Below are 72,089 nucleotides of genomic sequence, written 5' to 3'. Positions count from 1 at the left end.
TTCAAAGTGAAACTCAAATAGAATGTAAATGGAGTTATAGAAGAAACAGCTGACTGTGAGAATGTAGACACTGCTGGTATTGGGAGGAGCTTAGCGAAGGCAACTTAGAGACATAAATGAGAAATGTAGTTGAGACAAAAAGAATGAAGATGACTGAGAAGCAGCAATGCCGGTTAAAAAAAAAAAATCTTTCTACGTATCAGTGTAAGGCTAAAAAAAAAAAAAAAAATCTTTCTATTAAAGGAACTCTCAGAGATATTTCAAGACATTCAAAGTGCAAAGGATTTGTTGGAAGCTGGCCCAAACTTAAAAAGGAGTATGTTGATTGGCCAAGGCATAGAAAAGATGCTCGCTTCATATTGTAAGTTATATGACTAGAAGGCAAGCACTATTCAAACTACTCTTGATAACTTTTTATTAAGAAATAAACATTTCAATTAACAGTGCTTCTAATGGTTTATATTAGAGTGCATTAAATAGATACACTGATGCACTACATAATGGCATTTCAGTCAACAATGGACCACATATGTGATGGTAGTCCTACAGGATTACACTGGAGCTGAAAAATTCTTATTACCTAGTGACCTTGTAGCCATAATACTATCAAAGCTCAACACATTAACTTTTCCATATTTCGATATATTTAGATATACAAGTACTTACGTGTTATAGCTGCCTAAATATTCAATATAATAACATGCTGTACAACTTTATAGCCTAAGAGCAATAGAATATACCATAAAGCTTAGGCGTGTAGTATGCTATACCATCTAGGTTGATGTAAGCACACTCTATGATGTTTGAACTGCTACAAGATTGCCTAATGAGGCATTTCTCTGAAAGTATCCTTGTTGTTAAGTCATGCATGGCTATATTAGTTTTACTGTTTTTTTTTTCATTTTTGTATACACTTAGATAGCAAGAAACAGCTTGCATGGTCATTTTTATAATCTCACATTACTATGCCAACCAAGGGTTGCCAGTATATGTTATATTCTTTTTTTAATTCTCTCTTCTCTCTCTCCCCTTCTCCTCTGCATCTCCTGACTATCTCATATCAGTATATGAACTTTTAAAAAAATGGGACCATAATAAAAGCATTGTTTCGGATCCTACTTTTTTTGTTCCACATATAATACATTGCTTCCCTATCAATAAATAAAAAAATACATTTTACATTTAGTGAATGTAAAATTCACTAAAAAACCCACTGACTGGTCATACCAACACACCTCCAACTATTCTCCCATTAACAAACATTGAAGTTGCTGCTTTTGCTTTACTGTTATAGCAGGGCTACAATGAGCTTCCTAGAAGCCAAATTGCTGAATCCAAGCATATATTTGGGTATTTTTATTAATAATTTGATACATACTAACTATTGAATATGTTACTGAACTGAGTTTCCAAAAGTTACCCCAATTTATACTTCCAGGAGTGAAGGAGAGCCCAATACTCAAAATATTTATCAAAAGTGGATATTTTTAATTTTTCATAAGAAAAATTTGCTGAGCCGGTAATTTGTTTTGTATTCTTTTATTGAATTGTTGAACTGAATTAAATTTGTATTGGAGCAAAATATTAATAAGAGACCATGGCAAATTTCTATTTTATATTAGGAAGCATAAAATTTTAGATCATATTGTTTAGAGATATTCATATTCAAAGAAGCTTTTTCACACTTCTTTATAGATAACTGTTGTATAGAAAATGTTATCTCAATCTTCACAGACTAGAGAAGAGAGGCTACACTAAAAATGCAAGTTTTGGATTCTGTTTATTGTTCTTTTTACTGACCTGTTTTCCATAGATGTTTATGTTTTCATAATAATCCACCGGGAAATCTTTGTTTGCTAAAGATGCTTCCAACATTGGGATCCCCAGAAAACAAAGCAGGGATTAACAAATATTGATTATGATGTGGACCTTATATCAAGAGTATAAACATAACTTAACATTGACAATGGACAGACGGAAGAAGAAAATCCAAGTTACAATAAATTAAAAGTAAGCAATAAATCAAATTCATTTCAATATCAAAGGGTTAGCTATGAACTTTAATATAATAATAACTTCAAAGTTTAGCAATAATTTCATAGTTTATTCTGTTATCTGATGATGTCTTTGTTATTTATGAGGTTTGGCTACCATAGTAGTTTTTTAATAGTTGACAAAATTTTAATACTGGGAGCATTCAAATTTCCAATTTTTCTTTCAATTCCTCAGAAGGTCTGATAAGATGAAACCTCTCATTCCCACATGGCAACTATAGACAGAGACTGAAAAGTAACTGCTTCCTTTACAAAAGGGCAAATTTCATAGTCTCTAGCTCACCTTCTTTATTCATTTATATTGCCTGTCTGCTCTTTGCTTAAGAAAATAAATCAATCTTAAATTTCCTTATAAATTTATATTACTGGGAGAAAGAAATGAAAACTCATTATGGACACTGATTAGCATATCAATTATACTTCAAAGAGACAGCAAATAAGCTTATCATTCTCTTTAGACATTTTATTTCAGGAAATGATTTTTTCCCCCTTTAACATTGTTCTGCTGAGTTCTTTCCAACTACCTGCCCAAACAGATGACCTAATGCTGAAACACCCTGAGTGAACGCACCATTTAGGGATTGTGTAGATTTCCACAGAATTTTCCATGATCCCAATGGAAGCACTTATCAGACTCAATGTCTGTGGGATCTGCTTTGTGGCTGAGAAACTTCGTCCTTTTATTTGTCAGCCCCACAAAATACCAGTTCACTTCTCCCTGAGAAAGCGTATATGTAATCTGCCCAAAATCACTCTCAATATTTTGTAGGTAAATGTCAACGTCCTCGGAGAAGGGCTCTGTCCTTCTACTCTAATTGTAAATTATTTGCTTCAGAATTGATTTGCCTCTGACAAAATTCTCAAAATGTGTGTGTTAGATAAGTAAATAAGCTTATAGTTCTTATTCCTTTTGACCCCAAAAGTACTTTTTGAATTCCCAAAGGAAAAAGAAATAAAGACAAGGTAAAAAATATGCATATAATCAGAAATTGAGAGGATTATCCTCCTCCAATTCCCCTCAGTCTTGCTGAAGGGGGGGCCCTTCATGCCCACACACAGCACACACTCTTGGAGCTGAGCCAGATTTCCTGGGATTCCTTTTCTCTCCCAGGTTCCGTGTCCTCCTCCTCCTCCTCCTGTTGCTGTTCTTTCTCTTCTTTTTCTTCTTCCTTTCCTCCTTCTCCTGTTCCTTCCTGTTCTTCCTCCTTTTCCTCCCTCCTTCTCCTCCTCCTTTAACTCCCCCTCTTCCTTCTTTTTCTTGCAATGAGGACAACTTAGGTCAATTCCTATACCTTCTTACAAAAACATTACCATGAATTCCAAAAACATATAGAATCGGTGTGTTGGTTGAGCCAACTCAAATTTCACAAGTTGCAGTTACTGTCAGTGTCATGATTTTCTGAAAGGATGAACAATACTTGGTAAAGCTCTGGAAATAACAAAGCACAATATTAACATACATTATCATTCCATTTGTAGAAAAATTATTCTATGCTAAAACTGTGCAAAACATATAATTTGTGTTTCTGTGTCAAATGGGGTTAGATTCGTGGCTAAGATAAGTGGCTTTTTCACCTCAATGAATGTCTGGTGGAATATTTGATCATCATGCTGTTGATATTTGGGTTATTTTTCACTGTGTGAGAATGCCCTGTATATCTTTGACTGTGGCCATTCAAATGACAGTACTATTTCCCTTTCTTTTGACAACCAAAAATGCCTCCCCAATTGTTCAAAACATGGCCTAGGGCTGGGAAGTATTCCTCTATTGAGAATTATTGCCCTAGACTTCATCAATAACAATAGATAAAAACACTCTATCATCTCAATTTCAAGGGTTCCACTCTCCCAGTGCACACATCCTCTCTCCAGTCTATTTCCTACCACTCTGACAATTGTTTAACTCCAATGGGACCTACAGTCCAGTAGCACGATGGCCTCTTCGCTGTCCTCACCCTCCTCATGTTTTCATGTCATTCCTCACCCAGTTTAAAGTCCACTTGTGCTAGGTGTGGTGGTGCACATCTGTAGTCCCAGCTACTTGGGAGGTTGAGACATGAGGATCACTTGAGGTCAAGAGTTGGAGGTTGCTGTGAGCTACCATCATGCATTATTGCACTCCAGCCTGGGCAACGGAACAAGAATGTGTCTCAAAATAAACAAACAATGAAATAAATAAATAAGTCCATTTGCTTCTTGTAGGTTGCACCTGGGAGTTCGTTCCAAGGACAACCCTGAGCTCCGTGGCCACTTTCCCCACTCACAGAAAACCAGAAGTGCTTGGGAGAGTACATTCCCCCCGCCCCAGGCAGCCCATAGCCAAAGACTGATTGGTCCTAGAGTATAAAAGCCCAGTTGCTCTGCCCCAAGGCTTAGCAAAGTCTAAGGTGAAATTTATTCTCTGGAACTCTCCCAGGAGGTCAAAGTGAAACAAATAATCACCCATAATCCTGTGGTTTCCTCTCCTTCCCTGCCCTGCTTCACTGACTCCCTTGCTGGTCTCTGCTGGGGGTGGGGAGAGATATTTCTTTGCTATAATTTGGACATGATTAATTACTCATCTCAGAGTCTGTTTCTGGAGAACCCAGCCAAAGATATTAGGAAGAATAAAACAAAAGTTCACTTTTGCAGCTGGGTGGCAGGACTTCAAGAGAGTTTCCATACCTGCCGCCCTTCCCTCCTTCCTGAGGAATGGTCCTGTACTGCTATGCAAGGCAGGGGAATGAATACCTGGAATCTAATCTCATGCTCTCCCAGGGTCAGTCTGCCCAGAGTTAGCCACACCGCCCCAACCATTCTTAAGAAACCACTGGGAAATATGTATGTCTCTCAAAGCAACCATCACTTGGCAAGGACAGGTGCTGTGCTGGCCCAGAAATTCCTGTAAGAAAATTCTAGAAGAACTCTAATTTTGAATCGTATCCATTTTACAAAGAATAAAAGATTGTTAGCTGGTTTCCCATTCAGGAAACAGAATCTGTTATGGCAATGAATAGAGGCAAGAACAATCTAGGCTTGGGATGATATCTCCCAACTCTCTAAAATGAAAGCTTATCTTAAAAATGAGAGTTTATTAATCATGTTAAATCACCCCTTTCGTGATGATCTCATATCGCATTGTGTGTTCCTTAATAAAGGCTTTATTTCTACTCTGTGCTTTACTGTAGCTACTTGTTTACTAATTGTCAGGGGTCTGCATCTTCATCATCTTTAGGGATGTTCCACAGTGACTAGCTCCTTGGTCTGTCCAAAGTAATCTCTCTGTAAATGTCAGTCTGTTGACTGACTTACATAGTGATGGATTGAATATCCTTTCCATGCACCTGACGTGGGCAAGCATACCTCTTTCATCATCAAGTTGATCACGTTGTCCCTTTAGCACTAGTGAGTGTCTATCATATCCACCCTTCTTTCTTCATCCCTCTGATGCAGCCCAGGAGAAGAGCCAGGGAGTCTCCTGAACTCATGCAATGTCATCCCTATTGTCTTCTCTGCCACTGGCCACTTCCAACTTCAGTGCATCCTCCCTATTGTGGCCTTTCTAAAGCTATAATCTGAACATGCCACTCATTTAAATCCTTTAGTCCCCCCCTCCCCATCTAACTTCATTTCCTATCACACCTATGGTCCTCTTACAAACTCTAGCATTACTGAACAATGTCTAAACATGCCATCTCTCTCTGATCCTTTCTTCCCATAGGCCATTGCCTGGGACTGGAATGTACATGTTAGAGACTAAGACCCTCAACACCCCAATGACTTGTCCTACGCATGGGCCTCGCCCTAGAAATATTCCTAGGACAAAAACAGCACCCCACCCTCCAGCTATAGCTCCGAGAAGAATGCATCCCATGATGTGCTGACCATGGAATTCTCCAGGGTGTGCTAACTGCAATTGTTCCCGACCACCTGCCAGGTTGGGTTTGGGTAACCAGACACAAACAACCTCGATAAGATACTGATTGGGGCTGATTAGCCCAAACCCGAGCCTCATCATCCCCCCACTCTATTTTTCTGTTCATACTTCCTTGTTTCTGTATGATTGTAAAACCAGCAGAAAATCCAAGTAAAGTAGACCTTGACAACCCTTTTCTTGGTCTCGTTCCTTTCTGTCGCCCATCTCTTTCAGGCATGGTCCCCCTTGACCCCCTCGAGTAACAGAAGGTCCCGCGGGTCGGGACATGTACACTCCTTGCCTGTGGGCCTGGGCATATCCCCTTCATCCCTCTAAGCTCTACAACACCTTCTCTGAAATCTTGTCACTTCTCTAAGAAGACCCAGTGGATCTCATTTCCACTTGCACATATCTCCAATATATTAATAGTGCTCCAGATATTGTAATGCAATGTCTGTTTTAAAGTTTTTTTCACCTCTAGACTGAATTCCTCCAGGGAAGTGGCTATCTCTGTTCCTATTTGCATTCCTAGAACTTGGTAATAACAGGTTGAGGGAGCTATGCACAGAGAAGATAGTCAAATCATTTTGGTTGATTGCAAGAAAGGACAACAGTTGACTAGCCATTACCTTGAGAACGTCATTTATTGGGTGCTTCCTAAAAATGGATAGGCCATTGTAATGGAAGTTCCTGGGAGGCCTAAGAAAACACAAGGCCACTTGTTGGGGCCAGAGGCTCTGAAAGCCAAAGTCACTCATCTCAGAATTTTGCTTGGCCAACCATGTAAATCTAATTTTAAAAATATACATAATAAGAATAATAGTGACATATGTATATATCACTTAACAGTTTTTGAAGCACTTAGGTGTTTGCAACCTATTTATTACATTTAATCATTAGAAACTTTGGGGAGATGCTTCTTCTTATAATCATCCCCATATTATTAAAGACAGAATTCAGGCTTAGGAAGATTATGCAACTTGTCTAAGTTTACCTAGGGTGATAGAGCTTGAAAATAGCCTACTTCCTCACCCTTTTCTGTACCCAAGCTTCTAATTTTTAACTTTGCAGTGCCTCCCACTCTGACTCTAGTTCCAGCCACACAACTTGCTTTGGTCAGTGAAATTTCAGAGTGTAATAGCAACAGAGGCTTGAAATGCCCTTGTACAAGAGAGTTCACTCACTCTTGCCCTTACTATCACCACTGGAAGGACCTGTCCAGGCTAGCCTGCTAGTCCCAAGAGAATGAGGAAAAATACCTAGAACAGACAGCAGCTACCTCAGTCATCCTAATTAAGGCTTTATAGACAGCTAAGAATCCAGACATGTGAGTAATTCAGATATGTGAGTGAACACAGCCAAGACTAGAAGAACTGCCCAGCTTAGACCAAACTACATCAATAGCCCTTCAACTCATGAGCTGACTATATCTTATTGTTTTAACTCACTGAATTTGGGGTTGTTTCTTTATAAAGCATTATTGTGACAATCCATCCAGTTAATAAAAGCAAAGTTAGGACTAGAGAAAATAATGAGTAAAATCTTATTCTTATAGTATAGCTCTTTATAGATATTGGCTACCCTGTAGGACATTAGGGGCCTAGACATCGAAAGTAGAATACATCCAATCGAAAGATACGCAGTTGACCTCCATTTCCTGGAGATCACCCATCTTGAGTAGCTCTGACTTCTCAGTGAGAGAGTACAGAGATGCTTATTGACATCATAGACAACTCATGATTTTCTAGCTGCCCAATTAACCTTCTTATTAGAAAAAAAATTGTAACACATTATCCCAGGCTATCTTACACTAAGATTTAGAGTCTAATTGTGGGTGGTGAACTGTTGAGGTGAGGACAGCCAGTCATGGGGGATAGAGGGGAGTTTTGCATGTGAGTTCTAGGGTCAGAAGTGGGGAAAATGAAGAGAAGGATGGAGAGGTCACTACAGGGTGTGTCTACTAAGCCCCTTCTAGCAATCAGGTAGGATGAACCCAGGGAAAGAAGCAGCTCAGGAATCATGACACGAGCTGAATTGTGGGATTTGAATAGGATTTGGCCAGTTATATCAGGGCAGGGTTGGGGTTAAGGCAGAGGTAATGCTTGGGAGTCCAGGTGACAAAGAACCTTTCTTAGAGGAACACAGAATAGGGTTCTCATGAAATGAGAACAGAATGGAACACAGTATATGCTCTTCGGTAGCCCTGGACTTTGGCAGCAGCTGGAGTACTGGACAAAATTGCTCCTGGTGGAGGCATAGTACCCACCTAGCAGACTTGGCATCCATGACTCCTGTGCAAACACTTGTCCACACACCTGATGGGCACTAAACACTAAGGAAGCCACCAGAGACAAATTCCAGAAGAAGGTTTCTGCAGACTCAATGGATAATCCAAAATGACTGGGTAGCTTTGGAGTGTTAGGACTCTGCATTTATATAGGTAGGGGATAAGGGATGGCAAATTTTAGTGTTAAAATCAGTGTTTAACCTACAGGCTGGTGATATGAAGAAACTTGGGTTCCTGTCCCGACCCGCGGGACCTTCTGTTACTCGAGGGGGTCAAGGGGGACCATGCCTGAAAGAGATGGGCGACAGAAAGGAACGAGACCAAGAAAAGGGTTGTCAAGGTCTACTTTACTTAGATTTTCTGCTGGTTTTATAATCATACAGAAACAAGGAAGTATGAACAGAAAAATAGAGTGGGGGGATGATGAGGCTCGGGTTTGGGCTAATCAGCCCCAATCAGTATCTTATCGAGGTTGTTTGTGTCTGGTTATCCAACCCCAACCTGGCAGGTGGTTGGGAACAATTGCAGTCAGCACACCCTGGAGAATTCCATGGTCAGCACGTCATGGGATGCATTCTTCTCGGAGCTATAGCTGGAGGGTGGGGTGCTGTTTTTGTCCTAGGAATTTTTCTAGGGCGAGGCCCGTGCGTAGGACAGGTCACTGGGGTGTTGAGGGTCTTAGTCTCCAACAGGTTCCATTTAAAATTAAAATTGAAATAAAATATCTCCATGATGTGTTACCATACCTAAGAAAATAGCTATAATGAAAAAACAACAGATAATACCAAGTGTTGGCAAGGACAAAAAGCCATAGGATCTCTCACGTAATGCTGGTGGGGGTGTGAATTTGTACAGCCATTGTCGGGCAATGTCTACTAAAGGAAAATATGTGCATATTCTCTGACCCAACAATTCTGCTTCTAAATATAAACTCATTAGAAATATGTATCTCTGTTCATCAAAAGATGTGGATAAGGAAGTTCATAGCACTACTATACATGAAAGGAAAAAAGTTGAAAACAACTCAATGGTCATCAGTGATTAAATGGATGAATACATTTTGAAATGGTCACACATGCATACAATAATAAGAATCTATAAGTGGGAGAAAAACAGGGGATGTACATGGTCATAAAGTGGAATAATGGACATTGAAAACTAGTAGTGAGAGTCGGGGAGTGAGGAATAAAAATCTCTCTATTGTGTACAGTGTGCACAATACTGATGCCAGGTACACTGAAAGCTCTACTTCAGCATGATACAATTTATCCATGCAACAAAACACACTGTACCCCCTAACATTTTTGAAAGAAAAAAAAAAAACTCAGTATCAACAAATTACAACCACAATAACCTGAATGGAACTCACAAACTTAATATTGAGCAAAAGAAGACACAAACAGTACACACCATAAAATTCCATTTACATAAAATTCAAAAATGGGCACATGAGTCAATGCTGTTAGAAGTGAAGATTTGAGTTATTCTTATAGAAAGGCAGTAATATCTTGAAGGAGAATGACTGGGCTTTTGAATTGATGGTCATAGTTACGTGGGTGTTTTTAGGTTGTGAAAATTCATTGAGTTGTGCACTTATGATTCGTGTATTATCCTATATGTATATTATACTTCAATAAAATTTTTGCAAGTTGAAATTAAACATCAAGTCAAAGTAATAGGTGATGAAAATGTGGTTGTCTTGCAGTCAAAACTCTATGTCTTCATTGCTGAACCCGTAAATTATGATCTCTGAGCTTTAGCTTCCTCATTTTAAAAATGGAGATAATGATTATCTGTTTTGTCTATTCATGTGGCTGATTTAAATATCAAGTGAGTTAATGGGCATGAAAAAAAAAGAAACTTTGTAAACTGTGGCGATGGATATGCATGGAAGGTATGCTTATTGGAACAAAAGCAAAAGAGGGTTTTCATTTTAATTTTTAAATGATTTTGCACTGTTAAGGAATACCTCCCTTTGGCAAATGATAGTAATTGTAAGTGTTTTGGATCAAGTTTTAAAAAGCAGGTTTGTCAATTATATAATGGTCTTTAATGTACCCAGATTGTTGCTTTTGTTTCAGAAAACAGAAAATTACATGATAGCTTGTAAATGGCACATTCAATTTCACACACGGAGAATGCTTGAAAAGCTAAAGGTCCACATATAATGCAGGAATTCAAATTTAATGGCATCAAATGATACATAATTTGATTCATTCAACCACATTTCCAGAAATTAATCACTGAATGTCAGTATCTTTCCATCCTTGGTGACTCGGTACATCAAAAGAAAACTGCCCTTTTTTGCCATAGCACTACTAATCGGTAATAGTTGGTTGTTTCAATGTAGTATTTCAATCCGATGCTTAGCATCTGGAAACATTTTAAAAGGTTAGACTACTACCCCCTTTTTCAATTTAGTAAAGTTTCAAAAAATATAATAAGCTTTCCTTCTGTGCCTCCCAACACGCTTAGAATCACCTTTAGAAATCAATGAAAACTTTGCTTGTTAGAGTAAAAACTGGGAGTAAAGACTAAGAGAAGAAATTGGAATGCATAACCTGCGGTTTCTTTCTTTTTTACTGATGTTTCTCTAGATAAATATTTCTCAACAGCACCACAGTGGAATGTGGGGATGGCTATTATTTGTGGGGTGGGTCATGCTGTCCTGTGCGTTGTAGGATGTTTAGCAACATCCCTGGCCTCTGAGCACCCAAGGCCAGTGGCACCTCCCCCACAGATGTGACTAGCAAAACCCGATGTCTCCAGCCATTGCCAAATATCTCCTGGCAGGCAGTATGTAAACTCTCCTCCAGCTGAGAACCACTGTTCTAGATGACTCTCTGCTAGCACCTTTGTCTTCAGATCTACTTGAAGACATCTACCCCTTCAGGCAATTTCTTGCAAACTTTCTGGAAAAGGACTGCATGTGAGGTGCTTGTTCAGAGGGTACACACATAACCTGATGGTTTGGCAAACCTTGTACTTTGCCTTGTCTTCCGGGCATGGTGGGTCGCTGTCTGGTATATAGGTCTTCAGAGCATATCTCTATCGAGGGGACTGAATTGTGAGATCAGAGACGGCAGTTAAAGCAAAAATGGGAAGAAGGCAATCCCTGAAGGGAATGAAGATAATATTCAGGTCTGCCTGGGAAGGGATTTCACAATGTCACTGTGTAGCTCTGTGTACCTTGTGCATACGGGTGCTGCCCTGCTGATAAACAGGCACAAGAGGCCAGCAAGTAGAATTCTTTGCTTTTTTTTCTGGTCACAGGACCATGTTCAGCTCATGAGCAGGGACTGAAGGTAGGTGCTAGGAAATTAATTTCTCTGAGAGTAATTTGCAGTCTTTGTTAGGTGGGAATTGGTAGATAGTGATTCTAGCTCTCTTGTCCTTTGATGAACGGGAATTAGTGGATAATGATCTTGGCCCCCTTGACCCTTCATTGGACTATCCCTGCCATGTGTTCTAAAGTGTTAAGAGTTCTCCAACAGGATTGGGCTCCAGCTGACCATAGTGGTGACTTGGTTGCCTCCTCTTCTTTGTTTTGCTCACTTACTTCACCTCTAGGGATTCCCTGAGTCACTGCCAAATAAATTACTTTCACTTGAATCCTGTTGGAGGTTTGGTTCTGAGAAAAACCAAAGCAAGCATCTGGTGGGATATGGCTTTGTGCTGTCACATTGGGTTCCTATATACCCCAAGCCCACATAGCTAATCTTGGGAGGATCCAAACCTACAGGGCTTCTCATGGTCCAAGTTTTTATGTGATCAGAAAGAGTACCTTCTCCAGCTACACCCAAGAGGATTTAATCTTTTCTTCCTTATGGGGATTTACACAGCAATAAACCTTTTCAAAGGGCAAACAGCATAGCAAACTAGGTGGTGTTTTCTTAGTCTATTTTTTGTCATTTACTCATGTAGGCACAAAATGTTGCATGGTAATTCAAAGCTCTATGACCTGTAATTTACTCTTCGAAGGTTATAATCTAGTAACAAATAATTTACAATGCCTGTTTAAAGAGGAAAAGAAAAAGAATTCTATAGGATTCTGAAACTCCACAGATGCCAAATAATCCTAGAGGAAAAAAAAGTACTTGTTTTACTTCTTAAAACATAGCTTCGTCAAATTTCCAGTTGATAAAATACAATGCCTTTTATTCAAATACATGAGTTTAAGAATTTCTCCATGTACAACTCTTCAATGTCTCCTCAAAATTCAACCACGAATGATTTTACATGATGAATTGAGACATGGATTGTGAATGAATGCAGTGAAAAAAACACCCACGTGAACTGTAAATATTGAATGGACAATGGACTATAGGAAGAAAGCATTTATCAATATTATTTGTATATGAGAGCCTATTTATTTAACATTTTTGAAATTAGGTTTAGAATTTTGACAAAAAGTATAGCATTTAAAAACTTTCTGGAATGCAAGACAATGCGCAAAGTCTTTTAAAACAAATTGCATCTGTTTACTGATTGTTTACTTGATCAAAGATTGTATTCATTTTTACTTATTCACATAATCAAGTTTAAAAAGAGGTTTTAAAAGTGTAAAAATGACTGAACCACAAATGATAATTCTAAACAAAAGGATGCTAATAAAACTTAAGAAGAGATCTAGTTTACAAAAGGGATAGATACTCAACACTGCAAAAACTAGGATACATAGATAACACTGCAGACTGAGAGTAACTGAAATGAACAGACTAAAACATGATAGGACTAATTGAATACAGCACTGTTCATGGTAGATGGGATGCACTAACGCCTGTAACCATGCCCTTTGGTAGTATCCTCACATGTGGATGCTGGACTTGCCTATGTGACTTGCTTTGGCCATGAAACAGTGACAACTTGCAGTCATCAGAAACTTGAAAATGCATTTCTGCTCCATGTGGTCTCTCATGCTCCAGCAGGTTAGCTAAGGTTTATTCTCTGAGCAGTGGTGGGCTTCCAAGAAAAACCCCATAGAGCAGAGCTGAGCTGTTTTATTTGAGGCTATTCTAGACCAACTGGCCTCCAGGCAACCCACCCTCTGAATATCAATGCTTGAGAAAGCCCACCAGATATTAGCAGAGACTACCCCAGAAACAGAACGGCCCAGCAGACCCACAGACTTAATGAAAGTAATAAAAGTGATTGTTTTAAAGCCACTAACTATAACTTGTTGTGGTTTGTTACTCAGCAATAGCAATATTAGGTTTATCTGATATATTAGGGGCACATAATCAATAATCACTGGATTATAAAACAAGATGGGAAATATTTGTTATGCATGTGGGTTAATTCTTATACTCGCTATCCAAGATATTGGGCACAAGTTAATGCATCAAATAAATACAGGCAGGATAGAATGGTTTCATGACCCATTGTCAGAGATTCTCTATTTGGAGATTTGCCAAACAATTACAAAGTATAAAATCCAGAAAATTGTGGGGACCTACTTGGGCCTCCAGTAATCTACAAAGATTATTTTAAAATACAGACATTTGAGATTCAACAGATGCAGAAAGAAGCCTTCTAAGAACTTCCTTTATCCCAGTAAAAGCAGAAACTTCTGGAAATGAGGCTACCATGAATCCCCAGTTTGAGGGAATTTTATGGCCATGAAGAAAAAAAAATGAGGAAGATCTAGTCCTAGATCTGTGGTGTCCAATATGATAACTACTAGTCACATGTGGCTAGTAAGTATTTGAAATATGGTGAGCCTAAATTTAGTTGAGTTGAAAATGGAAAATACACTCCAGTTTTTGAACATGTAGCATGAAAGAAATGTAAAATAATCTAGTTAACAATTTTTTATATTTATTACATGTCAAAATAATATTTTGATAGGTTAAATAAGATAGATTATTAATGTTAATTTCATCTATGTTGTTTTACTCTTTAAAATGTGAATACTAGCAAATTTAAAATTACATACGTAGCTCACATTTGTGGCTCATATTTTTTTTTCTATTAAACAGCACCAATTAAGACTGCTCCAATTATTGAGAATTTAATGCATGGAAATCATTATTTTAATATTCATGTGATTTTTACAAAAACTTGCTTAATTAAGTACATGTCTACATTCTGGAAACTGGATATAATGTTCTGTAGGAGATTCATTTTTAAAGAAAAACTGTAACCCAATACTGGACTTCTTGCCCTGTCTTTGTTGTTGCTTATGCAAAATAATTTATATGCATTTATTCTTTATGGTTATACTTAATTTGATATTTTAAATGTCTCACTGATGTAAAGTTAATATATAAGTTGAGATATAGGTATAATTATGATGTGCAAAAGCTAATTATATAGGCATAATTAAAATATGCAAAAGCCATTTTATTGAAAAGTTGTGCATCAATCAATCACTTTTTGTCAATGGGCTAAAATACTGAAGCAAAGAGGGAAATAGAGCCTGTAAAGAATAATCAATATTGTGCCTGCTAGCCATTTTGTTAAATTTTGATTTTTTTCATGATCAAATATTCTTATATGTAAGCTGAAAATGTCATAAGCAGAAAATGTATTCAATATACCTAAACTACAAAGATCATAGCTTAGCCTAGACTACCTTGAATGTGTTCAGAACACTTACATTAGCCTATAGTTGGGCAGAATCATCTAACACAAAGCCTAGGTTATAATAAAGTGTTGAATGTGTCATGTAATTGATTGAAGCTACTACACTGTAGACACTGTAGAGTCTTGTAGCTGACTGGGAGCTGTGGCTTGCTGCTTACGCCCAGCAACTCGAGACAGTATCAAACAGCATATTGGTAGCCTAGGGAAAGACCAAAATTTAAAACTTGAAGTACAGTTCTTACTGAATGTGTTTTCCTTTCACATTATCAGGAAGTGGAGAAATCATAAGTCAAACCATCATAAATCGGGGTTCACTTACAGTAGGAAACACCTATGTTACCACTATTTACTGAGTGGGCAATAGTCTACTTGTGATACTGAACTGCTTGAATTTTTTTGAGTAGTATTAATAAAAAGAAAGAACATGAGAAAGAGAGTACTGAATAGTATAGAGCTAATTGTGTTCTAAGTCAGATTTTAAACCATTTAGAGCTAGCACATAGATTTGTAAGGTTCTATACCAGGTTTGTGTAAGGTTTTTCAGCGGCGGAGAAAAGAAAAGACAGACAGAGAGAGAGAGAAAGAGTGGGGCCAAACCACGTGGTTTTATTAAGTGCTCCCAGAGGAGGTTCTGGGGCCCCAAGAGAGGGAGGCCTCAAAAGTCGCACCTGTTTGAAGGTAGTAGGGTCTTCTATACCCTTTGAGCTTGTACTAGGGACTTCTGGTGGGAAGAACTGGGGATTTTCCATTGTGACCTTGGGTGGTCATTGAGAAACAGGAGGGGCTGGCTGTATTTGAGGAACCCAGGAGCCAAAATGCTCTTATCTGGGTAGATATCTAGGTGTGGTTGTTCTCAGCAGGGTCTGATCTCAGGAGTCTTTTCTTTTTGATCTAGGGAGGGGAGGTGGCCCACCACCAGCCTTACAGTTTGAAATTTAAAAAACAAAAACAAAATCTGGCCTAGGATGTATTTTAACTTATTTCATACCTGCTATTATCACCATTATTATTCATCAGTTGATAACTATCATCCATGGCTTGAGGCCATTTCTTTCAATTATATTAAAATTTTTTTTTTCAGTATAAGGTTTCCTTTAATCCCAGATTAATTTATTTCCTGGTCACTGTGGCAAAACTCATGAAATTAATATATTCACAAATTCTCATAATAGAGTATCACCCTGATTATTTAAATGTTACTAAAATGCTGTGTATTTTCCCCAGACCACTTGTTTTTGTCAGTCCTGGAGTTGGTTTACTCTCAGCCACTATGGAATATTTCATTCTCAGCCAAAAGGAAAAAGAAGTCACCATGTGACAACACCAGTCACAGGACAAACGTGTTGGTCATCTTTGTCCACCTGGCTAATGGTTTCCAAATCAATCACTCATCATCCTTTTATAAACCCAAACCCCTACCTTTTGTTATTTTCATGTTAGTGTTCATGAATTTTCCTCATACATTTCCATTAAGCCAGGAAAATTATTTCTATATTTTCTCACTCTAAAGTTATATACTCTTTTAAACAAAACAGACAAGACAAATAGAGAAAACAAACTTTTAAAATAAAATGTTCAGATGTGAACTCATATCTCTCATTTGCATGTTTGGTGTTTTAGAGTACACCAAACAGTCTATCTTTAGTTAAGACTCATTAGGGCATTTATTTGCAAGTAATTAAAATATACATATATATCACCTTTTTAGTGCGTCAGATCTAGGGGCACCAAAATTTCTTTTACCTCTTAAATATGTTTTTTACATATTTATTATCCAGTGAACTGAGAAAATGCTTTCACGGTGCCAATATCCATCCTCTCTTCTCTTTTGGTTTTTGTCTTCAATGTTCATTCATAAGTACTATTGCCATTTATTCAGACTCTACTACATACTGGGTGCTTTAACTACTTTTATTTAAGTTTTTACAAATTAAGAAGGTAAAAATTATAATGATTGTTTTCAGATGAGATGTAATTTGTATATAACCTTTATAACCTTGTATTAGCCAGAGTTCTCCAGAGAAACAGCCAACAGCATGGAGATACATATACATATATTACAAATATATGTCAAAGAACAAAATATCAACAAATTGCATTTCAAAATCCGATTGGCTTTTGTTAGTGACTCATGAGCCAGGTAGCATCCAGTTTACAATATAGAAAGAAGCACTGATGAGCTAAACAGAGTGAGTTTTATAGGCAGGAAAAAAAAAGAAGAAAGCAGGAATAAGAGACAAATAGAGGATTGGAAATTTTAAGGTTACTTTCCTTATAGGGATACAAGGAAAATCTTGTTGGCTTAATGGTATTTGACTATCACCTTTCTCCTGCTTTCTCAGAACGTGAGATCTCACAAGTAAACAAAACTCAGGTTGTGGCTTGGTAACATGGAACTTTAGCATAAAGTACTGCATTTTGGGCCCTTTTGCACTATCAGGGGAGAGAGAGAGAGGGAGATGAATAGTTATTGGGATTTATTTTAAGGAACTGGCTCATGTGATTGTGAGGACTTGTCAACTCCAAAATCTGCAGGGTAGGCGGTCAGGCTGCAGATCCAGGGAAGTGCAGTTCTAAGGCTGTCTGCTGGCATCATTCCTTCTTGTTTAGGGGAGGTCAGTCTTTTTCTATTACGGCCTCCAGCTAGATGACTCTCACACACATTATGGAGATTAATGTGCTTTACTCAAAGTCTAGTGATTTAAATATTAATCTCATCTAAAAAAATACTGTCACTAAAATGTCTAGAATAATGGTTGACCAACTATCTGGGTACCATGACCTGGCCACGCTGACATTAATATACAACTAACCACCATGCAAAGTAAATATTACTATCCCATGTTACAGATGAGCACAGGAAAGCTGAGAGATATTAAGTAATTTGGATAGTGATCAATAATCAGTTTATTATGAGGCATCATAATAATCAGTTGACAATAATCAGTTTATTAGGAGGCATCTGGATTTTATAAAAGGTGTTTTTGTTTTCCAAAGCCCAGGTGTCTTTCACTATTACACTGTCTCTCAAATTAATAGTTTTCCAGTTTAGCAGAAATATGTTTTTCCAGGGCCAAACTCACACTAAAAGAAGCATTTACTGACCATAGTGATATTTTATAGGTCTAATCTATCCACTGATAAACATTTGCCAAAGGTGATGATCTCATCTAATGAGGTGAGTTCCTGGGATGATAAATAGCTCCCCACAAGAAGCAGTGACAAAAGCTAGGGAGTCATCCTGTCCTTCACACATTCTCTGGAAACTTTTTCATCCTTTCTCTTCCTAATGCCAACACTTGAAATTAAGACCCTACTACTTCTTACCTAGAAAATAAAGTACAGCATTTCAAATTTCTGCTCTTTGCTTTATATTCCCAAAGTCTGCATTTAATCAGGCTGCCATTGGCCCTCTTAATTACCCATTGAATAAATCTTAAGTACTGGGTTCTTTCTACATGAGCTTCAACTTCCCCTCCAGAGCCACTGTCACCTTCTCTAAGAGCGATATACTCAGGTTAAACTTGTCTCCCAGAGGGCTCATGGGTTCACATATTCTTTGATCTTGTTGACGCTTATGCCTTTGTGTTCACCTTTCTCTCTAGGTGAACCTATCTTCAGATACAGTTCTGCCTATCCTGCGCTTCTCAACAAAGTTTCCATGGTCACCCCAGCTAGCACCTACTCTCCTTCCCCAAATGGCTGTACAGTGTGCAGTTTTAGATACTCCGTGATCTCCATTTATGCACTGTCATCTGTTCAAAGAGAGGGGCTGGAATCAGTGCCCGAAAGGAGTCCCAAAGCCGGGTGCAACGGTCCCCCACTACGGGAGCATGCCCTGTATCCTGCACCCTGGCCATGCCAGCGTAGGTGCTCAATAAATGCTTAGTACATCGGCTGCTGAATGAACCAGAGAAGAAAACTGCAGTTTGCAGGACAAGGGCGAAGGTACCTCTGAGGGAGAGGGCCCCTTCCCCACTTCCACCGGTTCAGGGTCCCCGCCCACTCTTCAGCCGACCTTAGGACGGGGCAGACACTGCGCATGCCCCGTATCCAGGGCCGCCTCTGGGCGCGCCGCTCCTGCCGCCCCGCCCCCTCCTGGTGCTCGGGCGCGCGCGCTCGCTCCCGCGGAGCGTGCCCTGCGTGCGGGTGCCCGCCGAGCCCGCGGGGCGCTGGATCCCCGAGTGCCCGGCCCGAGCGTGAGGAGCGGGCACCGGGCAAGGCGGCGAGCGGCGGCCGCGCCTGAGGCAGCTAGGAGCGCGGGTGGTGAGTGAGGGCGCAGCGGGCGAGCGAACGGGCGCCTCCGCGCGTGCGCAGCGCGGGGCCGCCGGGGCAGGGGCGCGCACCCTGCGGGCGGCCGGAGGGGCCCAGAGCGGCGGGGCCGGGCCGGGCCGGGGGGCCTTGGGCCGGCCTTGGGCCCGGGGGTGCAGGGGCTCCCAGGTCCCCCGCGCGGGCTCTGGAGGCGCGGGCCGGGCGGGCGGGCGGGCTTCCTGAGGGGCTCCTGGTGGGGCGTGTCAGGCCCGCGTGGAGGTCCTGGTGCCCGGGGCCGAGGGTCAGGGCCGCCTCGACCGAGGCAGCCCGAGGAGGGGCGAGGCGAGCTCGCGCAGGCTCCGGCCGGCCGTGCCGGCGCCCGTGGGGTGCGCGACCCCGCAGGTGGGGAGGTCCGGGCAGGGGGCGCGGCCGGGAAGCCTCGGCGCCGGGCAGGTGGCGGGGCCGCGCTCCTCTCCAGGGAGGCGCCCGCTTGGGAACGCGAGCAAACTTCCCCCAAGTAACTTTCCCGAAGCGCTGCGGGCGGGCGGACGGGGCCCGGGCGGGGTCCGGGCTGCGGGCTCTCGGGGGGACACTCCAGGCTCGCCCGGCCGCGTCCCCGCAGGACCCCGGCGAGCGGTGGTGGGCGACTGCGGGGTCGCTTGCTCCCGGGCGCTGGAGTTCGCCCTCCGAGTTCTGAGTGGCACTCGCGGCCCATTCACTCTTAAAATAGCTGTAGAAGTTTGGTGTTTCGGTAAGAAGGATGTTTGCTCTCTCGCGAAGAAAGGGCTCGTACCGCCTGCTGTTTTCAAAGAAAGTATTGTTAGGGCGTGCTGGGGATTCCTGTGTCTCAAGCGGCCTATTGTCCTGTGTGTGCTTGGAGAAAGCCAGCTAATTCTATTATCAGTCTTAAAAAAAAAAAAAAGACAAAGGGAGATAACTGTGCTTGTTCGTTTTCTTCTTTAAACACTCCCCGCCACCTCGCCAAATCCTCTAACACAGTTTTCCCAAACTTGGCTGCACGGAAGAGTCGCCGGGGAGTTTTAAAACTCGCCGTGCTCAACCGCACACCAGACCAATTAAAATACAGTGTATTTTTTAAAGATCCCAAGGTGATTCCAAATGTGCCGCCGAGTTTGGGAACCACGGGGATTAGTATCAGGAAGTCAAGATTGTAGTTTTACGAAGTAGCAGCAGTTTGTAATTGATGGGATGAAACTCTAGTTCATTTTCCCTAGACAGGAACTCACAAAGGGTGGTTTGTTTCCCTGCACGGAGGGAGGAAGGCGTCTTTAGTGTTTCAAAGTTTAGCTGGACTATGTATGACTCTAGCACCCAGAACTTTGTTCTGAGCGGGGGGTTTGAATTTCCTTTGGGGTTGCTAAACCCGCCTTCAGTGACCCTCTGCCGCAGTCAGGGGGTTTCCCCTTCTTTGAGGCTTTCCTCAACTCCCCTCCAAACCGTCCACGCTCTTTTAGCCCTAACCTCTGGAAGGACTCCCCTTCCTCAAAAGTCACTGGGCGTAAGGGGTTACCTCAGGTTCCTGTAGCTACGGGTTCTCCAGGGGAAGTGGGCGGGTCCTCTTACCCTTGGGTTTCTGAATGGGACTCTTCCTTTTCGGAAGATTTGGAAGATTTTGAATCGCCCTTTTTATTTCTTGGCCTCAGCGCAGGTAAGAGTGAGCTTTTACAGTTACAGGTTTTCTTTCTAAGATAATTACAGAATTCTTTGTTAATGGGATGGTAACTGCTAGCCACTGTGTTGGTCTTCTCTGTATATTCACTTTTCCCCAATCCTTACACTGAGAACTTGGTTAATAAAATTCCAGAATGAAGTGGAAACAACTTTAAAAAAAAAAAAAAAACACCAAAAAAAACCCCCCACCAATTTTCCTTTGGGGCACACAAACTTAAGAATTGTATGCACCGTTTCTCTAAAGTCCTAAGACATATTTAAATATTTAAAAAGTATAATCCTACATCTGTATGAAAAACTTTTGGTAATTTGTGACAAAAAGAATGCCATTATCAGCTTTTAAGTTATTTTGTTCCTAGAAAGTGCTTTGTTGGCATTCTTTACAAAAAGTTAAACCACTTATAATATTATACTTTAAAATAACAAAGGAAAGGCACAATTAGTCTACATATTCACCTACTCCTTCCCTCCCCTAACACATCCAAAGATCAATTAATTTTTTTTTTTTTTAATGCTCAACACAAGTATTCTGTAGCCATCTAATTCCAGTTTGTCTTACAAGGAACTGTGGAAACTTCTGAATAACATATTGCAGAAATATTTCATTTACGTGTTTCAGGTTTTTTATTTTGTTTTTTTAACGTTTCAAATTTCACTAAGTAATCAGAATTCAGTCAATTTCAAAATGACTTCAGGATTCCAATGATTTTTGGGTGTGTATTGGGAGTCAAAGGGGTTTTCTCTTACTAACATATCTCCTTTTATGTGCTAGTTAAATTGTTGTTAACTGAGTTAGCAAGCAAATTCTGTAAGGCTAATTTTTCCCATTTCACTATGAGAAAGAAATAATGGTGGAAGCTTCTCTCATTTGATGGACCTTGAAGTTCCAGCAATAATGCTGGGCTCCTGAGATAGTACTCTCTCACCTAGTCTTCCTTTTTTTCATTGCACATTTTAAAATTACCTTAAGACTTTTCAATTTAGTGTCTCTTTCAATCTGATTGACTAGTAACAAATTCTTTGAAAGTGTGCATTCATGTGCAATTACTGATACCTTTTTTCAAATTAAGCAGCTATGATTGAGAATTTACATGGTTACTATAGTTTTTAAGTATTTAAAAGTTGTTACCCCTGTTGTAGCCATTTGGGGAATTACTGAAAAAATATTAATACAAATCACAGTCCATTCATCCTGAAATAAGTAACTGTTTATTGGTGTACTTCTGTTTGGCTCTTTTTGTCTGCATGGGCATACTTTTAAATAAAATTGGGATTTTTAATTTTATTTGTAGTTTTAAATACTACACTTTTACTTAATATTATATCACAGATGTGTCCTCTGCCTTTAAATCCTTTGAAAATAGGGATTTTAATGCTTAATAAAGCCTAAGTTTACTTAACTAGTTTTCCATTGTTTGACATATTTGCATTTTTAGTGGTTGAGAATATGTATACTCTCCTTGCAAATCCTAGCTTGGCTGCTTCCTAAGTGATTTCATTACCTAATTCTTTAATTGCATTTTCTTGGAATAAGGTTAATGGTGCCTGCACCACAGTTTTGGTGAGGTGGAATGAACCAAATAGGGGAAAACCGACAGGGCCTCCTGGCAAAGGATGTAGGCTCAGTAAGTAATAGCAGACATACAGGCAGAGCTGAAGGTTTAAATATTTCTGAATTACTTAGGCTAGATTTATGGCAGTAGAATTCCTGGGGCAGAAGTGAACTCTTAAGACTCTTGAGGCTTGTTGCCAATTTGTTTATGTCAGGACACATTCCCTTACTGACTGCTTGGTCTCCCTGTAGTGCGTCAACATTCCAGTGTTTAATCTTTCTTGATTGTCTATAAAACTGTCATTTTAATTATATTTTTTGTCACACTGTTCTTTAAAAAAATCATAATATACTCACCTGTCCTTTCAGATAAACATTATTGTATTTAAATTAATGCACGCACATTTTTAAAACTCTAAGAGCCTTATTGTAAAATAAGTGGTCTCCCACGCCTTCCCCTCAAGTTCTCTGAATCGCCTTCCTCCCAAGTTTTCTGAGTCGCCTTCCCCCAGAGTTCCCTAAGTCTCCTTCCCCAGTGGCAGCCACTTTTTACTGTTTCTCCTGAGTTTTTCACTAGGGCCATTTGTAAAGTCTTTTTCTTGGGCTGGTTGGAGAGTGGTGGTCCAGTGTTCTGCTCTGAGGGAAGAGAATGGCTTCCAGTGTTCAAGGAGGAATCTGGCTGTGATATCAGCATGTTGCAGGAGGAGAAGAGGGCGCCTTCTCCAAATGACTTACCCAGAGACGAGGTGAGAGAGAAGACGAGAGCGTTTATTCACCCTTGAGGCTCAGAGGACAGGGTCCAAATTCTGAGCCCCAAATAAAAAGTGTAACAGTCCTTTAAATTTTTAGGAAGGGTGAGGGGCACAGTTACAATGTAGTTTTCTCTATTCCTAGTGGGGGCAGGGTCCTGGGCAGGCAGTGGTCAGGCATGCATGTGGGCCTTGAGTTCTTATCTTTTTGGTGTAGGCCTGCTCTTTGTAAGTAAGTTAAAGAAGTCATAAAGCAAGTTAGCAGTTTTACAATCTAGATCCCTTAGCAGCGTTTACAACTTTAGTCCCTGGTGCAGAGATTCTCACAGAATTTCTTCCTGTTTCACAGGGGCTGGAAGCCCTACCAGAAGCATCCTATGTGTGTAGAGTCACTTTGGAGAAGGTTCCCAGGCTCTCACCATCCAGACTTACCAGAGGTTTTTATCTACTCTTCCAAGAATAAATCTCTAGTCTTGTGGGTACTGGGCTTGTCCACTAGTGATCTACAGTGAGGTGGGGAGGATATCTAGGGATTTTAGAGCTTCTCGGACAGATTTTGCTAATCTTATTTTAGCTTGACACCCTTTCACCCTCTGTCTCCGAGTAGACTGGGGTACTTGTCAGCTTTCCTTACTGCTGGTGTAGCCTTTCCTCTCTTAGGTCGGAAGACAGTTAATACTTGTCCATCTGCTTTCTACTTTCCTGATTTTGTTATAGTTTCCACTGTAGTTCTTTAAGTCTTTAGGTTTCTGTCTTTTAGAAAAATCTCTTGCTGTCACTTTAGTGGGGTTTAGGGACAGGGTGTAGTTGAACATATATGTTAAATCCACCATCTGAATTTGGAAGACTTGGAAGATGAATCCTTAGAACTAAAAAATACTGGATCACGTTGTATTTTGTTTCCTTGGCAAGGACTGCCATCTGTAGAGTAATCAGAGTTTCTGTTAAGGGACAAGAAAGATTATTCAGACCTTTTATCTCTCTCAGCAGAGTTATTTTCTTCATTGAATTCTAATATTTTCTGTTAGGGTTCTGCTTAGGTATATGTTTTTGTTGATTTTGTGATGGGTTCTTCAAATTGTCTATTGCTGGTCTAAGATGGCTGTTGATTTTTTGCATGTATTTTATGGTGGCTCTTGTGCTAACAGCTTTATTCTCAGTTTATTCTCTTAGGTTTCCTATTTATATTATCAGTTGCAGATAATGATACTTTTCTAATAATTATACCTTTTATTTTGGTTTTATAGTAGGTTGCACTACAGTTAACATTCTGGAACATTGTAAAATACTTCTGGAACATTATCAAATAGTAATAGTGATAATGTGCAAACTGTGTTCCTTAATAGAAAAAGAATAGAACACTGTTGGCTTTTTGGTTGATCTTAATTCTCCATCAGGACAAAGGAAATCTATCCTTTTTACTTCCAATTTACCTAAAGATATTTTTATTTTTTTAAGGGATGGGAATTGAATCTTAGCAAATGACCATTAGCATCTGCAGTTTATCACTGTTTTTTGTTAGCAAGTCTACTGATTTGATATTAAATTGGATAAAACCCTTACTTGTGGATAATACTTTAGAAAAACAAATTGAATTCATGAGAAGATTGAAACATTAACATTATATTCAGTGCATGATCATGTCTCCTTGAGTTGGATAGAAGAGAGTCACCAGGGCTTTTTCCCAAGCAAATATTCCAAGTTGTTAAATATAACAGTCAGTTCTTATCTTTACTTGCAGGCAGCATTTGATATAATGGGTCCTTTCTTGATATGCCTTCTTCATTTGATTCTTAAGGACACTGCACTCTCCTGCCTTTCTTTCTAATACCATTGGCTCACTGGTTTCTTCTTTTCACTTGTTTTTAAATTTGTGCTGTTTTTCACTTCTCATCAACCTGTTAATTTGGAATGTGCCCGGGCTCAGTTCTTGTAGGTCTATTGTCACAAATAGTCACAGGCCTTTAATAAAATTCTATGTAGCTGCTTAAGGATTCCCAAGTGTATATTTCCACATTGGATAGCTCCAACTACTGTTTTGACTTCTGAACTTGACTATTTTGACTTCTTAACTATGTGAAAGACACCTCAATCTTAATAGGACCCAAACTGACTTTCTGATCTTCCTCTGCAAACCTGCTCCACCTGTAGCCTGCCCCAATTTGGTGGGTAGCAGCTCAATTTTCAAATTATAAGCCAAAAAACTTGTAGTCATGTTGACTCTTTTTTTTCTCCCATGCTATCTATATCCAGCTTGTCAGCAAATCTTGCTGCTCTATCTTCAAAATGTATCCAGAATTCAGAGTTTGACCACTTTTGCCATCTCTGCTATCAGGGTTTTTGTCCAAGTCTCCAGCATCTCTTGCCTGAATTGTTGCCATGGCCTCCTAACAAATAACTCATCTCATTTCTTCTTGCCTGGCTTCTCTTTTTTTTTTTAAATCAACATAAGAGCAGAGTGGTCTTTTTAAAATATAAGCCAAATTATGCTTAAAACCCTCCAGTGGCTCATGTCACTCAGAGTAAAGGCCAGATTCCTTATAATGATTGACAGAATTCTACACAACCTGGTTCCCACTATCTCTGATCTCTTCTCCTACTTCTCTCCCTCTTGTGCTTCACACTCCAGCCATCATTACCTCCTTGCTGATCTTTGAACACAGCCGGCACATTCTCACCTTAGGTCTTTGCTCTGAATTTTCCCTCCTCATCCCCCAGATATAGCCATCTCCCTTACCTCCTTCAGGTCCTCATTAAAATAACATCTTGTGAGTCAGGTCTGTTCTATTTATAAATATAAGGTATACCCCATATCCCTCTTGTAGTGCTCTACATTTTCTTTTTCCATAGCATCTATTACGTTTTAAATTACTGTATATTTCTTTTTTGTTGGTTGCCTTTCTTCCCTGCCCCTGCTATAAGCTCCACGAGGGCAGCATTTTATGTGTTTATTAATGTGTCCCAAGTGCCTAGCACATAGTGCTCAGTAAATATTTCTTGAATGAATGACTTCTCCATTTTTTTCCAGTGAATTTCTCATAAAGAAGCATATGCATAGTCTTTTGGTATTTGTGGATCTAACATTGCTGATTTAGCATCTTACCAGCAAAGGAAAAGTTCTAGAACGTGTATAATTTATAATAGAGATAATACAGAGACTGGTTGTGAGGATTAAACAGGGTACTGTCTATAAAGTACTAAACTCTACTAATGGGTAGACCAGGTCACTTAACTGACAGAAAAGCCTGGTCAGCTGCCTTGATTCACATCTGAATAATGTGAATTGTATTCTAGAATCTGCTGTCTTTGGATTTCAGTTTTTAACCAAGGTTAGGCAGTGGCATCACCCTGGAGATTTTAGAAACATGCCTGGGTTCCCTGGTGAATATCAGTGATGTACTATTATTGCATTTTGTTCTTTAATGGGTCTGCAAGTGTTTGTCTCTTAAAATGGACTATAGTCTTTGGTTTCTCCCCTTTTAATGCTTTCATGCTGTTCTGGACATTTTTCACGTCCCCTTTAATACTTTTTTCCTCTGAGGTTCTTACTGAAGTCACTTCTATAAGGTGATTTTGAAACCCTCCAGAGCCACACAGAGGCATATATTTGAATGTGATACTAAATCCACAAAATCAAAGGATCTCTGTTTTTTACCTTCAGTTTCCTAAACATGAGAAATTGCAGTCATCACTACAGGAATCATTATAGCAGTTAAAGTTTTGCTTACTGTGTTTGTAAGCTCCTGTTGTGTCCTTTAAATCCAGGGATATCTCAAAAATATCAGACTCCTTTCCTTCTCTTTCTTTTTTAATAGAGCAAGAATATCTGTATGATTTGTACTGTTGCAATTGCTGTGTAAGTAAGCGATGTGATTTGCAAAAAAAAAAAAAAAAGATTATTTTAGAGACTGTTTAAGCAACTGAAGAATAGACAATACACAAAAACATGATATGTGTATCTTTAGGAATGCATAAACCCAATAGGTGCTACCTAAACACAAAATTCTTCAATTTTATCGTTTTTCTCAATATGTAGCTAGTTTCTTATGTGTGTTCTGTAATAGTATAGGAGCAAGAACAGTCCCATATCCAATTAAAGGGTGTAAACATTGTATTCATGATCACCACACACATTAGAAATAAAATTCCACAAAGCACCATTATTCTGAATACATCTACCTGATGAATTTGCCTTGTATTTGAAACTCTGATTAGATCTGCCTTTTGAAGAATGAAGACTTATTCTTTTGAATATAACACTGTTAGAAATTTATTTTATATTGAACTCTAAACATTCAGTACTGCTGGCCAAGGCTGAGTGGCAAGCACTGACCCACCTACCTTTCTGATGATGAATCACATTTCCTTCAATTTAGGACATTAATGGATAGCTTAGTTGGAAAACACACTTTGTTTTAAAGTTCCACATCAGTCTCCATCAGCGCTGGAGACTCCCATATTTGCTGCCTTTGTGAAAGTTTCTTTTTTCTTTTTTTTTTAATTGCCAACTCATTTCATCTACTTACCTAGTTTTTTTTGATTTTTGAATGTGGTGGTCTTGCTTACCCAGCACCAGCAAACATAACTACTCTCTAGTGAGGGACTAATTTTGGCCCTCAGTTACTATACACTTTACGTCTCTGTGGATAGAGAAGGGCTTATAATATAGACTGCTACCTATTTTTATAAGCTTTGTTGATGGAAAATATAGTGAAAAAGTCAAGTGTAATGAAGTCAAACAGCATTTAATGTGTTGTTGGGGAATGATATACATTACTAGAAAGCCCAGAAATTGATAAAATTCTTGATGATTGGGGTTATATCAGGCAACTCTTTCCAAAATAACCTTATTGTTGACATTAAAAATGGTGAGAAGCTACCCAGAAGTACCTCCTGCTGCTCAGAATGCAGGTTCAGCCTCCAAGCAGCTGTTGCTCTCTGTTGCTGTCTCTCGCACAGCCCTTGCCCCTTCCCCACAAATGTAGAGACCAATGCTGGCGTTGTTGCATGCTCCCCTCTATTCCTGTCGTTTCTTCTCCTACCCTTTCCTATGGCTTTAAGAGATAGGATGAGTAAGTGCTTGAAGCTAAAGCCCATCTGTTCAAGAGTGGGCTGTCATCTTAGTGTGGTCAGCAGTGGAGGGAGTGTGGTTAAGCGTGCACATGTACAGTAACTTTTGATCCTCATGTAACCACAGGGTAGACTTCTCTACCCTTTCCCAGATGACTTAAACACATATTTAATGAATGCTGTATAGCTTCTTTATTTAAATTAGTAGATTTCCTAGTTAATTCAATACCATTCAATAAATATTTCTGTGGGTCCTGTGGGATTGGCCCATGCTTAATTTTGGGTTACTTTATTAGCTACTTTCTCTTATCAGTGATGTGAAAGTCTCCCCCAAATGCCACAATTAATCCTGAACTCCTAGCTAGCAAATGGCTCCTGACATGTACTCAAAATTACCACCAGGTAGTGATGTATTTGACCAGGTGGATTTTGATTAGGGATGTCAATATATAATGGAGTTTGGGTTGGATTATAGGAAAATGAGATGCTCAAGATCAGTAAAACCTGTATTTTGATTTTACAGTCATTTTGTGATATTACATAGTTACGGAGTATGAAATAGTTACGGAGTATGAAATAGTTACGAGGATAGAATCCTACTAAAATGTACAACCTCTACAATTTTTTTTAAGAATGAAGCTGATGAAGTGTTCTGACACTAGCTATTTAGTAGTTGACTCTTAAACTACTCGGAGGCTAGAGAGGTAGTGACACCTCCACCCCTAATGCAGAGTTGAAAATCTATAACTTTTGACGTGCCAGAAATTCTAAAAACTTAACTACTAGTGTATTGTTGACTGGAAGTCTTATGGATAACATAAACAGTCAATTAGCATATATTTTATATGCTATATCTATTATATACTGTATTCTTGCAATAAAGTAAGATAGAGAAAAGAAAATGTTATGAATAAGACAACCATAAGGAAGAAAAATATATGTATGGTATTATACTGTATTTATCTATACCATAAGTTTACATCCTCTGTTTACAAGATGCATCGTCTGTCTGAAGTGGAGGGCAACTGCAACTTCTGTCCTTAATCTACAGGTACATACCAAGCAATTCAGCTTTTTCTTGTAATGTTGTGACTTTTCTCTGCTTCTTGGGAGAACTCCCAGCATCACTAGTGGCACTTTGTATGGATCCCCTGGTGTTAGTCAGAGTTTACAGTATTACACTAAACGTGATGAAAAATATGTGAGAACCATGAGAGATCACATTTTATTGCGATATGTAATTTACTGGAGAGATGAAAAGCTCATGCAGAGATGATTAGGGTCACATGATGTTTTAGGTTCATACAAAATTTGAGTTCACCACAGTAGCAACAGGAGGTGGCTATGAAATTATTACAGTAGTGCAGTGTACTATTAATTTTATGCATTTATGATTTAATGCATCTTTATGTTTGCTTACATTTTTCTGGACTGTAAATGTCACTATGTACAGTCTGCGTGTGCGTAAGTTTCAATAAATTTTAACTTTTAATAATAGATTTTTGTATATTTTATGGTAGTAAATGGTAAAATAGACTACACTTTATGCATTTATGACATACCTAATTTTAAAAAATTGTTTTAGGTGTTTGTTTCTAGGCTGTGCAGTTAGTCATCTGCATGTTTTTCAAATTGTTGCAAATCTTCAAAAAAATTTCCAGTGTAATAATTGAAAAAAACCTTCATATAAGTGGACCCATACAGTTCAAACCCATGTTGTTTGCAGTGGCCAACTGCATTTTTAAATGAAAAGTTACTACTGGTAGATTGACTGTAAAATCAAAATATTTCTTTTGGACTTTTGCAAAGACCCAATCTAAACTTTATTTCCAACAAACCATTATCTTCTATTTAGTATATAGGAAGATTTTCATGTTGTACAGTATCAGATACCATACTATTTAGCTATGGTATAATATTAAAATGGCACTGTGGAGGAGGCAGATTCTGCCTAATATGTGTCTTTTTAAATGAAAGAAAAAAGTGAACAACAAATTGTCTTAAATGTTGGCAGCCATGCTTGCTTAGGTTGCTATTCCTAATTCTTAAGGAAATGGGGTACAGGAAAAAACAATTTTTGGAGGGAGATATTTGCTTCTGTCTTGCTGGTTTATGTGAAGTTTCTAGGATAGTTGTCTAATTCAAAGCTGACTTAAAATTATTTTCTAAGAGGGTGTCGATTAATAATGATCTTATACCCTCTATTTTGTGAATTTTCTGAGGTTAGGTCAATGCCAAGATGCCAAACAATGCCTATTAATTTTTGTGTTAGTGATTGTTGTCTTTCTTTTGTGTCTTCCAATCTGTCTACAATGTGGAAAAAATATTTTGGTATGAATGGTTGAGAATTATGTTCTGAGAATTAGTTATGTTCTAGGAGAGTGAAATGAAAATCTGGCCCTGATCATGTAGAGTTTCTTAACAATCTTTTTGTTAATAACCTCTAGTGGCTTACTATCACATTTGCAGTAAAATCCAAACTCCTTATGAAGCTGAGCATCAGTGGATCTTAACACCTTTTTATCTTGGGACCCTTTTGTACTCTTAATTATTTTGAAAAGTCCAGAAAACTTGTTCAGTGTCATATCTATTGATATTTACTGGAATAGAAATTGAAACAGAGAAAAATTTTAAATATTAATTTAAAAATAAATGTTTTGATTGAAGCATACGAGGAGAATCTGGCCTGACATATATGTGTAGCCGGAAAAGAAAGGAATATTTAATAGTATTTTTTTGGATAATAGTCCATATTTGATACTTCATCAAAACTTGCTAGGTGGTAGTTTCTTTTTTTCTTTTTTTTTTACTTTTCTTTTTTTCTTTTTAACAAGTAACTGCTGGTCTAAGGGTGGTAGTTTCTTAAAGGTTAATTGCTGTCTGGAATCTAAAGCAGTATCAGTGAACTTTTTTGTTCTGTTATAATCAAAATCCATTGGTCTGTCCTGTATGGATCTTTTACCCATTCATGATTCTGTACTGTAATTGCATTGTTATTATATAACATTGGTCTATTGAGTTATGCAAATCTTTCAAATGTTGACAGATTCATTTTATAATATGAAAAAGTCATGTTCATTTAATATCACTACTTATATCAGAACAGTCTTTTAAATATTAAGAAGCTGCCAGGCTCATGGTGGCTTAATCAAGGTTTCCAAATTCTGATTTTTGCTTGACTTTTACCATCAGCAATAAATACTCAGTTTTTCTTGAAGTGATAGGCTCACTTCATTTTTGAGAAAATGTCTGCCAAATACCTAATGAACAAGCATACTTTGCTAATTCTGTCAAATAACAATGATGTTTCAAGAAAAAAACCCCAAAATTGCTGGTTTGATTTGTAACACAGTTGCACAAGTGCTTTTTCTCAAAGCAGCTGTTCTATTTCAATTTCACCAGAAATGCTTTATGCATACTTCCCGTTTTATGACACAGAATATTAAAGAGGTATGTACTCCAGGGTCCAGTTTAATAAAATCAATAATTTTTACTGTTGGATTTCCGAGAGATTCTCCATAAACCAATACATTGATTATAGCAAAGAAATGCACAGTAGCTAATTTGCATTCACCTAGGCTCTTCACCACTGTGCCTAACTCCACCATTATTCAGGTGTATGTAGAGGGAGGAATGGGAGGAGAGTAAGGTGACTTGACAGGTCCTTCAGCACATGTTCCCTTCCACTGCCCAGGGTCCACTTGAGTGACCTTCAAACAGCTTAGGAACCAGCAGCTGTAGTAAAAAGAAAAGTCCCACAGCCAGGCTGTGGAACATTTTTTATGTTTCAGAGTTCCTGGAGAAAACTCTTTTTTTTTCTGTTAGGAGCAAAACCCCTGATGTTGCTGGGAACTTGAAGAGGGATTCAGTCACTTATGCCTATTTCAGATACTTTCTTAACCAGTGCAATTCAGAACTGTTTAAAATGCTTAATACTGTTAAGTCAGACACATCAAATAGGCGCACACAGAATGTATAGTATTTACCACATGCCACTTTCCAGGAAATATACTTTTATAGCTAGTTGAACTTGTTATTTGAAAATTCAAGCAGTTTTAATTTTGTTTTTTGTCAACATAAAACTCAAACTATGACTTTAAAACAGTTTGTTTACCTTTTCAGCACTACTCATGGTTTTTAAAAATCATTGCTGGTGGTGAAAGTTTGCTTTCACAAATGTACCAACCCAGCAAGAGACTTTCCAGCTGTTCGTAAAATATTCAGCTTTCCTACTATTGATACTATTCATTTCCATTTATTCTTACTCTAATATCGTAAAGGAATATATAGACAGAAGTTGAGAATTCTTTATTTTTTGAAAAAATCAAACACCTGATTTGCTTCACACTCTAGCTCTTAGTATAGGAAGACACACAGATGCACGTGTGGAAGCAGTACACTTTTCTACGGGCTCCTGCTCTGCAGTGTCTGAGACCCCGCCCATCCTAGCAGTGTGGTTTGTTTGCAGGGGAGGCCCTGTACACATAGGCTTGTTTTATGACTTTGTTTGAAGATTGGGTGTGTCTAATGTAGTGGAAATTCATCGATTCAGTGTTAAGTACAGACTAAACACATTTCAGAGCCACATAAAAAGTCTTTAATTATCTTTTGGGGGGATTATTCATATGACTGTTTTCCTCCTTTCATGAGAATTACTGAGAATTTACCATCCTTTCCAGTTCATTAAATCACTAAAATTCTTTACTAGCACTATAAATAAATATGCCAGACCATGAATCGAGGCTGGTTGATAAAGGCAGCTTTGTCCTGGTAACCAATTCTTATTCCTGGTTAACTCACACTTCTCTGTGAATATCTATATTATATTACATGTTAGCCGTCTAATGAATCAAAGCCTTACTTTGAGCATGCAAGGACTTGCTTTGAGTTGAGCTTTAGTGTTTTCAGGTGTACTAGCCACAAGATGAGTGTAGTATCATAACATTAAGTTTGTGCTTAGACATGTTCAGGAGAGCCCTAGGACACATTTAATAGGTGTCTAGGTTCTTTGCCACTCCACCTAGTCTAACCTTGCATCTCAGACAACTAGAAACATCACATAGTCTTGGACCATTTTTATTCAGGGCCAGTTGCACTCCACAGATGCACTTTAAAGTGCTATTAATAATCGGTCTTGGAAGTGTTGGGCTTGAACCTCCCTCTTTTGTAACCATTGAAAGCCAGGTGTGGGTGCGACACTGCTAGCTGTTGTTGGAGATAGGGACATGCAGTCATCAGAGAAAGCACACTCTAAGCAGGCAACTTAAGGCAAAATAGAATGTGAGAAAGTACTGTAGTTGGGATGGAGAGTCTGGAATTGTTACTAGCAAGGGCCCTTGGGCTCTCTATGCAATAGAAATTGAGAGGCCCAACGGGGGTCACAGGCAGGGCTTTATTTAGGGCTCATGTTTGAGCACAGGGGAGACAACACAAAGGAAAAGTCCTCAGGCTGGCTTCTGAGGGGAGTGTGGAGAGAGTTTTAAAGAGGTGTGGTTGGGGAAAGGGTGCCTTGTAAGCATGTAGAGGTGCATAGGTTTCTTAATGCATCCCCTATCTCATTAGCATGTTAAATCTCCACCCATGGGTGTGGTTTTTAGCATTAAAACCAAATTATAATGAGGCAAAGTCAAGGTAAGGTCAGTGTGGAGGTCTGTTCTGGCTGGAGGCAGTCAGATCCGGATAGATGTGGTTCTTTTGCAGCCAGGTGCCATGTCAGGCTGTGTCAGTATTTTGCTTCAGTGGCCCTGAAAAACGTAACTCACAAGGCAAATGGTTAGGCCCTTCTCCTTATCTGGATATGGGCTGAATTTCAGTGACTAGGAAGCCCTTTGAATTAGGCTGGGTCCTGCTGTCCCTTGTTGTTTCCTTTGGTCAGAAGTGAGGCTTGTGTCCTGTTCCTGTACTGTCTGAGAAGCTCCACGGAAACTTCCTTGCTGAGGTGTTCTTTGGACTGCACCTTGAAGAATGGGTCAGCTTTTGATAGGTAGGTAGGGAAGAAGGGGCAGTTAGGATGGCAGGAAGTAATGGACCCATTTGTAGTGTGGTGTGGGAATGGTCTTATTTGCAGGGTGGGTGAATAAGAAGATGAGTCAAAGAAGTTAATAGTGAGTTGGAGCCAGGTCATGGAGATCCAAAATGCGTTGTGAGCCATGAGCCATGTACCTTCCTCTCACTGAGAAAGGTGAGACAGAATTTCTTCTCTTCTTCCTGGATAGCTGCTCATTTGCACTCTTCTGGCATGCAGGAAAGACTTTTCCTCAGTTCACATGATAGCCCCTTAGGAAGAATATTACATAGTGTAGTTAAGATTTGACCACATGCCACTTAAATACCTCTTTTCATCTCCTTTTTAATGTTATATTTCAAATTTTACAAGAGAGTGTTAACTTTAAGCAATTACTAACATCAACCAGGTCTCCTATACTAAACTTTTAGTAGAAATCATGGTATCTCCACAGCTCGCTAGGAAAATCCTTATGCAGAGAGACCTGACTCAGATGTAAATTTTGGTTACTATTTTCAGAGACTGTCTGCTCTTCCTTGGTCTGGCTCTAGTCATCATCATTACCAGGGATCTTATCTGAGTTAACTGTGGTAGAGTGGTTGCTTCTCTGTGTTACTAAAATAAAAAAAATAAAAAAGATGAAGATACTGATAGTTAAGTTGCCACTCTTTGAGGATGTGTTTTGGCTTTAATACTTTTAATCTGCTCATTATAGTGGAGGCCCACATGTAAATGCTGTCCATCTATTGTTATATGATGCAGTGATTGAGGAAACCCAAATCTAAGAACATATTTCCATGAATAGTCCCTACTTTCTAAATGAGACTTATTTAACATTATTTTATGAGCAATCAGATTATTTTATTTCTGTACCTCTGGGCAGTTGAAGTACTGATCTATGTATATAGTTGCTTTTAATTAAAAAGAAGATTTGCTGAATATATTATTAGAATTGAATTTTTATTTGAAATGCCCTATTTTCTTAGATCTGACACGTGAGATCAAGCTAAGTATAGAACCTCCTCGACTTTTATTCTGATTACAACAGCATGAGAGATGGAAACAGCAAAGGAGTATTTTATCAGTGCCAAATTATTTTCTGCAGCTAATGGAGGGAGTCTCTGAATGTTACTTGGTGTTGATATAGTTAAGATTATGCCAATATTTACAGTACACTGTGCCTTTATATTGTGTCCTTCGTAAAAATTGCCAGGGATTGTATACTTTCAAGCTAATTAAAAGTAGCAAAAAACATATTTTTAAATTTGTTCTTAAAATGGAACAGATTTTACTTTGAGTTTTTGCCAGAAGCTGGTTTCTATAATAACCCTCTGTCACAGGCTTCTATTATAATTCTACTTGAGTTTTTTGTTAAAGAATATTATTGTTACTCATTTTAGAAGTGTGTGTGCCTTTTTCATTTTCATTTGGTGGTGTGTTAGAAATTGAGTGAAGGTGCCTTGTAACTTCACAGGTGTTTGTGCTTTTCCACAGCAGAATTTCTCAGGCTTTGCTCTGCATAGCAAACCTCTAGTGTTAGATCTTGTGTTGTTTGCCTAAAATAACAATTTCATTTTAGTCACATACATTGTAAAAATGAAAGAGGGCATTTCATTAAATAGTAATTAATTGAGACTCTTGTGACATGTGTACAATGATGGTCAAAATGTGTGAAATTGTAAATGCTCTTTTCTATGTGGTTTTGTTTAAAAAAAAAAAAAGACTTGAAAAATTTTTTTCTGGCCTTGCCTTTCCCAATCCTGCCCTGTTCATTTTACAGTTAGCATAATTTATAATTTAAGATGATGTATATCATTCAGATGTTGTAGTGGTGTTAGGGGGAGGCAGCAAATTGAACTTGAGGAGAGCGTTTATTTCTAAGCACCCTCGAGTGACTAAGGGCATAGCATACAGTTAGGTGACTTGTATTTGGGAATCTGTTTGTAATTCTTGTGGAGACTTTTCACTAAGAGTTGTGGATATTGGGGAAATTTGGCAGTGACACTTGGAACTACACTAATAATCAGGACTGATATAGAATATCTGGTGGCTTGGGAGTTGTCTGGATTCTTTCTTCCCATTCCATGTGCTCATTTGGAAAAGGTGACTTTCCCAAATAGAGCAAGATGTTCTTTGATTAAGCATATAGGTGAGAAGGACTTTGGACTTTAAATGCTTTGATTTTGGAAACACCTTTTTTTCTTTGACCAAAACACATTATTTTCCCCCTCTGTCATCCAAAGCCAACAAATGACCTGGAGAAAGCCATAGCAATGGTTGGGCAAGATTGTTACATTCCAGCATTTCCAGTAGGATTAAAGTCCTCTGTTGGATTAGAACAGCCCCCCCCCCACCCTTCCAGCTTTTTCAGAATAGATTTCCTGAGCCTTGTTTTTATTTTTCTTTGGATAAAACTGTTTTCAGGTACCTAGAAGAGAGTCTCTCATATGAGGGCTGTCTGGAAATTATCCAGCAATAATTTTCATACGTTTTTGTATTAATGACTGGATACTTTCTGGGCAGCCCTTGCATAATGGGATCATTATATTATAATAGTGTTTCTCTCTCTTAAACTAACATTTAATATAGATTCTATTTGTGGAAAGTAAGCGATAACTACTAAGGAATCATTTAGCTCCAGATTCAATCTATGCATAAAGTTGTTGTAAATTAATAAATCTTTGATTGATTGATATCTACTAATCAGTTTTATTTATATTTTATGTACAGTTTTATGTATAGTTGTGCACCATGAGAAAATATTAGAAATGCATTGTATTAATGCTGTAACTCTTACCAGTTGTAGCAATGCAAATTCTCATTTTGAGATTTCCATCTAAATATTCTACCATATCAACGGTTGTCATAGTAGCAGTCTCAATTGAGAATTGTGATTATATACTTTATCAAATGACTATTTGATGAAAGCTCAATTATTCTAATGTAGTTTAGCCAGAATTCTGAGCCATCATCTTGCCTGGTTAAGGGAATAATTAACCAACCTAAAGAAGAAATTCCTTTATTTCTGTTGAATTACACAGATTTTTACCTTATTTCACTGACTGTAAGGTGCCATCAGTTGTAAGACATGCCATTATTTTATGTGCCACTAAGAAAAAAAAAAAAGCCTAATGGTTATGCTCATGAGATGCTATCAATTAAAAGATACAGTCCAATTTCAGAGATGTTAAAATGTGGGGAAGGAGAAGGAATTTTAGTCAATAAAATACAGCACATAAATATACTCACAGAGTTTTAGTTGAGTATTGGTCATAATCATATTATTAAAATGCAAAGAAAACTATATTAAATAAATCACTATTTCTGCCAAACATTATACAAATTCTTTAATCCCAAAAACCTAGAATTGGAAAAGATAGGAGATCTTGTAGTCAATACTGACACATTAGGAAACCTATGAGACCATCCAAAGTATGTAAAAATTAGCCATTGATTGCCTCTTTTACCAAAGTATCTTAAACTTTGCAGAAGAAATTATAGTAGTATTCCTTTAGATAGAGGTCTTTAGAGTATCTCATGATAAATTTTATATACCCCTTTTCAAGATTATTTCACTTAATATTTGAAAGGGAATAATTTGGGATTTAGATGAGTTTAGTATTACAAACAAGGGGCACACTGACACTGAGACACAGTATGTTTAAGAGCTGTAATTGTCAAATATGTTAAATGCCATATGGAATTTTAAAACGAATCATTGTTCCTGTCTTCTGAGAGTTGTCACATTCTACCTTTTGGGTATTCTTTTTTTTTCCCCCCAAATTTAAAGTACAGTTCAAGGTTAACTGGCTGTGTGGTAAAAAGGTGACTTAGTAGAACTTATTATGAGCTTTATTTTTCTAAATAGCACCGAGGTATGCCTTTCCCATATGCTTGCTTTAGTTATCACCTTTGATGCTAGAATGCAAACTGGGTTGTTATTTGAGAGAGGCCAACATGAATTTCTAGTATAGACATTGCTAGGTGACTAGGTGACCTACTTGCAGCTTTTGGTTCTCTCAGGAAGTGGGTACAACAGGCCATCAGCCAGCAGGTGGCCTCATGGAGGTTTGAAGTCCACAGCAGACACCCAGCCTGCAGTGTGGGTTCCAAGTGCAGATTTGGAACTAACACTGCAGGATTTGGACACTGGATGTGGACCTGATCCGTACCACATTGCTTGAATCTTGATTATTGTTGAACCTTACCTGCAAAATCAGAGAAGATTCCAGCAACCTAGGACCTGCTTGGCCAAACACGTGGGGCTAGAGCAAGCCTGCAGATGGGATGAAATGTCAGTAGCTGTGCAGCCTGAGAGAGTACAAGGACAAGAAGCCAGATTAATCTTTGTGTTTTTGTCTTTGTGGTTTTTGAATCACAAAGGATATTTCCTGCAAATTGCTACCAACAGTGATAGCTTACTTTGTAGAGTGTTTTCAACTTATCAGAGTGCTTTCACAAACATAATATTCTTGTCTTCATAATAAACCTGGTTGGGGGGGGCTGGGTAATTGGCCCATTTGGCAGATGAGGAAAGTGAGGCTCACAGATACTAAGTAACTAATCTTAAGGTCACTTGTTACTGGCTCTTGTTTTTTTCATTATACCATATTGCCAATGTTTGACTCCATATTTATTTCTAAATTTAGAAAGTTTATAGTGTGTTTTCCAGCAGCTGCTTCTGTCTTTGGGGACTGCCAACATTTTGTTGCCTATCTTTTTACCTCCCAAATCACAAGCATAAATTTTCTCAGTATTGAAGGGAAAAATAAGCAAAACCAAAACACGTTTTCATCATAACTTATCAGGTTAAAACACTCTCCTCTGTTAGGTTCTAGTAATCATTTTTGGAAGTGGTGTTTTTTCAGTCTGTCTTACCTTGTTTAAACCTCCGTTAACCTCACTGCTGTAGCTTTTGAGGTATCTTATAGTAAACCACATACAAGTCCAGACAAGGAGTCCAGAGTTAGAGCAAGTTAAACAAGAGTTGTCAGCATTGTTAGTTGTTGACATTGAACTTGATACTAACCATGAATGGCTGGTTTTCTAACTTTCATTTTACCTGGAGAGCCTCTTCTGTTTTTGAGCAGCTTCCTTGAGACTTTTTCTTCCTGTTAGAGTTCCCCTCCATTTCTTTCCAGAAAGTGTCCTTTCAGCATTTTTTCCTATAGTGTGCTTCTGCAGGGGTGTGGAGTATATATGTTTATGGTTTTCATCTCTTTAAACTTTGCACATGTATTTTTCTTTTAAAGTAGATGAGAAATATAAAAATAGAGCATTATGTAAGGATGCGTGGGGTAATTACTGTAGGTGAAAATTAGAGTAAGTAGAACAAACAGAGCATGCAGGCAGGAGATCTGCCTTCTGGTCCAGGCATGGCCCCACTACTTAGCTATGGACTTTTCACAAACCCCTTAAACTTCTAATACCCAGTTGCTTTATCTGTCATAAAAGAGTTGCATTTAAATGATGTCTAGAGTCCTTTTCAATTTCAAACCTCATTCCAGTCTCCAAACTGAATATATAAGGTTGTATTAAGTAAAGGTGGGATTTGCTGGCAAAACTTACAGTGGTGAAAAGGATGATCTAAGTGAGCTTAAATTCTGTTGATAATTTTGTTATTATTGGGAATTGAATGAAGTGATTCAACTGTCTAGCTATTATAAAATCAAATGAAACCCAGTATTATTAGCTAACCTTTTAGGCTTGCTTCCTAATCTTGCTCACCATTGTATACCCAACACCCAGTACACCCCATGTCAGCATGTTGTATTTTAAAATACTTTCATAAAATATTGATGGGTTTCTTGGCCTATTTACCTCATTAGGGCAGACTAACCATGTCTCAAAACAGTTCACAAATTCAGGTGGTATAGGAACAAGTGATAGAATGCTAATTGGAAAGAAATTTTAGAGGTAAAATTTGACAATAGATAATGTGCTAGTATCCTTTATTATCCTTCAGCCCAGTGGGTGATGTTTCTGGGCTACAGATTGTAGATGAAGTTTTAACTATATTTAATTAAGGGGGAAAGGAAGACATAAATTGTATTTAATGTAGTAGATTGTAGAAATGAAGAGAGAGAACAAAATGATACTGAAGTTTTGTATATTTAAATCAATCTTAGATTTCCATAACATTTTATTGTATTTTGGGTCATGGATTACTGAGGAGGACTATGGCTTCTCTTTTCAGAAAATAAATGCACACTGCCAATTTCACAGGCCTTTTGAGGGGTTTCATGGAACCCTCATCATCTGGCGGTCCCTAGTCCAAATTCTTGATAGAAAAGAACCCTAGAATGCTGAACCTTAAATGCCCTTAGAAATAATCTAGACCAGTGTTTCTTAACCTGTTTGTGAGATTAATGGAATGGATCAAGGTCAACATTAAAAAGAAGAAGAAAGGAATAAAATGGAAAATATCAGTATATCATATAACATGCCAAGTAAGTTTTGTGAATCGTCTCTTTGAATTTGTATGCTTGTGTGTGTGTGTTAGTACTAAGTCAGAATATGAAATGTATTTCTTTCTGTGGATTTAGCATTAAGTGCTAGAAACTCATCTATTGCTAGATCATCCTCTTCTTTTTTTTGCTGAGAAAACCAAGGACTTTAAAGGCTAAATGATCTGTTCAGATCCTCCCTCACTGTTTTATTGTAAATGGCCCAGTCAGAACAGAACTAGATTGATTGCTAATTTTACCATGACACAATTTTAAATAGACTCGTGAAGTAGATTATTTAAAAATATTAAGTTGTTCATCTGCTTCACACTTGGAATTTTTTAATTCTTTATTCTTCCCACTAAAATTATATGTGACATTATCCTTTGAAATAATCTAACCTGGAGCTTTCTTTCCAGAGAATGGACAGATATCTTAGGCCCTCTCAGTTGGCTATCTGCACACCTGAATCTTAGAATTTTGATATTTAGGGCCTGATTAGAAGAATTGCAGAACAAGATATGAGGGGTCATTGAGTTTTTAATGTCTAAACCAAATTAAATTACTTTAATTCAACTTGATAGTTGAATGTAGAACGTGGTACTAGGTGTTGATACTGGATCCTTGGGAAGACACTATATAATGGCCCTAAGTTATCTGTGTGAGATTGTCTCAAACTTTAATGCCATACTACTGGAAGAGTCTTGTTAAAGGCAGTTTCTGATACAGGGTCTTGCTGAGACTCTGGATTTCTAACAGGCTCCCTGGAGATGCTGCTGCTGCTGGTGGTCTTTGGATTATACTGTTAGTAGCAAAAACCTGCATTACCTGCCTTATTACCATAGTAAGAAAAGGTAGCTCTCAGATTGTTTTTCTGTCTTAATGTTAAACATCCACGTTCATCAGTCCCCACATACATTCGAGTAATAATGCCTCTGTTTGCAGCACTGTTTTAGGTGATTCATATTTAGCACTACTTTGTTTAACTAGATTTTTTCAGGATTTTTCTATAAAAGTTGTCTAAATAACTGAAATCTTTAATTTCAGGAAGAGCATTTTCTAAAATATTGCATAATTTCTTTCTCAAACTATTATATGCACTTTTTCCTTTAACTTAGTGGTGTAAGAACCATGTTTTTTTTTTGGAGATTTTCTTGGCGATGGATATTGAGCTTATATGCAAAACGAATAAAAATCACAAACCTTCCAAATTCTTATATCTGTGTTTTATGGTTATTTTCCTATTTTGTTTGTCCACCTGCCAATTAATAGTACGTCTGCCTCAAAGGAGTTGTTTTCCCTTTCTGTTCTAATTGATTACTTTTGACTTGAAAAGCCAGATACTAGATTTGTTAGAGAGATGTATGGGATTAATCCCAGTCAGAAGGGCCTGCCTGGTGTGGGGGGGTTCAGTGGTCAGGAAGTTCAGTAAGTTGAGCAGGAGAGAAATCCTTTCGTTTTAACTGTATTCTGAATAGTTAGCTGAAATAGGTGCTTTGTTTCTTCTTCATGCCTTTCTCCATGCACTTTTTAAACTGGTTTCTAGATGTCTCTCTAGCATTGTGTGTTAAAGGTAGTTTAAAAGAGTGTGTTTGTGTGTGTTAGCCCTGCTATTGGGAATATGATAATTGTAATAAATAAGCAGCACTTCAGGGTCCATCTAAAGTGGAGATGGGTCACCTTGTGCTAAAGACCATGTTGTTTCTCTTATGTAGCATGTTTTGCAGTGGCGTTGCAAATGGTTTTAAGAATAATAATGATAGTTAAAGAGGATATTCTTTGGTCCAATTTAGTGATTTACGGTTCAAGGGATTTAAAGACTGATTTCTTGTTTACTATCTTTAGTAGATTATTAATTATAATAACAATCGTAGCTCCCATTTGCCGTGTCAGGCAGTCATTATTCAGATGAATATTGTGCAACAAGGAGGGCTGTGGCCATGAAGGGTCCATTTGACTGGGGGCTAGTAAATGGCTGCTGTGCTTTGAACAAATGAGGGTAATCCAGATAGATAGGGGTGAGATTAAATCTCTTCATTAGTCCCTCTTACAAATAAATAGCATGTATAGGACCTACAGCAGGTGCTTTTGGTTTTTTTACTTGCCGAAACTAGAAATTGTTAGAGGATTCACATCTATTAAAAACCTATAGTAGCTTATATTCTAATTTAAAGCAGAGGTTCCCTGTTTGTGTTTTAAGTAGGCAGCATCAGACACTTATCATTTTGAATAGCCTTATTATTGGTTCTGTGTTAGAAGTTGTGGATTATATTTAAAATAATAAGACTAAATGTAACAATCACAGTTAAGTTGGATTTTGAGATCCCGAACAGGGCTTCATCTGACGTATTTTTAGTGAATTACAGCCTTTACACACTGATTACCAAACAAACTCGTCTTATTTGAATCTTATTTGTACATCTAGAGTTTGTCTTATTCTTTAGTGAATTTAAGCAAGCTGGTATAATTTTAGTCTAATTAACAGTGTTGTGTGACCTGAGACTCCTGTCAAAGACCCTTATAGGAGCTAGGAAACACTGGGAGGTAAACTGAACACATGGCCTCAGTGCTTTTCCTTTGCACTGGAATATAACTTGCATTTAAAGAGATGAAAAAAGAAAAGGAAAAGTAACATCCCTTGCCTTAAAGCTATAATAACTGTGTTCAGTATGGTTTTGCTATTAATAATCTCTTTTCGTTTCTAGACTAGAAGATTTTATTTGAAGTATTTATTTAAAGCCAAATGCTACCAAGAAAAAAGATTTTAATAGAAATATAGAATAGATATCTGTCTCTACCTTTTGTTAATTGATCCTGTTTGTTTAACTGGGGAAATACAAGTTTATATCTACTGGAGAGAAATCTGTGGACATAAACCCCTCCCTTCCTGTTTTCAAATATATGTCGCATGTTGTTTATCTTATTTAAATATACAGTAGACGAGAATGCAACTGCTGTTCCTTTAATATCAGAACTACGCACGTTACAATAGGTGTCACTGTTTTGCTTGGTCCAATCCTGATTGGTGGCTTCAGCTATTGGCTGGGAGCACTGGCTGTCTGACTCCATCTGCAGGGCTGTAATACCTACTCTCCTCCGATCCATTCACCACACAACTTCAGCCGGCTGAGCAGACTCACGCAGCTCCAGCACATCTTTCTTGCTAACCTAATTCAGAAAACAAGTGCTACAGCTCTGTGCCTGTCATCTTCGCTCAGTGTAACATTTTCAGGTGATCTAGGAAATGGTTATTTTTCTGAGCAAGTAAGAGAAACAGGAATCATGATGGGGATGTATTTAACAGACCCAGTACTGGATAAAACTTAAAGCCAGTTTCTATTCAACATAGTGAAAAGGTCACCTTGCCTGGCTGAGAAAGAAGCAAAATATCAGCTTGTTGATTTCTGTTAACCTCTTAGCTCGGGCTAGCCTCATTTCCTTGATGTTCAAACCAATTTGGGATATCTAGCTATAAAGAGAGACACACTGTACTCATGGTAGATGACAAGGAAAAGAACATGAAATGTCTCACCTTCTTCTTGATGCTTCCAGAGACGGTAAAGAACAGGTCCAAGAAAAGCTCGAAGAAAGCAAATACCAGCAGCAGCAACAGCAGCAGCAAGTTGCCCCCAGTTTGTTATGAAATAATTACCTTGAAGACTAAAAAAAAGAAGAAGATGGCTGCTGATATATTTCCCCGTAAAAAGCCAGCCAACTCCAGCAGCACCACCGTCCAGCAGTACCACCAGCAGAATCTCAGTAACAACAACCTTGTACCGGCCCCAAATTGGCAGGGTCTTTATCCCACCATTAGAGAAAGGTAAGTACTGGGCCAGCATGTTTACTTTAAAAGTTTTCCTGTGTTGAAGTTTCTGTTTTTGCATAACCTGTAATGTATTTTAACACAAATCTGTGTTTCCTCTTTTCCCAGAAGCTTTATTGGTAATGGAAAACTGCCTTGTATCTTTTCCAAAACAGTACAGCTGTTTTCCTCTTAGATAAAAATGTTTTTGCAAGCTGTAATGTTTAAGTGACAGGGTTGTGTCCATGGGCCATAGAAGATAGAAACCTTTTATTTGTTCTTAGCCTTATGAAAAGTTTGTATAACTTTTTTTTTTTTAACTTTGTTTACTGCCCATGTGTTTGCAATGATTACAAACACAGTTGTTTAGTTAGAACCTTTGTTATTTTGCCTTGAAGTTACTAAACTGTTGCTTAGCTTGCGAATCTTTTGTGGGTATGTTGGGGAAGAGAATATTAAAAATGCTGGCTGCTGTGAATTAATGAGTTGCTTCTGTTTATAGAAATGCGGTAATGTTCAATAATGATTTGATGGCAGATGTACATTTTGTGGTCGGGCCACCAGGTGGGACTCAGCGGTTGCCAGGACACAAAGTAAGCAACAGCTGCATGACCAGTTTAGTCTTGAGATTTACAAAGAGGGACCCTCTCCGTAAGCCTGGAACTTGGTGTGGGCAGCTTGCTGATGGCAGACCGTGCATGTTTTACCCGATTCCAGAGAAAGCGTACCCTCTCCAAGGGCTTTGGCCATGCTTAAATTTTTCTTTGTTTCCTTCTACACTGCTTTATTTCTCACACAAAACATGCCCTCTTAACTCTCCAGCCATGGGAAGTTATTGTGACAGCTTAGTAAAGTCATATGTTTACCCTTTTAGAAATCAGTTATATAAGCTTTTATTTTATTTATTTAGTAATGAAAGGACTTGTACATTAATCTCTTAAAGCCTTGAGATAATTAACAGAATAGAGACTGTTTTGCATGAACATCTTGGCTTCCGTGGCAAGATACCTTGTACCTTGGCTTTTTCAAAGCAGCAGGTTTAGGTACTATACCATACCTAAACCTGATTACTTACAGTTGTTTTTCTGGATTGATTTGCTGGAAGTGCTTTCAATTTAGTGTGTGAAATAAGATTTCCCTTTCTACACAGTATGTTTTAGCTGTTGGGAGCTCTGTGTTCCACGCGATGTTTTACGGAGAACTTGCTGAGGACAAAGATGAAATCCGTATACCAGATGTCGAACCTGCTGCTTTTCTTGCTATGCTGAAGTAAGCATCATTCATACGTTTGGAAAGAGTTTGTTTATGCTGTATTTGTACTCTGCTAGTTTCACAGTTAAATGTAAGTTTTGCGTAACAGAAAAGAAGACCGATGAAGAAAGAGGGTGCTGCTTACCTTGTAAATGTTTTTGGAGAAAACTACTCTTCATCTGTCAGTGGAGGGCATATGGAATCATGCAGGCATTTATAATCACACCTCAATGTAGGATTTGGGGGCAAGTGGCATGTATGGTGATTTGATTTTTAATGACTTATAATTAAAGAAAAATAACTTTCTGGTGCAGTCATTATCTGATAGAGCACGTTCTCTCTTAAAGCTTTGTGTATGAAGAAGTCTTCAAAGAAATAAATTATATTTATGTTTTGCTTCACAATTCCAGATACTATACACCTTAGAAATGCCACCAATTGGGAGATTTCTGAGTGTTCTAAGAGTTATGGTCTCCTAACAGCAAATATAAAACTTAGAATCTGTTGAAATAATCTGATCTTTGAGCATACATATATACACATACTTTTATCTAAAATCAGATACTCCTTCTCAAGGATAAGAAGCATTTGCATTTTATATTGGGGGAGAAATTTTTGAAAAATACGAATAGTCTCCTATAGTTTCATATGGATTTATACAGAAAAACTTTAATTGGTAATACAGAAATATACAACTATATGATATGTTTTTTAAAATACTTATATAGCTGGTGGGTCTTTTGCAGACTCCAGCGTATTTAACCAGGTAGATGGAATCAGCTTCTTTATCATGTACTGGTACTAGACAACATGCTAGTCTACCATATGATTAAAATCCAGTTATTATTCCAAATAATATTTATGTGATTTTTCTTAGACTTCTAGCACACCACAGTATATCAGTTCAAGGTTATCTGCTACTCTAGGGATTTTGGTTCCCTGGAATAAATAAAACTTTGTTAAAAATTATTCAGTGGGTCAACAAGTGGGACAATAGTCCCATAAATGGTTAAAATGTTGATATACACTGTTTGCTTCCTACTGAAAAATAAATATTATAGTTAGTTCTAGAATTTAAAAGTATTTAATTTTTTATTCATATTACAGTTTTGAAATCTAATTGCTGCTGACTGGGACTTTAACAGCAGGAGATAGGGAAATTAAAGGCAAGTGAGCATGTGAAGTACCAGAACACAAACTAATCGCCTTTATAATCTTTTAGGGATATATGTACAGAAACCAATTTTACCTACAAGGATCCCCACCCCTTGAAGTGAGCTTTGTATTTTGGGCAGTGTTTTCTGTTGCTGCAGAGACTGGGAACACTAGTTCAGCATTTTGGCTTCACTGCAGTCATGTAGAGCATGTGTCGTTCCAGATATATACAGAATTAGGAAACATGACCAAGAGTGGCAAAGAATTACATCTAACCTAAGTCATTTGAAAAGTATCTTTTCTCACAGATGTGTTGCCTAGAGTATATATTGATACAGCTTTTCAAAATTATACATGCACACCATGGAAAGTGTTAAGAATCAGAAATGAGTCAGCTGCCGTTTGCTCTAGTGCCACACTTGGGATAGTGATGGCCAGGCTTCCTCACTCCTAAAGCGTCCGTGAGAAGCCAGTTTCCTGAGGTTGTCAAAAAAAGGGGACAACTGTTCACTTGACGGTTCCAGGGTAAGAGCTACAAAGTGCTCATCGTGCTCCAGGCTGCTCCCTACGGGTCCTGGCCCTTGGTCAGAGTGTCACTGACCTGCAGGTGTATTGTCAAGTGGCTTTGCCAGTGATTGCAGGCTTAACCTATCAGAGAAGAGAAGGACTTGCTGGGAGCAAAAAGACAGCTTCCATTTGTGATTGTGGTCATTTTTCTCATTGCCATCCTTCTGTTTTTGTACTTTTTTACAGAAACTTTTGCTCATTTTTTAAGTTATATGTGTTTCACCAAGGTGAAATTTAATAACTGAGCTAATACTTCAGATAACGTAGCTGTGCATCTCAGGTAGAAACATTTAAGTCAAGTGTTATCAGTATGTGGGTATGTATTTTTCACCAAGGTGTAGTTCCCACTTTCTTATGTTCCCATAGCAATCTAAGACAAGCAGATGATTTTTACCTTTATGTACCACTTGGTACATTTCTTGGTACTACTACCATCTCCCCCGCACCAGGAAATGTTTCATCTCCTGAAATAGGGATAATTCTCAGGAGCGCAGAAATAATGCATATTTAAGCTTTCCTACTTTGTCTTTTAATTAAATATATATCTAGAAATAATATATTTTTGATGCTCAAGGTGAAAGGAATATGTGGGGGTAGAAGGAATAATTTAGAGCTTAAGAAAAGACAGATGCAAAAGTCTCTTGGATTCTAACCGAATAAAAGCATTGAAGTCCATTTTTGATAATCTGTTGAACTTAGAACTACTTGAAAAATATTTCATTTAATTTCAGGTTTTATTTTGTGTTTAAGAAAAGTCCAAAAGCATCAGGATGCAGTCATTTTTATTGCTGCCATTATCGTATTAAAGGCATTTGTTTTTATCTGAATGTGCAGAAAGTTTCTCACAGTATTTTCGATTAAATGTAAGATAGTATATGTAGTAGAATTTTGCTGTTTTTTCTATAATATTGACTCTCATATGCAGTTCTTTTTCAAACAGTGTTAATACTTTCTGTTTTTAAGCAGACGCTTGATTGTACCTTATAAAATAGAGGCCAGAATGGTAACATGAAGTTAATGTCTTTAATTATACAAACTTACTGCTGAGTTGAAATATTAATAATTTATGAATATATTTAAGATGTTTCTTTAATCTGTAAACATGTTTGTAATAACTGTCACATAAGATGATATTCTTGGAACAAACTTGAAAATGGTTGCATCTTTTCTTGCTGGGTACTCTCATTTTGTGAAAATTCCATTTATATGCTATGTGCTTTTTTCCAGATATATCTATTGTGATGAAATTGACTTGGCTGCGGACACAGTGCTGGCCACACTTTATGCTGCCAAAAAGTACATTGTCCCTCACCTTGCCAGAGCCTGTGTTAATTTCCTGGAGACTAGCCTGAGCGCCAAGAATGCCTGTGTGCTCCTTTCCCAGAGCTGCCTGTTTGAGGAGCCAGACTTGACCCAGCGTTGCTGGGAGGTAATTGATGCTCAGGCTGAATTAGCTCTCAAGTCTGAGGGATTCTGTGATATCGACTTCCAGACACTAGAAAGTATCCTCCGTAGGGAAACTCTGAATGCCAAAGAAATTGTGGTTTTTGAGGCTGCTCTCAACTGGGCTGAAGTAGAATGCCAGCGACAAGATCTAGCACTGAGTATTGAAAATAAACGCAAGGTCCTAGGAAAGGCACTTTACTTGATCCGCATACCCACAATGGCCCTTGATGATTTTGCAAATGGCGCTGCACAGTCCGGAGTATTAACTCTCAATGAGACCAATGACATCTTCCTCTGGTATACTGCAGCCAAAAAGCCCGAGCTACAGTTTGTGAGTAAAGCCCGAAAGGGCCTTGTCCCTCAGCGCTGTCACCGTTTCCAGTCATGTGCCTATCGGAGCAACCAGTGGCGCTATCGGGGTCGCTGTGACAGCATCCAATTTGCAGTTGATAAAAGAGTGTTTATCGCGGGCTTTGGGCTGTATGGTTCCAGCTGTGGCTCTGCAGAATACAGTGCCAAGATTGAACTCAAGCGGCAGGGCGTTGTCTTGGGGCAGAACTTGAGCAAATACTTCTCAGATGGCTCCAGCAATACCTTCCCAGTGTGGTTTGAGTACCCGGTGCAGATTGAGCCAGACACCTTTTACACAGCCAGTGTGATACTAGATGGCAATGAACTCAGCTACTTTGGACAAGAAGGCATGACAGAAGTTCAATGTGGCAAAGTGACAGTCCAGTTTCAGTGCTCCTCAGATAGCACCAATGGCACTGGGGTACAAGGAGGGCAGATTCCTGAACTTATATTCTATGCTTGAAAACTCACTTCCCCAAGCAGTGTGAGCTCTGAGGTGTACATCTGGTCCCTACTTGCTTGATGCTTAGCTTATCTGCAGATATGTGATCAACGCAGGTAATTTGTAATGAATGAAGCAGTAGGCAGTTTCTAATTTCTTTCAACCTTTTAATTATGTACAGGCAAAAATGCAGCATTCCGCTTTTAACTATATGCTTAGAAGAGCCAAGTTCGTATAAAGGCTTTGTGATTTTTTAGAGTTGTGTCTATATAGCTGGGGAGATTTTTTGCTCTCCAGGTGTCCCACCAACCTCCCAGTTTTGTCCCTCCGAAGGTAATTTTGAATCACCCTGAATTCCCTTTTGGACTTTATTTGATAAATAGAAACAAATAGTCTAAAATAATAAGAGTTATTTTTGAACAGAATCCCTCTACCCCCAAAAAAGCAGATAAACCTCAGTGTACAATTTTGAAAGAAGTTTTGCTTTGTAATAAGTAATAATGTAGAAGGTAGACATTAGTCATGTTTGGCTCTTATTTTATTCTTTTTAAATTTGTCTTCTGGGATATTTTTTTTTCAATCCTAAACTCATAAGATTGTTACATATTAAATAATTCAAAGTATCAATGTAAAATAGGAAAATAAGGAATTGGGCATTTGTTTAGGCCATGACTTCTGCTATAAACAGATTTATACTCTTTCAGTTTAGAAGATGAAATATTGAAATACAGATATTTCTTTTAGAAGTAACTAAATTATAAAATTTTATTATCAATTTTAAAAAGTTGCAGTCCTACTAATTTAAATTGAAAAGGAAACCCAAAAATAGTCCTGTACTACAAATAGCTTAATTGATTCCACATTAGAATAGTTTGAAAAAGCCAAACTTTTTTTCTCTACTTAGCCTTTGATCCCTACTGTTTGCTTGTTTTTATAAGTTGTACTGTATAGAATTGTATTCCTTTATTCCCTCTTAAAAGGACCAAACAATTCTTTATATGAATGGAGTAACAGTTAGTTTTGTAGCACTACAAGTTAATGTGATATTTTTTTGTTTTGTTTTGTTTTGTCTGAAATATATTTTACCTGATCTACTTTGACCATATATTCTTTTCTTTGTGAATTATAATTCTGTCCTGTTCCTGGACTGCTAGAATCTGGCCTCTGGCCATCATAAAGTGCCAACATATGCCTGCAGGGTTTTCAGAAAATGGTCTGGAGCAACACATTTGATTATACCTAATAGTCACTGCATCGGTGTAACATCCAGCTTTCTTACTTGTCCACGGATAATGTAAACAAAGGAGGGAAAAGCTCATTAGAAAGTTCTCCTTCACTGATGGCTTACGTTGGTTTAGTGCCCGTGACCCTGGCAATGTCCACTGTGTTCGCTTTCAGCTGAAGTATCCATGTGTTTCTGGGCAGCTTTTCTGCTCAGCGTGATCCTGAGATGGCTTCCCCCATCACCCAGAGTGTGGTCCCTGGCCGCCTCCTTCTCCTGCTCTGCAAGCCCGAAACTGGCTTGTCTGGAGCCAGGGGTTAGTCCTGGGGTGTGTGTGTGCGCCACCGTGCGCATGCAAGTGTGTTTGCCAACTCAGGAATTGTCTCCTCCCTGCCTGGCTAGTGAGAGGTGGGACAGTAATGGTCCTGCTGGCCCCAGCAAGGCCCAACGAGTGACTGCCCCTATTTATTCACTGTATTTCTGGGCCACTTCCCCTGTAGACGTGGGCTTGCTGCCTTCAGCCGGCTTCCCTGAGGGAGGAAAACACTGGATTAGGGGAAATGTTTTAATCGCTTTTGCCGTTACCTATGTCTGTTAGCATAGATGATCAAAAGCTGTTACTGGTGATTACAGATGAGATGAGTACTCCCAGAGCAACTTTCCAAAATTGTCTAATGACTATTCTTATTAAGGAGATTATAGGTAGTAGTTTTGGCAAAGCTGAAATCGATGAAATAAAGGTACATTTTCAAATTAAAAAAAAATACTTAAAAGGCTTCTGTTTTTAAATTATGGTTAAACATTTCAGTAACTCATGGCTACCATGCAAATTGGTAGACCTGATTAGAAGGCACTCCTTTTTAAGCCAGAGGGGACGAAACTTTATTTACCTCTAATTTTATCCTATCATATTGTTGAGGTGGGTGTGAGAGCCTTAGAGGGAAGATTGTTCATTCACCAACATTCTCCTCAGTGCTCCTGTTAGCTAACTTCCTCCACGTGACTAGGGAACTGCTGGTGAAAGCCGCATGAGATCCTGTACACTGGGTATACAAGAACTTAATTTTATGTTAATTAGTATTACTTAAAAAAAAAAAAGACACACCATCTAATTGGCTGGTGCCTACAACTGAGGGCAAAATTTGAAAATTGTATTTAGAATAAGAAATTTTACATTTAAAATCCTATTCTCCCTTCTGCATTTTTAGCAAAGTGGAATGAGGTTAATGTGCTTGCTTTATTTTCTTTTGTCATTTTGAATTTTGTAGCTTTTAAAACTAGAAAGCATTGTTCTAACAAGGCAGGCAGTTGTAATGTATAAACACAACTTTATTAAACAGAATATGCTGTAGATGCTTTTTCCAATGTACCTGGCAGTCTTTGTCATTGTTCCTACTGGGGATAAAGGGGAACTAGGCTAGCAGTTCTAATGTAACATTCTTTAAGCATATCTTAAAATAGTATTTAAGTAAATGGTCTAATTTCTACATAATTGCACTGAACTGTCATTTTTGTTTTTTAAGGTGTTTAAATAAGCTCAGCTAATTCAAGACACTGTGGCCGCTTGTGCGTCAGTGTGCTTGGATTTAGTAGCTTACAACATTATTTATGAAGGAAAAATATATAAATATGAAGTACCTCATGTTGAATGTTATTGTACTGTATTTTTAATGTAACAGTGCAGATCTTGTTAGACACCTGAATGTGTATAATCATGTTAAATGCAAATAAAATAAAACTAGTTCATAGATTTGTTTTCCTTAGCATCTTTGTGTCTCCCTTGAAATAGTAACAAATTTAATCTGGCACTCTTGGTGCCACTACATTTTGCAGAGATGGTTTCACAGGAGCATTTGTTTGCTAAGTATCCAGATATCTTTGATCCCTAAAGAAGTAAAAACTTGAGGCAAAAACATAAGAGATCAATGAGTATGTTAATCAGTGGTATTGTTCAAAGCCTGACTTTTAAGTTATTGAGAGAGAGTGAATGGATGCATTTATATTCCCTTGTGGCATTTGTGGTTGGCTGCCATTGTGAAACTATGGTTGCTTAAATCTCTGGATCTCCCTTTTCTAAGAGATGTTAATACTGAATGACATCTGACTTTTGATGCGACCAGTGCTGCTCCTCCTTGGGTTGTAGTAGCTTAAGTCTAGGGAAAAAAAAGTAAATACCACGTGAGAATTTTGAATGCAGATTTTATGTGTTCAACTAGTTTTTAATTACATTTCCATATATCAAATACATATATACACCTGTACTCATACACATGTACACTTTTTTTCCCCCTCTGCAGTTTTTTCTGATGCTTTTCTCCTGCAGTTTATTGTGAAACCTTGTATGTTTGCTTAACCACTTCATCTACTCAGGATTCAGTTTCTATAGCCTACCTTCTCAAAAGAGTTTTGGAATTGTTCCAAAGAATAAAAGAACTGGAACTCTCTATTCTCATCAGTTTAATCACAGTTACAACCTGAATTGCAAAGATCTTTAATCCAGGAAACCCCAAGCCATTATCTCTTCTTTGCTGCTACTTAAACTTAATCCACATGTTTGTTTTTATTATCCCAAGACAATTGGGAATGATCCTCCTCCATGGTTGGGACTGGAGTTCTACAAAGTACACTTTATTTCCAGTTGACTGTGTGACTCGCTTGTGAAAGCCATCGCCTTAAATGTGGGAGAAAACAGGAAGGAGGAAAGCATTCCTGAGGAACTAAATGGTGTAAAACTTGGAGGCAAAGCAAGTGGCCCTGTAAACTGGTTATCTTAAGGGTTTGTTAGAGCAGGGTTATGAGTGCTGTTGAGGGAAGATGTGCACACTTTTTGGATTTCTCATTAATACACTTCGGCATTTTTTCAGAGCCATTTGCATTTATTGACCAACTACTCCCTTTGAGCTACATTTATCCTCTACATTTTCAGAATATGTACTCTAACAAAACGAATGCTAGAGAAGTAGAATTTCCTCATTTATTTCCATAACCAACATAAGCACTGGTCACAAAGTTTCTCAACCAAGAAATTGCCAGGTGGGTGAGATGAAATATCTGTGAAGAAGAGGTGGAGAGCGTGGCTGACCCTGCCACATACCAAGCAGTGTAAGGTGCTGGCAGGTTCAGATTGATCTCCGAAGAATGTTTGGGTATAGTTCCCACTTGGGTATTTCCCTTCTCATCACCTCTCACCCACCCACCCCCACTCCCATTATCTCCTCTAAACTTTTTTGGAGGCTGGAGGCTGGTGGAGAGGGTGTAATTGCTACTTGTGCAGATGCTATCCTTATCGTTTCCTTTTTGCCTGTCTACTTAAATGGGCCAATGGACATCAATTTTACTAGCAGATGTTACTTTATACTCTGCCATCCAAAAAGTCCCTAATCTCAAGACTTGTAGTTCAAACAACCCACTCTTTACTTTGTCAAATCTATACATAGAACATAATGAAAGTCATCTATTAGACTACTGGCCCTTAAAAACTAATTTACTCTTTATTTACTGATTTCTCTTTAAGCCGTCTTTGGAAGCAACCAGAGTGGGTATGTGTTAAAAGTTACTATAATGATGAAATCCTTTTTTCACTTCATGTGACAAGAGTACTGAAAATTATTTCAAAATTAAGGCATACTTTTTGTTTTTATGACTGGTGGGCAGTTTTATATTTAATAGACTGTTTCCTTTACATCAGTGGTTTTAGAGGAGTGAAATTGCACCTGAAAAAATTAAAAATAAGTCATATTAGTAGCCTTGTTAATGTTAACGAAGTTCTGCAATAAATCTATGAGCAGCATAAAGTATGAAGACTTTATGTTCTGTGAGAAACCAGAAAAGTCTATGAAATAATATTTTGATATGTAGCAGTCTTTACTGTGGCTATACAATTTGCATTTTTCTTCCTAAACTACTATGTTCCCAAAATAGTCAAAAGATAATGACTATTTTAGGAAGCTCAAATAATCTTTCAAAGCTTGAAGCAGAGGGTAGCACCTTCTGCTACACTGTAGACTATGTAAAAATGTACTTTTGAGAGACATTCTATATATCTTAGGGAATTTTCATTTTTGTGCTTGTCTTAAACAGTTCTAAACTCTGAATTATTTCAGCACCCTTTATAATAGTGTTGAAACAGTGCACTGAGCCTTAACCAATTCAAAATTAAAAGCTGTGATAGATCTTCACTCTTAAAGAAAAATTCCAAGAATATTTGGAAGCATTAATGGACTAAAGAATATTTATAGTGTTTCCTATATAACTTAGCTCCGCAAAAGAGACAGAGGTTTAATGAATCATTCAAAGGATCAACCCACCATTCGTTCATTCATTGATCATTCATTGATCTTTTGCCTCATCCCAGGCAGTCACAGAGGTGCCGGGGAGACAGAGGCCAGTAAGAGGTGTGCAATGTGATCTGAGAAACTGATGGTCCAGCGCAGTGGTGCTCTACTGTCAGCATACAGAAGAACCATAGATTGCTGGGCCCCACCCTTAGAAATTCTGATTTGGCAAGTCTTAGGAGGGACTTGGGCGATTGCGTCTCTAATAGGCTTCTGCCTGATGTTTGTGCTGCTGTCAGATCATCAGATGGCACTGAGTGGCATTGATGTGAGGAGTGTGTAGAGGAGGGGGCTGTGTGGGCTACATCAGTAGTGCTAAGGGATAGTAGTGGAATGCCTGGGGCTACTACAGGATCACTGGAAAAGGGGCACGCAGCCGCGGGGCAAAGTTTCCCGGAAGAAATGATGCTTGAGCTGGGTTTTGAAGGATGCATCATTAGAATTATCTAGGTGAAGACTGGTGATGCAGATTGTCATGGGGGGCAGTGAGTGGGTAAAAGGAATTCTAGAAGAGAGATTTCATAGATACAGTGGCAAACAGCTCAGTATGTGGCTCCAGTAAAGGGTACGGGTGGAAGAATGAGGCCAACTACTGTGCCAGGTTTGGAATCGGATAAGGACTTGGGCAGGAGCAGGAGGCAAGTGCATCAGGGGTTGGACTTTGATCCACAAAACAAAGCAGTGACATGGAAAGGATTTGAGTATTGATGAGACAACAGTTTTGTGTTTTTAGAGCATTTTGAACTCTGGGAAAGATAGAATTGATCAGGCTGGAGGCAAGAGGAACAGTTAGGACTGTAAAAGCCATGCAAATCAAGACCAAACAGGGCATGGGATGGAGAGAAGGATGAAGATGCTAGAACTGGGGAGGGGAGAGCCCCAGGGTGCGGTGGAGCTTTTCAGCCTCCAGTTTGAAGGGGGCTTGCTGAAGCTGGAATGCAGCCTCTTGCTTACATTTAGCCTAATGGAGAGGGAAGAAAAACCATGTTTCCTCTAAGATCCTCTGTGGACAGCTGGTTTATAGATACCCATCTTTGATTCTATCTTTATATTCTTTCAGAAAGAAGATAAGAAAGTTGACACACGTTAATAGCTCAAATCCTGGAGCAGGACTGCCACCTGGGTTTTGACCCTGGCTCTAGCTGCATGTGACCTTGGGGAAGTTACTTAACCTCTCTGAGCCTCAGTTCCCTCAAGAAAGATGGCAGTAGCAATAGTTCCTTCCCCCTTGCTGGGTTATTATGATGATTAAATAAATTAATATTTCTAAAGCACTTAAAAACAATACCTCGCAAACAGGAAGTGCCATATAAGTGTTGATTCAGTGAAACAAAATGTTAAAAGACCAAAAATTAAACCCATGCACTTTTCTCATTTATGCATTTATGAGAACCAGTTTACTTTTAGTTTATACACATTTTTAACAATTTGTCAATGCAGACAAGTTATTTTGTTGCTGTTTTAAATTGCCATGGTCAATAGTTATGGAGATTATAAAGCTACAAAGAGCTGTAACATTGCTGAGGAATTCTCACACTTTAACTAAATTTCTAATAAATACTTCAGTTTTGTCATGTTAATGAGAGATAGAAATGATTTATTCTGATGTAGGTGGATTCTAGCACATCAGATGCTTTTTCTGCTAGAGAATTGTCTAGGATACCTCAGAAAATTACTCTGTAAAAGCTGAACGTGTGATGCATAAGGAGTTTTTGAGATATTTTCCAAGAGGAGTCTATTTTGCAGGTATAAAAAAGAAAATCCCCTTTTCTAGATCTGCTAGAGTCAAAACAAACTTCTCTTTTGTGGCCTACAGCCGTAGGCAATTTTGGATATTACCCCTTCTCCAAATATTTTGGAATTAAAATCAGTTTTAGTATTGGAATTATTTGTTGTGTGTTGAAAGCAGGTTTGACCTTTATAATGAGTGATTAATGTTACAGGGAATATTTGAATGGCTAATTTTTTTATTCAAGTAAACACAGGTGTGCCAGAAGCTCTGTTTGGGTGCCCCATGGCTGTTGCCACCTCATTTTCTCCTTCCCCAGGAATGTCCCCATCTGCAGCCTCTAATCCTTGAGCCAGTGCTGGGGCCTTATTTGCCTAGGGCCTTGTCATCACAGAAGTTAATTCCTGCTCCCCTTTTCAAGACTGAATTCTCCTCTCTTTTGCAAAATAAACCTACAAGAACTTTGCCCACCAGAGATTCTCATTTAGGAGGACTGAGATGGAGCCAGCCACCTTGTTTATGTGAAACTGGAGAAGGGGGTGGTCGGTATTCTGATGATGCATATGAGAGGTTGAGAACCCTGATGTCAACAAATCCTGGAACCTTCCCTCACACCCCAGGGACTTCTAGCCTCAGCACCCTGTTCCTTGGTGGGGACCCTGGCACCACACATTCTCAGAGATCAGTTTGGTGCTTATACCCTGAACCCAGGAACCTTGGAGCTGGCCCAGAACAAAAAAAACACTGTGTTCTTTTGTGGTATCATAAACTCGGGGTATAGGAAGGCCCAGTCTCTGACCCTCTAACTTTTTTATTGTGATTTTTGTTTATTTCACTTCTGCCTAACAGTTTCCCTGTACCTCCAACCTTCTGTCTGCACCCCAGAGGCCCAGAGATCAAGGCCAATCAGTAGTGTGCTGGTTCCAACTCGCATCCTCTTGACATGCCACCTGCTTAAGGTCTGGTCACCATGAACTGGTCTTAGTGCCTGCTCATGTTTTAGACTGTCTCAGTGACCATGCTACTTCCTCCAGAGGTGTGCTAGCCTGCAGGGCCTTCTCTCCCAACTTCCAAGACCAGGCTGACATTCCTGCCCACTCATCCTCCTTTCCACCCTTCTACTGCATTTGGGAGGAGTGCATTCCTCCAAAGACCACACCCCAAGAAAGCATAGCCAAGCAGAGGTAGTTGCATCCATTTCTAGGAGTAAGTTATACTCCTAGAATAGTAAGTACAACTTAGTAAATATAACCTGTTAAATATAACTTACTCCTAGAAATGCATAAATGCGATACATAAACTTTGTGAAAGAAAACTCTACCTGAGGTTGATTTTTGGATGTCTATGATGGGTTTCCTTGTTGTTCTTTAACGTCTCATTTGTGCAGGCAGAGTCCAGAAGACAGGTAGTAAATGGACTGAACTCTTCACTGTAGTTGCAAAGAAATACCCACCTGTTCAATTAAACACTTATTAGATCCATAAAACTAAATTTTCCATATACACTGGTCACATTGGCCTCCAACTCAAGAAAGCTCCAGAAATGAGCCGTGGATGTGACCCAAGCATGCAGGTGTCTTAGTCCATTTTATGTTGCTATAACTGAATAACTGATGTTGGATGATTTGTAAAGAAAATGATTTTATTTAGTTCACAATTCTGGTGGATGGAAAGTCCAAGAGCATGGTGCCAGCATCTGCTCAGCTTCTGGAGAGGGCCATGTGCTGCATCAAGACATGGCAGAGATAGAAAAGCAAGTAGGCTTGTGCAAGCAGGGGCCAGAGAGGAGGAACCTTACTTCACAACAACCTGCTCTCACCAGAACTAAGCCATTCCTGAGAGAGGGAATCACTGACTCCTGAGCAATGGCTTTAATTCATTCATGAGGGATCCACCCCCACGACCAAAACACTTCCTCCTAGGCCCCACCTCCCAACACTGCTCCACTGGCAATTGAACTTCAACATGAGTGCTGGTGGGGGAAAACCATATCCAAACCATAGCTGTAGGCAAGATAAATTGGGGAAGGAATGGGGTGGGAGAAAAAGAATGAGCACGGAGAGAGACCAGAGAATGAGGAGAGAGAGCACGTCCCACCATTTCCTCTGAGATGCACAGCCTCTGGGACAAGGATGAAGGAAAAGAGTTGGCTTCCTTTGGGTGGGAGTGGAAGGGGAGAGATACTGCTTCATGTCAAGCTTCTGGGGTTGGGGAGGTGGCTGTGGTAGACCTCTCTGGCCTGCCGCTCAAACTCCATAAGGAGCCTTTTGCTAGAGGTTTTTGCTTGGATTTTCCAAGCCTTTTGCTAGAGTCCCATGAGTGACCTTCTTGAGTATTTTCCTTGGGGGCTTCTCAGCTTCTGGGCCTCCAAATAGAGCCTGAAATGCAGGCCGGACCCAGAATCTATTCAGGGTTGAGGGATGAGGTGAGAAACCAGGCCACTCATTACTCCTCCCCAGGGAGCACTGCCTTTAGGCCTTACAGGGGGTGAGAAGATGTGCACGGGCTTTGTTCTTCACCAGAAAGAGCCCAGTTTTGCTCACAGCAGCCTGAGACACACCTGGAGTCCGGAAATTGTGGTGGGATCCCCTCAGGCCGGATGAAGTCAGCCTCACATGAGGAGCCAGAGGTCCTCTAGGTTCCCCCTCATCCCTCCTTCCTTTTCTACTCTTCTTGCCTCACTCCATGCTGCTCACTGACCTCCAAATATATATAGCCCTTGTACTTGGGCAGCCTGCACTGCTTCCTGGCCCCCACCCCATATTGATTGGCCAGGTGAGGGGGACTTTGTCTTGCAGAAAGGCATTCACACCTCACTGCTGAAAGACCACAACAGGTGGGAGAATAGAGAGGCACGAGGCAGGCATATAAGAGACCGCAGGGGCCACAGCATTCCAGTGACAGAAACAGGTGGGAAGAAAGAGGTTAAGTCGCCAGACACCTGACAAGTGGCTGCTTACAGCCTAAATAAATAAAATGAGCCTGTTGTTGGGCTTTGCCATGTGACTGTCATTTACACAGGGCTGTGCAGTCTTCCCAAACTCCTGCTAAGACACCCTGGTTAGAAAAACAAATTATGGCGTGCGGTCAGAATGCAGTCTTTCATAGGTCATTATCAGAGCGGGTCTCTTGTCAATACCATGCCTGATTGGGAGTAGTAGCTCTCAGAGTCATTTAGCTTCTCTTGTCAGGGGAAGCTTTTTAACTGCTTCCTGCTGTCCTGTCATTTTGTGCTAACCCCAAAAGCCTATGTTAAATTAATGTCACATTTCCAATTTCTTCTCAGAAGCATTTTCCTTTCTGGTTAACAATGGGAACCTTCATGCAATAATCAGGGGAGAAGAGTGGCCAAACATGAATGCTGTGAAAACCCATCAGTGGGATGAATGCATTTATATACGTGCACATGTCCATCGGGGGAGCAAGTCCCCATACTTCTGGACGACACAGAGAACAAAGATGAAACTCATTCGGGGAGCAAGATAGGGGGGAAAAAATAACAAAGTAAAATAAAAGCAAACCCAAACCAAGCAAAAACCCCACTGCCTTCAGTCAAGAAGATTCTATCTGAGACCATTGCAGAATTACCACCAAACAAAAAATGGAAGGAAATGTTGATGATCAGTGAACTGGGTGAGAGGTACATGAGTTTCCTTGTACAGTTGATGTTTCTGTATGTTTGAAAATGTCCATAATAAAAATATTTTAAACTGTGGTAGGGATTGGATCAAAGGGCTCATACACGACACACAGTTCCTGGGCAGAGACGATTTTTCCTCTAAATTTAATGTGCAGTGCTAGAAAGACCCACTCCAATAACTTATAGTTGAAAACATGTTTGAAAAGTAAATCTGGCTCATTCTACACCTCCTATGGACAAAGGGGTCTCTGTGATCACCTCACCTCTAGCATCATATAACATAGACTAAGGTTTTTACAAACACAGGACTCCTGAATTTTAAAACTTCAATTATACATGCCCTTAAATGCAAGGATTGATATTTATGTTTATCTGCTTAAATGAGGGCTCTTACTTCATAAAATTTCTAATTAAATAGAAAAGCATTCTCAGTGCTTGATCTTTGTTAATCATATCTTAGAGAAGCCTGGAAGTTTCCATCATGATTTCATTAGGGCATTCTCACAGTTCCCCTGGTGGCAATGTAATCTGATGTTTGCAAATTTTAATTGCCAATGCAGCAAGGGTTTATGTGGACTGGAATTGAGTCTCAGATATTCTGGCTTCTGGAACGAGCACCACTGTCCCTTCCACCTCAGACCCTCCATGGAGCCATGCTGACTCTAACAGTTATAGGACTCAGGATGATTATACAAATGGCTACCTACAAATTATATGTCTAAATAGTAAAAGTTATGAATTAAGCTAACAAACTGCTAAATAAAATATATCTGTGTTGGAGGAGAGTCTCCCATTTAAAGTAAGTCTTTAAAAGTCTCATAAACATGAAATAATCTAATGCTGAGAAAGACAACAAAATAAAAAAATCAGCATGCAAATTAGCTGTTAGAAAATCTGTGTATCAATTAGCTATCACTATGTGACAAATCACCACAAAGCTCAGATTCTTTAAACGATTAGTTTTATAAAAGATTATTACACAAACTTTCAGTATTATTGAGTTCTATCAAATAGATATATCTACTTGCAATAGAAAGAGAATAAGAATTTATGAAGCACAAAGTTCAGACATACAGAGAAACATGTGACAGACTTGAAGGAAGGAGAAGTTGAAGCCAGATTGCAGAATATGTCATGGGGTCAAAAGAGGAAAGAAAAGAAAACGACCACAAATAAGGAAAGTTGCCAGTCAAACTCAGGAACTGGGCTGAGAGAGGAGAGAAGTGTTAGGTTTAGCGTGAGAGCTCCAACTGGCAGGGTTCCCTGCACCATGGTAAGGAGAGAGGTGTAGACTAAAATGGGGAAATATGTTTCACTCAGGCATACACAGGCATACACATTCATCCACATGCATGCACACATATGAAGAGAAAGAGTTCTTTTCAGTCAAAGAGGTGGACAACCAGAGCTCAAGGAGGGGTCTATGGCTTTTAAACCGTTACCCGGTATAAGCCTTTTCAACACAAGGGCACCTGGGGGCATCTGAGGTTGGGAGTTCAGGTAGCAGTGGTAGCAATAGCAGTGGCACCAGAGAGAATAGGTGGCCAGGATAGGTTTGTGCAGATACAGTCATGTGAACTAATGGAGCAAGAGAAGCAATTGCAGCTGATAGAGCAGAGGTTAGAGAGATCTAAACATGTGGCAATAAGACCAACTTCTGCCAACTCTGTTTTCTAGAGAGATGTAAGGATAGAGATGGGCTGAATCCTGTCATTTGCATGTGGTAGCCAATAAGTGGATCGACTTTAGAACAAACCATTGAAGTAGCATTCCCCAGGAGCTGCATGCTGGTAAGGCCGAGAGACATTCAGGAAATATAAGAGACTGATCTTAGAAGGAAACAGACAGCTCTTGGAGCACTATCCTTCTAGTTCTAAATCTACAAAATCATTGTGACAGCCAGACTCTAAGATGACCTCCAGTGATCCCCACATCCTGGTATTCAAATCACTGTGTGATTTCCCGCACGTTTAATGGACTGACCTATGAAACCAATGGGATGTCACACAAATAATGGTGGGCACCTTAGTGACTAGGTCATAAAAGACATTACGACTTCTGAGTTGGTTTGTTGGGTTACTCTATGGGAAGCCAGCAGACATGTTGTGAGGACATTCAACAGTCAACATGCCAGCCATCCTATGGACAGATCCAAGTGGTGTCGAACTGAGGGCTCTGCTAACAGCCAACAGAGACCTGAGGTCTCCTGACACCAGCCTTGACAGTGAGTCATATTGGAAGCAGATCCTCCAGCTCCAGTCTTTAGCTGACTGCAACTTCAGCTGACATCTTGACTTTAACCTCATGAGAGACTCCACACTGCTAAGTCACACCCAGATTTCTGACCCACAGAAACTGCATGGGATAAAAATATATATTTATTGTTTTATTTTTATGCTCTTATATTTTAGGGCAATTTGTTATGTAGCAATGATAACTTTGGTACCAGAAACAAGGTCAGACAAAAGGCCCCTTAAAGATTTTAAGGATGTGCCTTCTCACAGATCTATGGTTGCCATACTCTTGGGGGTTTAAACTCTGCTAGGCTGGGCTGACTCGGTTCTGCTTCATGTGGTTGCAGCAAGCTAGGCTGGCCTTGGAAACATGATGACAGCAGTAATCCAAGGGAAAGAGAGAAAAAACACAGACACTTCACAAGCTTCTACTTTTGTCAAATTTGCTGCTGCCCCATTGGCCAAAGGACAAGCATGGGGTCACCAAGTAGGGTAATACTCAAGGACCTGGACATAGGCAGGGCCATTAGTACAGTTAATGCATAACAGCAATCTACTCAGGTCTCTTTAAATATGTCAAGTTATAGGAAAAATGTTCAAGATGACAAAATCTTTATTCACATGTTCCTGTTTTCCACAGCTATTTAGTTGAACCCAATTTTCCTTAATTATTAATGAATGAATCCTTAAATATGCACAGAATTTTTAATGTTATTTAATAAATCCTATCCAATGCTATCTAGTAATAAAACCTGACTACCCACAAATACTATTTTTAAAATGTCATTAACTTGTTTTCTTAGGACTGCAGATAACTTCTCCCAGCACACACATTTCTTAGCACTTTTCCTTCTGAGATCAGAAGGAAGATTCAGAAATGAAAATGACATGCATGGGATGTTTGCTATCTCTTCCCCCACTGGAAGGGAATACCATTCCTTTTCTCTTAATGGTAGCTGTTTGTCCTATGAAGTCCAACTTTTGTTACTGATTTTGTACTGGATGAGTCTTTTACATTTATACCTGTCGGGTTAGCATGCATGCTTCTGACGCATAAACTTTCTTTATCTTTTTTTTTTCCCTAGGATGCTTTTAATCCCTTTCCAGTTGCATTAAAAAAAAAAAACCAAAAAAAAAACAACTTAGAACATAAACGTTAAAAAAAAACAACATATTGAAGCAACACTTGATGGTGTTTCCAAGAAGAGTTACCATGTGGTTTCATTATATTGATATGTGTTGCAGGAGGAATCCCTTGTTACAGAAAGCACCAGAGAAAAAAGATGTGTGTATTACGGGCCTTGAACGCCTACGTTGGATCCTCATGGGAAAACATGTTTTACTTAGTGCAGGCAGCTCTCTTCTTTGAAGGCTTTCTGAGCGTAGAAGGCATGGTATTTGGTCTGTTAGTATTTTTTATATGAAGTGCGAGAAAACATTAGTACTTAAAACATGGACATTTGTAGATTTGACATTGAGGTTTCAAGAATTTTCAAACAACTGAAATTTCAGGGCAGTCAGTAATTTGTAGTTTTGTTGTGACAGGACACTTAATCTGAATGTGCCGTCAAGTTGGCTTTTGGGTAAAAGCTGCTTAATCCAGTGGGGCCACCCTGTCATCCTGATCTCATTCCATCAGCATACACCCGGGACCTCTCTCCAAGTGATGACAGTAGACAGGCTGTTTGCCCCCAGTGACGACATCCATCCCCACTCCCCAGTTTTCTTCCATCTTCTCTCCTTCCTAACGATGCTTGATGTTCACTCAGGTTTTTATGTCCACTTCCTCATCACAGCTCAAGGTGGGCATTGATTGGATTAGGTCCAACCATTTGGTTTAGAGGTGAGCTTGTGACTTAAAACAAGGCAATGGTGGCAAACCCAGAAGATCTGTGCATCAGTCAGATATTACTATGTAAGAAAGCACTCCAAAACTCAGCTATTTTAAACAATAAGTATTTGTTGTAACTCATGACTCTACAAGTCAACTGTGTCATTCTCCTGAGCTCAGCTGGGTTTACCTGTGTCTGTGATCAGCTGAAGATGAGGAAGTGGCTCTGCTGGCCCAGGCTAGGCTCTGTCACGTGTTTGGAGGTTGGCAGGCTATAGGTTGGTCTCGATTGGGCCCAGTGAAAATGGCTTATCTCTCTCCATGTGATCTCCCATTCTCCATCAGGGTAGCTGAGACTTGTTCTTAGGTGGAGGCAGGACTCTAAAAGAGCATGAAATAGTTGCAATTCTCTTAAAACCTAAGCTCAGAAATAGCACTTTGTCATTTCCACCATATTCTATTGGGCAAAGCAAGTCATAGAAGGAGCCCAGATTCAAGGGCTGGGAAAACAGATTCCAATTCATGATGAGAGGAACCATGAGTTCACATCACAAAGGATATGGTTTTAGGGAGGGGTGGAAAATTGGAGGCATTTTTGGAATCGGTCTACCAGAGAGCCAGAGTGAAATGCCAAGATCAAGACTGACGTTCTCTTCGTCTTCTTTCTGGATCTAAACAAGGCAGTAGATGGAAGCTTCCAGAGCTTCTGGATGCCTTCTTGCTACCAAGAGGGAGCTAGCCCAAGGACAAGGGAAGACAGACAAAAAGAATTGCAGGAGAAAAGTGTCACAGCCCTTGTGACAACTTGTGGACAGTGGAATCAAGCCAACACTCCCTTTACAGATGCTTACACTAGTAAATTCTGTTGTTTTTCATGTTTATGTCTTTGTGATTGGAGTTTTCTCCTTGGGACATAAAACCACCTACAAGATACTCCAATTCAACCAAACAATAGCTTTGGTTCTCCTTTCAAATGGCTCCTCTCCTGAGTGAGCAATTCTGCAGCTCCTGTTTCAATGAAAGTGAAGAGAATGCAAAGATATGTAAGCAGTTCTTAGAAAGTCAAAGTTTCCTATAAATTAAAGAGTAAAATATCTTATTCAACAGAAGTTCATAATTTTGACTTTAATCCTATATTTATGGAATATTTAAGAGTCTGGAAGGGTCACTTAAAATTTTCAGTTATAATTTACTGTCTCTTATGGGGAAAATTACATGTTTAGTAGGCAGTTACTCAAGCTTTTTTTTAAACTTATGTCTTCTGAAATGCTCTCTCAGTTTATTTTCTCTCTATTCCCACCAGTTAAGGTTTTTGTTGACATTTGTGTTTTACGACTTATATTAAAAATACTTTTGGTATATTGAATAGGCTTTTCTTAAATTTTACAGTGCACAGTCCTTCAAGAATTTAACAAAACTCTCTGGGAGGCATTGAGCTTATACCCTCCCCACCCAGTTTGAGAATTATAGTGTTAATAGTATTTGAAAATTTGTAGATTCACAAAAGACTTCGGGATACATCTTTTACAAGTATTGAGAGTCTACACTATTCACTATTCATTCATTTAAGCCATAAATGGATATCTAAGCTTTAGAGTACAACGTGAACATCAACAGCAGGAACAAAGCCATGTGGTACCATTCTGAAGGTAAAGGGCATCATTTTTACTCTGCTGTGATGAGAAATCAAACATGGATGGATGGAAACCTTCTGAAAGCACATGGCAAACCATACACTATCTCAGATCAGCCCTAATTCTCAGAAAAGAAAAATTCACCATCCTCATTTTTTTGCATCAATTTTGCTTTAGGCCTACTAGCCTAGAGAAAGCTGTCAATGTTTCAAAGAATAAAGGTTAATATCAACATGTGTCTGAGAATTTCCACATTAATTTAATGATTTATAAGTTTATACCTAAGCAAGGCAACCATAGACTACTGTGTAGTTTGTGCACTGCACAAAGTCAGGGAGTACCGTTTCCATAGACGATGATGTGAATGGCTCCTCCTGTTCTCATGCAGGCACGATATGCACACCTACATGTGGTAGCCATGTTCTCAAGTCCCTTGTGTCATTTATTAATTGGGTTGACAGAAGCCTAATTCAATATCAGAGGCTGTGTATATACTTTTCCTGGCAGCTCAGTCTTTTGGCCTAAGCTTTTCCCAATTAAGGAAAAAGTTGTCCTAGAACATCATAACCCCTAGTTACTATCAAGTCTCTCCCAGGGGACATGACAATAGAGGATTGGAAAGGAAGGGGCAGCATCCATCTCATATCAACCAATCAGCTCTTTCTGTCATGAGTTATCACCAGCCTAATGTGATTCTTTTCATTCCTGAGAACAGTGTTTCTTTCTGCATCCTATTAAAGGCTGTTTGCTTTAATACACATCAAGCCCTTCCTACTATGATGAATCAGCTCCACTAATACCTGTCGCTGCTAATGGAGTCTCTTTGCCCCACTCCTATTTTCATTTGGTCCACTGTTAGGGAACAGTTGCATTGTCTTCTCAGATAACAATAATAGTAAATGCTATAATTTATTAAGCATTTACTCAGTGCCCAGCATTGTGCTAAATGCTTTACCTATTTTCCCATTTCTTTCTCACAAGGAGGGAGTGCTTTCCCTCCTTCCCCTTTTTAAAGATGTGGAAAGTGAATTTGAAGACATTAAGGTAGTTAGGCCAGAACTGGCACAGGATTCAGACTGTGTCGCCTTCGAAGCCTTTGCTCTCAGTCCTGGAACCGGGGATTTCATGATTCTGTCTTGGCCTCAGGCAGAGAGGAGAAACAGTGCTGGACTGCTATTGAGTCAACATTGGAGAGTTGCTGTAGGCAGAAAGGCCAGATTGGGAGACCACAGGTGAAGGTCTCTCCTTGTCTCAAGTTACTCATTCCAGACCCAGCCAGCCTCTCATTCAACAAAACCACAGCCGTACTTTTAAGTGGTCTTACTACCTTAGAAGGCAGGTTAGTGGCTGGGGTAGCTTGATTGCATTCAATGCCCACATTGATTCTGCACTTAGCCATGGAATCTGCTTTGGCTGGTGGAACAGTAGCAAATGAAACATGAACAGAGACTGGAAAAGCACTTTCACATTTCTACCTCCTTTCTTCTTCCACCCCCAAAGCTGTTGTGAGAACAAGCCCAGGCTACCCTGCTGGAAGCATCTCAGAGAGATGCGGAGCAGGGGAAAGTCATCCAGGTGAGGCCATCCTAGTCCACCCGTTAGCAAACAGCTGGATGCATGAGCAAGCCCTGCCAAGATCAGCCGGGCTGAGCCCAGATCAGCAGACCTGCCCATCCAATCTGTACACTCATGAAAAATAATAAGCAGCTATTTGAAGCCATAAGGTTTTCAGGTTTTCTTACATAGCAAAAGATAACTGATACAGTGACTGTAGGTTATTACTGGACTGCAGGCATCAAAGTACTTTTCCCCAAGTGGCCCTTAAATGCATGCTGAGATCAGCACAGATGTTTTATGAGAGCAAGCTTCAGCAGCCTGCACCATGTAACCTTCAGATTTATCTGAGGCCACCCCCACAGCCCCTGCCTCTACTGAGACTGCTCCTTGCTAAAGCCAGGATAGTGTTTGCTTGTCTGGGCCCTACCCCCTGCTGGTGTTCACTGTCTACCTGGTATGTGATTAAGGTTGTTCTTAGGAGAGATGCAAAAGTCAGCATCTTTGCCAAAACACTTACTTTTGCTCACAGCCTTAGCTCCATGCATACATAGATTCCTCCATGAACAAAGCCTCCACCAAGGTGAGAGCCTGTGTGTCTGGCCCCTTAGACTTCAAGCCCCCTGCCTGGATCATAGCAGTGAAGGGCCCAACTGCAAAATGATAAAGCCAAGTTCTGTGGCCAACATAAGCGTCTGCAACCTACTGTGTTCAACACGTGTGCCCATGCCTGTGTTGCAGGCACACCCTAAGCCTCTCTGTTTGCTACCGTCTCCAATCAGTGACATTCCCTCTATGTCCCTTGAGATTCCTGGACCAGTTTGCCAGTTGCTACAGTTTTTCAGAAGGGGGTTGCCAATAAACAGTACCCCTCTTCCCCTCCCAAGTTCTGAACCAACTGAGAAGTAAGATGTAAACACTGTGGACAGAGGTAGATTTTTATAAAATAGAGCTGATATCAGAGGATGTGGCTTATCTCTGTGGGAAAGTGGATTTCTGAATATTGAGCCTCAAACTTAAACTTAGTCACTGAGTCGTGGTAGAATGCACTGAGTAGGTGTCCCTACTTAAGGGGTTGAACAAATGCTTGTTTCTTGTGAGCAACTTGATTCTAAGAAAAACACATAGGCAGGGGCTGGGCTAGGCAATCTCAGCTCTTGCTCCAAAAATATTCCATCTACCTTGGCAAGAAGAGGCCAGGAGGGTCACACTGATGGTCTCCCTGCACTTTGAAGGATACATCACAGAGGGGAGGATACTGCCTTCCGTATCAAGGAATTCTGGTAAATTCAGTTGTGGCATTAATATATATTTTTTAATTCCCAGGTTATTTCTTGGGATGTTTTGGGGGCACCTTTTAGACATGGGCTTTGAGAAGCTGCCAGCCTGGTCTGTCACATAATGTGTATTTGAGAAGAACTGACCTTGTCCCAAGTCTAGCAGGACCCCTAAGTATTTTTTGTTCCCTCTTTTTGATTATAAACTTATCTGAGATTTATCCCTTTAATGGGGACACAATTGAAGCCTTTTCCATAGGGACAGTGAGCTTTTGCACACATACCATGAATACTCCAGAATTTGAATAGCCCAGGCAGGCTCAGAGCATTTAGGTAAACATGAGGCTGCTAAGCCCAGACTGTCCTTCCTTGGTTGGGTTAGTGAGCCTGAAGCTTACTGAAGGCATGGCTCCCTCCCCCAACCCCCAGGTTGTGATATACCGAGGACCTTTGCATATGATATTCTGCATGTCTGGGAAGCATTTCTTTCTTGTCGCTTACATCTTAGCTCAAAATTGACCTTCTGAGAGTAGCTGTCGCTAACTTCCTAGTCACTATCACATTAGCCTGTGTGGTAGTTTTCAACCATGTCTACAAATTCTTTGACACTACTGTCACCAAAAGTCTAAACCTACGCCCCTTGTATGTGGACACCAACCTTGAGGACGCTGTTAAAACCAACAGAATGCAGCAGAAATGACATTGCTTAACTCCCATAACTTCTGAAGTCAATTTATTAAAGGCAATAGGCTCTTGCATTGCCTGCTAGAACACTTGCTTTAGAAATCCTGGTCTAGCATGTATGCAGGAAGGCTACCCTGAGGCTGCCATGCTGGGAGGAAGCCCAAGCCACATAGACAGGCCATATGGAGGTGTTGCAGTCAGCACTCCAGCTCATGTCCCAACTAACATCACCACCAGATGCACATGAGACACATTCAGATGATTCCAGCCCCTGAGCTTAAGAACTCCAGCCTTAGAATCTTCCCAGCTGAGGCCCTGGATAGCATGACAAAGACAATCCATTTCCACTCCCTGTTCAGATTCTTATAGAATCTGTGAGCAATATAAAATGGTTATTTAATGCCATTAATATTTGAGGTAGTTGGTTGTGACTCAATAGTAATTAGAACACCCTATTCAATTTTTTTATGGTACTACTGAACACTGTCAAAAAATTGCATTGTTTATTTATTGACTTATTTGCTTAGAGACTATTCTCCCTGCTCAAATGCAAGTTAGCTCTGCTCGTGCAGGTACATGTTTGCCTTAGACCTAGGAACAGTCTTGGCACATAGTAGGCAGTCAACAAATGTTTGTTGAATGAATGAACAGACAAATGCCTTTTCCCTTGGAGAACAGAAACAAGAGTTTCTGGGAGAGTATTTCAATCCTTTTGTTCTTCATCTCCAGGCCCTGGGCAACAAAACTAAGGCTGTTTGTGTGACATATAGACTGTTCCTTTATAATATCCAGGCAAACTATCCTGTCAAACATTCAATTATTCTTTTAATAATTATGTGCTAAGTGCCCACCCCACACCACAAGCCAGCCACTGTAGTTCTCACTAGGGATATTGAGATAGAAAAAACTTAGACAGTCTTCAAGGAGTTCATTGTTCAAGAGGATCATGGGCAAATTAAAGGGTAGAGAAGCATCTTTGACAAAACACAGTCTCAGGGGCAAGTCCCTTACAAGGCAGGGGCAGTGACTGCCTACATACCATAGTATCCTGTGGTACCATAGTATACCATGGTATCTTGTCTGCATACCATAGGTCTGAGTAGGGCTCTACTCAGAGCCTGGCACATACAGGTGGTCAAATAAATATTTTTTGACTCTTGAGTGAATAAAACAGATTTTTATGAGCTTAGCAAAAACCAAAAGGATGCATAGAAAGAGAAGGGTGAGTAACCACGCAAAAGGGAACTCTTTTTTTATTTTTTTTGAAACGGTCTTGCTCTGTCTCCCCAGGTAGAGTGCTGTGGCGTCATCATAGCTCCCTGCAATCTCAAATTCCTGGGCTCAAGCAATCCTCCTGCCTCAGCCTCCTCAATAGCTGGGACTATAGGCATGTGCCACAACACCAGGCTCATTTTTTCTATTTTTAGTAGAGACGGGATCTCACTCTTTCTCAGGCTGGTCTAGAACTCCTGTGCCCAAGTGATCCTCCCACCTTGGCCTCCCAAAGTGCTATGATTACAGGCATGAGCCACTGCCGCACGTGGCCCAAGAGGGAACTCTTGTTAAATATCTAAGCAGCATTTGTCGCCCAGTCCACTTATTCTGCAATCATAAAGAATGATTACAGAAGCCAGTGTAAAATGCCAATGACCCAGCACAAACATGCTGCTGTCTTTTCAAAGCAAGCCAGTTAAAATAACATGAAAAAATAATGGCATCTTCTTCAGGTTTCTGCTTGGAGATGGATTCATGCGATCTCAGTGTTTTATCCTCGACGCTCCCCTGAGAAGATTGCACTGGGGAAGCAATTTGTATCTCTTTTGACTAAGACAGGGAGCCTTGAAGTCTATGGGTTGTCCACTTCTGCAAGACTCTAATCCAATCGTGGTTGAAGGGTCTCAGATCTGACGGTTTTGTGTACTGTTAACTGCATGCAATTTTTTCCCTTGGTACTTACATCTAAGGCAATGCCAAGCCTCTGATTTTACAGCCAAGTTTGGATTCTGAGAATATTTCTGAGTAGAATGTGCCTGAAATTAATTAAGATATAGAGAAAATTTGAGCATATCATTAGGAAGAGAGGAGGCATTAAATTATGATTCGTGGAGTGAATGAATGAGAATAATTAATAAGACTGATTTATGCTTTCTATGGTTTTATACATTTTAAATGTAGTCTCCCCCAGGTCCCCACACTCTGGGAGGGGAGGAAAACAAGTTTTACCAAGACCATTTTGTAGAGGGAGAAAGAGGATTTTTGAAAAGCAACACACAGAGCAGTTGCCTAGTGTGGCAGGAATCTAGCAGTTTCTGATTTACTGAGTCCTTATGCATGATGCTTTTTACCATATCA

The 72,089-nt window shown here is 39.3% G+C and overlaps 1 protein-coding gene across 3 annotated transcripts; it reads left to right on the top strand.

The window, feature by feature from the left end:
- The first annotated feature begins 18,930 nt into the window (after positions 1-18,930).
- On the top strand, positions 18,931-50,701 carry BTBD3 (BTB domain containing 3). Of its 3 annotated transcripts, none has more exons than XM_012780829.3 (5): positions 18,931-19,087; positions 44,138-44,405; positions 44,890-44,980; positions 45,538-45,656; positions 48,588-50,701. In XM_012780829.3, the coding sequence occupies exons 2-5, from the start codon at positions 44,263-44,265 to the stop codon at positions 49,618-49,620; spliced, it is 1,386 nt and encodes a 461-aa protein (XP_012636283.2). In that variant the 5' UTR covers positions 18,931-19,087; positions 44,138-44,262; the 3' UTR covers positions 49,621-50,701. The 3 variants fall into 3 exon arrangements, with proteins under 3 accessions (XP_012636283.2, XP_012636281.3, XP_012636282.2); XM_012780828.3 differs by lacking the exon at positions 18,931-19,087 and adding an exon at positions 36,651-43,817; XM_012780827.3 differs by lacking the exon at positions 18,931-19,087 and having other exon boundaries at positions 36,648-44,405.
- The last annotated feature ends 21,388 nt before the right edge of the window (positions 50,702-72,089 follow it).

Source organism: Microcebus murinus, chromosome 16 (assembly GCF_040939455.1).
Source record: "Microcebus murinus isolate Inina chromosome 16, M.murinus_Inina_mat1.0, whole genome shotgun sequence".
Classification (NCBI taxonomy): Eukaryota; Metazoa; Chordata; class Mammalia; order Primates; family Cheirogaleidae; genus Microcebus; species Microcebus murinus.
The sequence above is the reverse complement of the archived record's forward strand: the minus strand, read 5'-3'. Positions and strand labels throughout refer to the sequence as shown.

Excerpts from the sequence above, each read along its gene's own strand:
- BTBD3 (XM_012780827.3), top strand. The coding sequence starts at position 44,080 with ATGGTAGATGACAAGGAAAAGAACATGAAATGTCTCACCTTCTTCTTG. Across the intron at positions 44,981-45,537 it reads AGCGGTTGCCAGGACACAAA|TATGTTTTAGCTGTTGGGAG; the intron begins GTAAGCAACAGC and ends CTTTCTACACAG. Across the intron at positions 45,657-48,587 it reads GCTTTTCTTGCTATGCTGAA|ATATATCTATTGTGATGAAA; the intron begins GTAAGCATCATT and ends GCTTTTTTCCAG.